The sequence below is a fragment of the Etheostoma cragini genome, chromosome 3 (genome assembly GCF_013103735.1).
Source record: "Etheostoma cragini isolate CJK2018 chromosome 3, CSU_Ecrag_1.0, whole genome shotgun sequence".
In the NCBI taxonomy this organism is placed as follows: Eukaryota; Metazoa; Chordata; class Actinopteri; order Perciformes; family Percidae; genus Etheostoma; species Etheostoma cragini.
In genome coordinates this window covers 17,993,219-18,063,264 of record NC_048409.1, presented here as the reverse complement: position 1 = coordinate 18,063,264, position 70,046 = coordinate 17,993,219, and the positions used below count along the sequence as shown (strand labels likewise).

Sequence of the window (70,046 nt, the reverse complement as noted above, 5' to 3'; positions counted from 1 at the left end):
GGAGTGTGGTCTATCTGTAAAGTGTCTTGAGATAACTCTTGTTATGAATTGATACTATAAATAAAATTGAATTGATGAAAATAAATTGATTATATATATATATATATATATGTGTGTGTATATATATATTACAAAAAAATGTATCCCTGTGAAAGCTCTTTCACTTTTTTTTAACAATAACTGATTAAAAGAACTAGGAAGAGAGAGGGAGTGCAAAGCACGTACTCTCAGAGTGACTCCTGACTGAATGAATGGGTCCAGCAGGCTCCGTCTCACACGCTTTTACTCTACCAATTGAAGTTAGTTGTCTTCAATAACTTCTGTGTTTTTTGCCGGGGCCGCCGCTATAGCAGAGTTACCTGCAAAAACACAGGAACAAATACATGTTTACCTCTCATGCTTAACAATATACAGCTGTGTTAATAACAATTAAAACTTTGGACAAATGTCAGAAGTGTGACATCGGCGCTGTCGCCACTCTGTCACTGTTGCCACTCTGTCACTGTTGCTGAGGAGCTTGTGTGAGTAAATGGGGGCGGGGTTGCGCGGAGAGTAAGAGGAGAGAGCCAAACACAAGCTTAGCTTTACAAAAGAAATGGCTCATGTAACGTAAAATGAAACCATATTAATATAAACAACATTGCTTCGTTTGTGGAGGGGCAACGGATGCGACCTAGAGGAAAAATATTACTCGCGCCCTAGAGCCCTGTGAGCTAACAGACACTAATTAGCACTGATCACTGCTGTTGTCTGAAAAGCAACACAGACGGGACAAAATGTTCCGTTTACTAGTAAACTGATGTCTTGAGACAGACAGATAACCGACTGCTATCTGTTGAATTTTCACCACGTCACTCCGTCCTCTGTGACTGTCTACGTCTAGAAACTCAGCTGCGCGTTGCAGGGAACAACTCTGACTGGCACATGATCATACAGGGGTTTACGGAGCAGTAGCTGGGCTTTGAAAAAAATCTTTCTATGAAATGATGCATTTCAACAACAAAAAATGCTTGATTAAGCTAATTTGATTGTGGGAAGCTAAAATTGTGATTGTGATTAAAATTCTATTAATTGTGCCCTTGTTTATTGCACAAAGTGTATGTGTACAAACATACATTCCACCCATTGGAACTACATGTAAAATTAACCATGAAAAGTTCATACATGCACTCTACCACAACAGACATGTACATTCACAGACACAGGTGCAGGGAGAGAGAGAGAGGAGTTGCTGTGTCTCATGATAATTAGCATTTCTCATGATCTTCAATAGAACCACATGTTTCCCTCAGGGAGCTGTGGTGCACAACAATACTTCTGAGGGATCAAGGACATACTGGCTTATTACGGAAATCCTACTGTTAGATTTCTCTGTTTGAGTAACACTTCACCGCATTAGTCTCAGTCTCTTGATGTAATAAGCAATGGGAATCCTCGGTGTGACCTCGCAAAGCAGCATTTTTATCTATACTATTGTCGGGGTGAATAGTAATTGGGTGGAGGGGAGCCATTATTTTTTGCCAACTTTAGAGGTCCAATCTTTTCATGGTTCTACTGCATCAAAAAAAGGTCTGCAGATTCAGGTAAATCCTAATCAAACTAGATTTTAAAGCTTTGATCAGTAGGTAATGTTTGTTCACAAATGTTCATGAAAAATCAGTCAACAAGGTAAGCCAATGTTAATTTCATTTAGTTTTTAATTTTATAACCTGTAGTAACGTTTGTGATCTAATTCCCTGTAAACCAAATTTTTTTTAATCAATCTTTCCTTACATTCTACATGACATGATGTCTAGAATTAGTGTGAAAATTAACTAGTATTAGTTTTATCTTCTCCCCTTAACAATATTCTGATCATTTTGAAGCTTTCATCTGCTTGACTACACAAAACAATACCCAACGTGCTGCTTTCAAAGTCCCCACTAAACACACTTGTGGAAAGTCACGAAAGTATTAGAAATAACGTGTGCTGCATAATGTATGCTGATGTCTTACATGCCTGTCTTGGCTACATAATCCAAGTTTTTATTTTGCAAATAACAATAGGACTGGAAAAGAGACAGACCAGAGGAAGATTTACTTTTACAGTGGCTTGACAGAAAGTAGTTTTATCCAGGTGCTGCTCTTGTGGAATACAATAATGATTGCGATTTACTTCACTTATTCACGTATCCACTCAATCCAAATGTCTAATTTAAAACATGAGTGGCTGCGGGTGGTATGTTTCTTTGAGCGTCATTGTCATTTTGTACCTGCCTGTGTTCTTTTGTAGAGTTACCTGAATAACCATGTTTCGGTGCTAGCAATTACTATTAAGTTGTTTCATTACACAAAAATAATGTCCTCCCCACTGACTTTGTTTAACCAGACATCCGTCTTGTATAAGCCTAAATATCTTTTTATCTGACTCATTTAAGCTTTCATTTTGACAGATAAATGAGTTGGACTTCCTGTGTCTTTCTATCAGAGTATCTGCCTATTAAAAAGAGCTAGGATAAGTTTCTCTTCCACTTTATTTGGCTCCTGTAATCGTTCCACCCATCAGCTTGCCTCCTTGTTGAGCAGGATATTGAGAATGACGGCAGATTTTCATTGTGAATTAAATCCATTTCAATCAGGGAAGTGAAAGGCACTCCTTGATCAAGCCATTATCAGGAGAGAGCAGGATGCAATCGATAATGCAACCAGTGAAGAAATTAAGATAGGCGTCTGAAAATGTGGAATGAACCAACAAGCAGCACATACCTATACGGGTGGGTATGCATATAATGCATGGTATGTGAGTATGTTTCATTATATCCTCCCCCAGAAAGTATAAAGTATAGTAACAGATATAAACAAATGGAGATTTCACAGTGAAAGTGTTCAATGGGATGCATGGAGTATTTCCCAAAGGCCCATTTCAATTATTCATTAAATAAAAGATGTTTTGTTGTTTTGGAATTTTATACATCTTCACAAATAATAACTTGAAGTCCCAAACAGTGATGCAATTTTGCAGCTTGAGAGTGAAATACTACAAAGTTATTGATTGAGTCACACTTTTATTTTCTGGTGCTTTTAACATAAACCATTACATTTCAAATATTTTAAAGAGAGGTCATCCATCCATCCATCCATCCATCCTTCCTTCCTTCCTTCCGTCCTTCCTTCCTTCCTTCCTTCCTTCCTTCCTTCCTTCCTTCTTTGTCCGTTTATCCGGTCTCGGGTCGCGGGGAAAACATCTCGAGCAGGGGACCCCAAACTTCCCTTTCACGAGCCAGATCAACCCGCTCCAACTGGGGGATTCAGAGTTGTTCCCAGGCCAGGGTTGAAGATGTAATCTCTTCACCTAGTCCTGGGACTTCCCAGAGGCCTCCTTCTAAATGGACGTGCCTGGAACACCTCCCTAGGGAGCCACCCAGGAGGTATCCTCATCAGATGCCTGTACAACCTCAACTGGCTCCTTTCAACGCAAAGGAGCAGATACTACTCTGAGCTCCTCACGGTTGACTTTTCTTCTCAACCTATCTATAAGGGAGTTGCCTGCCACCCTCCTGAGGAAACCCATTTTGGCCGCTTGTACCCTAGGGTAGAAACAAAAACTGACCGGTAGATCGAGAACTTTGCCCTTATGGCACCGCTTTCTTTTTGTTACAGTGGTGGTATTGAATGTAATACCGCATCCGCTGCGCCGATTCTCCGACCAATCTCCCGCTCCATCGTCCCCGTTATCAACCCTAACTCGTGAACAAGACCCCAAGGTATTTAAACTCCTTCACTTGGGGTAAGAACTCATTCCCTACCTGAAAAAGTCACTCCATTGATTTACTGCTGAGAACCATGGCCTCAGATTTAGAGGTACTGATCCTCATCCAGGCCGCTTCCCCCTTTCCTGCGAACCGATCCAGTGAATGATCCCAAGAAGAATCAACTTCTTCAGTCGGACGGCTTTCCTGACCACCGGTGTCCACCCGGGTGTTCGTGGGTTAGACCACAGCTCTCCACCGCAGCTTTTGCAATGGAAACTTTGAACATTGTCCACTCAGGTTCAATGCCCCCAGCCTCAGGAGTAATGCACAAAAAGCTCCGTCGGAGGTGTGAGTTTAAATCTGTCATACAGGGACCTCCTCCAAACGGTCCCAGTTTACCTGCACTACCCATTTGGGCTTAACAGGTCTTTCCAGAGTCTTCCCCCATCCCATGACCCAACTCACCATAAGATGGTGATTAGTTGACAGCTCCATCACTCTCTTTACCAGAGTGTCCAAAACATATGGCTTCAGATGAGATAGACGTTAATAAAATTGATCAATGACCTTCGGCCTAGTGTGCTCTGGTACCAGGTACACTTGTGAGCATCCTGATGCTCGAACATGGTGTTTGTTATAGACAAACCAAGACTAGCAAAAGTCTAACAACACCCACTCTGGTTTAGATCAAGGAGGCCGTTCCTCCCAATCATGCCTCTCCATGTATCTCCACCATTGCCCACGTGTGCGTTGAAATCCCCCAGCAGAACTATGGAGTCCCCCACATGACCCCCAAAAAAGACTCCATTCAAGGTCTCCAAGAAGGCTGAATACTTGGGCTTGTGATACTTGGGTTTAGCTCACGATGCATTCAAAGTAGGCTAATCTTCTGTATGCAACACTTGAAATGCAACAATGCATCTGTAACTTATTCTCTTATTGTAAATGGATGATTTTTTGTCTGGACAAAAGAATACATCGCAACTATATGACCTCCCGGTAACGCTAACTCAGTAATACAGTGGGCACCATTAGGAAAAGATCCAACAACAGCAGCTGTGTTAAAAACACTAGCGTTTTGTCCAAAGTAGATTTAGAATAGCAATTAAAAACATCACATTAAACACACACATTAAATAGTCAGAGTAAAATAACTTTATACACAGTGAAACAAGGTACGTTTGGCCACAGAACCAATGTGTTACTTAAAAAAATAAAACAAGTCCCCAGGTAAAATAGCCCATGCCAAAGCTCTTCACCACCTCAACTGCTTCTTGATCCCATCTGTTCTCTTGTTGTTCTCATCTCTTTATATCTCTCTCTCTCTCTCTCCCTCTCGCTTTTTCTATCAGCCTCTCAGAAGTGAGGCCATAGCTGAGGGAGCAGTGACCCATATTACCCTGGCAACCACTTGTGATGACTAGTTTCTGTCTGTGTGTGTTTGTGTGTGTGTCTATATCTTCATAGAGGGAATTGCTTCTGTCTGCAGTGTAACAAGGATGTGTTGGATGGAACTAACAAACTGAGATGTTCCAATCATCAAAAGGGAGCTTGCATCCCCTCCAAATTTGTGCACAATCTCTTATTGTGGCACGATGATCCTCTCATTTTTGACTGTGTGGCATTTGTGCTGAACGTAGCAGGTGCATTTAGTTAAACCGGCGATGTCTTTGTCTGAGTTGGGTCGCATAATTGAAGAATGCCCTACAAAGATCAGCCTGAATGGGGGCATGTAACCAACAGCCTTGTCTGTGTACACTTGTGTGCACTTATTCTTCTTCTTTTTGCATAGGTTGTGATGACAGTCACCTGGTGGAAGATCTTGTTTTTATAGCACATGTTGTGTCCATCAGAATGCATTACAGAAACCGTTCTTACCCTCTCACCTGCCGCCTCTCTGCATTCCATACCTCTCGTTTTTTTCTTCCCACTCGGCCTCTGTTTCTTATTCCATCTATACTGTCTAACTACCCTTTATTGTTTTTAGTTGAGTGTAAAGAGCACTGGTGTTAATTTCCCTTGTGGCTTTCAAACAGTTGGACATCCATAACTAACCGACTTGTATTTTAACACTCAAGAAGCACAGTACATAAACTATTTAAACCCTCACAACAAATGCAGATCGAGAAAGTTTTGAAGAGCGCATCCTTCAAAATGCATTATTTTTTGCATCCGTGAGTGGTAAACTCACTTAAGCACATTAAGGAAAATCCAGGATAACATTATAACATAAGTGGATCCCATTAACTGACTGTATGTCTTCAACAATCTTTTTTAATCTACCTTCAAGGGATAAAATGAATGTGTTCTTTCATACATCTCCACTGAGGTGTTGTTGTCAGACTAAGGACAAGCTGTGTCATCTCACGGACAATGGGCTTTGAGGACTGCTCGTACTAGTGCTCCAAGTCAGATTCACTAAACTCTCTCAACTGCTGAAACTTGGGTTCCACCTGTTCATGAGGAGGTGCACATTCATGAGCTGTGATCATTCCCATAATTGATGCCCCTGAATTTTTTATGTATGTCTGCCTGATCTTTATTGTGTGTGGGCTAATTTAATTAACAAAATGTTACCAAAGAATAAAACACCACCGAGCTAGTACTGCTCCAGGAAATCAGCAGACAAATAGATTACAATTTTTGAAGTGTCAGTTGTGGTGTTAGATCACATGAAACAAGTTAAAATATTAATATTACAGCTGCCAACAGAACATAAAGTAAGATGCTCAAACACTCTTTCTGAAGCAAAGCTGTCCATAAATAATATGAGAGACAGTCAAGGGGATGTAAAAGTAAGACATTTAATGAGAGAATACTTTGTAATAGCCTACAGAAGTTGATGTCACACTGTCTGGTGCAATAGATAATGATACTGAATAGTGACCTGCATTAAAACCCTAAGGTAACTAGGAGTTTGAGAAATCGAATTACGTCGGTACTACTGAGGACCAATTTACGTTAAATCAAACGTACTAAATTTTGGTACCGAAGGGCACGTAAGGGCAAGCTGCATGTTGACAAAGAGCGGGACTCAGCTCCAACGCAAACACACGCAGAGATGTGTGTTTGCGTTGCAAGTGTTCTGACACTTTTCAAAACTCCGCGCAGACAGCGTTCACTGCAATATAATATTTATGGGGAGCCGGTAGCAGTCGCTTTGCAGTTCCACCTCTGGGCCAGGCCCACCAGTGTTCTTTATGCCCTTATGACTGACCGACATGCTGGAGGTTGTAAGGCAAGTTACCTTTCTTTCTATATCACATTTCAGCAACTAGACAATTCAAAGTGCTTTACATAATTGAAGATCAGTTAAAAAGCGATACAAGAAAACAAAAAAAAGGCTAAAAAAGAATAAGATACAAATACAAGAATTAAAGTTACAGTGCAGTGTGAGAAATTAATAACTATTTGATTTAATTGGTTGTAGGGACTGGTTTGGGACAGGAGAGGGAGGTGTTTAGAATAGGTTTGGAATTATTTTTACAACTGGTTATTACTTTGTTATTGCTAGTTATGCTTACCCAGTTCATACTACACAACTTTAAAATTGGTCAGATTTTGAGGTCGGTTCACACTACACAACTCTAAACAACAACAGGTTGTCACACAATACAAGATCTTTCACCAAAAGCAATCTATGATGAGTATGTCTGGTCTCTAAACTACATTTTGTCACAAAAACACATGCAAGATCATCCAGTGCTTGGGAAAAATTCATGACACGCATCCCTCAGGTCTATCATGGCAAACCTGTATGATATAGCGCTCCGGATATAAGTGTCGGTCAGCCCACCACTCAGGTTTAGACGGTTGGGTGGATTGCCATTAAATTTGGTGCACAAATAGCTGTCTCAGTCAGGATGGATTGTAAAAACTACGTGTTTTATCATTTAACTTTTCATTTAGTGCCATTGTCAAGTTGAAACTTTCATTCTTGGTTTGTAGCCAAATACCTGGAAAACTAAATTGTTGTATTTATATAGGCATTTGTGAGAAAAAGGTGTTAATCTTCCACTAATTGCAAGAGTAAATCTGACAAATGTTTATTACCCATAAAAGTCTCATCTTCAAAATATATAAAAAGTCCTAAGAGATCCAAGAGATGGAAAGTATTGAAAAATGGGGATGCCAATTTCCCATTGTAGCCCATGTTAAGGGGAGACACTACAGGTAATTTGGGAACATATTTTAACAAACAGATATCACCATAAAACTTGTCTAGTTGACTATTTATTTTTTAAATAAAGAGAATACTTTTTGTATAGCAAGTTTTCTGGACTTTTATGTTCATGTAAATGAGGCATTAGCTTAAATAAAGTTGTTACAGTATCTTTCAACTTTTATCCTATTTCCCATGCATTGGTGCAAGTGACTGTGAACCAACAAATTTGAAATTGTTGGTCCAGTATTAAGTGAGAACGCTGTGTTGAACGGTGTGACCGTCACTGAGGCGTTAAATCACTCTCGTTTGGTTGAGGGTTAACTCCCTTTCTATCTTCCCCTTAGCAACCCCTGGTTCTACTATGCCCTAATCTGCCGTCTGGCAACACCAGTTATCATCAGCAGAGCGGATGTTTTGGTCTATTCTAAAATTAGTTACTTTGATACTTCCCTGATTGTAAAAATTAAATTCCCAATCCACACACAGTGATTTTCTAATTTAACATTTTAAAAAATAGAGTTTTTACGAGAGACACACACGCCCTTACTTTCCCTGAAAAGGGCCCCTTCCCGGATCAGGGAAACCGGAGGCAAGGCAAGATGCTTTTTTGATTTTTACCCCAGACATCCCCAACTGACGGGCTTTGTTCCTCCTTTGTATGAAAAAGACTCCCCAACCAATGATTTTTCTTAAGTACTCATGGTCACAAACATTCCTCCCAGGGTCAGCGGAGGTGCCCTTCTTCTCAAGGGCGCCCGCTAGCCTTTTCTGGTCGACGATCCGAAAGAGGTTAAGTGCTCGGTGGCTTTGACCGGCAGAGCGGATGGGGAAATGCACTCCCACTAGGAGATAACAGGAGGTCTGACTGTCAAAGTCTGTTCCTGCCGGGTAGCAACTCACACGGGTGGTTAAAGAGGAGTCTTAACTGCCCCCGCTGGGCGGGATGCCTCTCCCTTTGGACAGCAGAGGTAAGAGAGAGAGAGAGAGAGAGAGAGAGAATGAGCAAAAGCCAAGAATCAGAACCAGAAATACTTTATTGAAAATGAGTCCTTTGGTCCCCCTAGCTCACAACAAGCTCAGGTATTTTTATTCTTTAGTGAATAATAAAAAAGCAAGTACAACAAATAACAACTTATTCCCTTGTTGCCTCAAAAGTACAGGGTAGCAAAAAGCAGAGAGATGGTCGCAGCAAGAGAAGGCTGCTCTTCTGCCGCACATATTTATAAGCAAATTTAAACACTCCCTGTGACATCAGGGATTTCCATCATTGCATAACACAGAAGAGGCCACCAAACGTGGTAGTTTCTTCAGCGTACAGGATGCGAGATGATAACGTGAGGTCTGCCTCTTAGAAGACAGGATCTGTTTCTCACAAATCTAACATCCGTGCTTACCCAAACATCTTCTTCTGTCAATACTTTTCCACTATTTTTCTATACAGTCACAGTCATGTTTGACTTTTTTACATTCTGTAGCAGAGATTAATACATTTTCAAGAAGTAATATAATTTAAGTTGTTTTTGATATATAGTAGATTAATGCACATAAAGCAGTACAACTTTAGCTGTTTTGGGGTTTCATAATACTTGTCAAAAAGGAATATAACTTCAGCTGTTTTGGGGTTTTCAACTGAACTTCTGTTCAACAGCTGTAACCAGCAACAGTGAACCCGGCTGAAATTTAACCCTATAGAACAAATGTTCAGCATCGGTTTGCATGCTGCATGCTGTTTTTTTACTACTAACATGCTCAGATTATTTTAAGTAAAGTAAATTATAAGTGTCTGACAACATTATGGAAAGGATCCCTACAGAGATAAATTGTAAGATCCTTTTTGCTAAACATGAACAGCCCCAAGATCACTATCACCAAACCCACCAGACTCAATGTAAATAAACATTAAGTTAATCATCTTAAAACACACTTCATTTTAACTGTACAGAAACTAAATTAACCTATCAAAAGCTGACTTGTTTAACCCATGTTACAACAAACACCACTCTGGTTTAGTTGAAATAAACCCTATAGTTCACCCATGTATATGTGAAAATATGTTGGCTCTATACATGCTAAAAGTACTGTTCATTAGTACTATTATTATTTGTACTCTTATTTAGTATATGGGCTGAAATGGGAACTTGGCATCACCAATTTCAGTATTTTATCAATACTTTCCACCACTAGGATGTCTTACAACTTTATATATGTGATAGTATACTTTTATGATACGAAATCAGTTGAAAGAGTTTCTGATGCAATTTGTGTGAGGTCATGTTTCTCAATGTACTATTAGGGCTAATTAGTGTGTTAGCATGCTTACATGGTAAACATCAAATCCACTAAACATCAGTATATTAGCATTGTCCTTGTAAGCTTGCATCTTAAAGGTGCTCTAAGCATTGTTGAGTGACGTTACTTCTTTTCGACGTTCAATGTTTGTTCAAACCAAACAAAGCTAGTTTGCCCCTTCCTCCTCCTCATCGTGTCCCCTCCCCCTCCATTCCATACTAATTTCCCTTGTGGATACCCTAAGAAAAGACAGAAATGAGAGCCTTAAAGGTACACTTGCACTGAGAACTGAGGGGCCCAAAGTGGGTGAGTGCAGTTAGATCCTTCTTATTAAATCAGCTCAGAGGCTTCTCCAACTGCCCAAGTGGTCACTGCCGGTTCTTGCTGTGACCTGCTGCTGCTGATTGGTTGGAACCAATACATCAGTATTACACTCCTCAGATTTGTACAAGGTAATGCTATAATGGAGTGTCTTCATTTAATATTTGTTAGCCATTTTATTTATGATTTTCATGCAGATATTGTATTTTATTCGAGCATAAGCTATCTCTGACATGGAAAGCATTTTAGAAATTCTGTCAAAACTGTCTTCCTTTTTTATGTGTCACATTTCTTTTGTATTTGACAGTATTACAAGTAGCAGCAGCCTAAAGGGTAAAGGTGCTGGGTTCCATGCATCCCTTCTGCATGGCAGCAATGTCCTGCTCAAGAGCAAAGCACATAAAGCACCAGCATTAGTTGTTTTCTTCCTTTTTGCACACAGTGGGATTGAGTATGTTATCGTTTGTTGTGGTACTGTAAAGCTCTAATTTCACACCCCGTTGTTTAGAAAAATAAGTTCTGCATGCTTGTATATGTGTTTGCGTTTGTTTTTAAGTGTGTCTAACCATGTGTAAAATGGAGAAAATGTTTGTGTGTGAAGCACTTAGTATGTGTGGGCAGGCGCATGTAGAACTTGTGTGGTGGTGAGTGTCTGTGTAAGAGGTTATTTATGTGAGGTTGTGTAATGTGAGAAAGAGAGTAACCCAAGTTTGTGTGTGTGTGTGTGTGTGTGTGTGTGTGTGTTTAATTCCTGTTCAGTACGGAGAGTTAATTCCCTCAGACTTTGCTGTGATAGTCTGATTAATGACCCAGAGCCTGACTTAAAACGGCAAGCGACAGGATGAGGGCACAGGCGCATTCTCCTTCTCCCATCTTCTGTCTCTCTCTTTGTTTTCACTTTTCCCTTTCTCTTTTTTCAAAATGTAACCCTCTGTTTTCTTCCACCTATTTCACTCTCTTATCACCCCTTCCTCTAGTTCTTCTTCCTTGTGTTCTGTCCTAGGTAGTAAGTGACATCGACTTTCTCTAAACTCCTGACATCCTACCCCAGAATTGGTCACTTTTTATGATGCCTTAGGGGATCTTTTTGACTGATGGTTACTTTTTGCCAAGAGAAAATCAGGTGGGATTTTTCTGGTAGCACTGCATGACTTGCATGATGGCACCATGATATGTGGCGAAGTCTTACAACAAATTAACCGTTGCTTTTTAACCAGTCTTAGTTGTGTACTGTCTCTGGCAAACAGTAAAATAGGCCAGATGCTGGTTTTACAGCACATAAATGTTGCATGGCATCCACCGATGAATTTGATCTGGTTGGCTCTTGGTGGTTTAGCCAATAAAAGTGCACAGCTCGGTCCGTCACTTCAGTGTATAAAGCAAAATTGATTACTTTTTTCCTCAAGGTTGTGTGAAGAGAAGGGACTTGACCCTTGTCCTGTTTATTCAATTCAGTACTGTACCTTCTCCAACCTCTGTTTGATACATTTTGTATTTCATCATGAAGGTATACAGGTCATTGGATACAGGGAGAGGAAGAGAGATGATTTTGGCAAGAAGTGACAGAAGCCAACTGTTTCCCCTTTTTATCATGCAGCTTCTGGTGCTCCAGTGCAATTTCAGCCCTTTAAGAAAATGACCCTCAATCTGGTGTCTGACAGCTTTGTTGCTGGTGGTGCCTTAAGTGAAACAGGTTAATGGACTTGTGTTAGTCCACCCAAACTGCTTGATCGTCCATTAGGATCATGGTGGTGCCACATTTCAACAGACCTCATGTAAAATACTTTAGAGAAGCAGGAGTCTATTTTGGAACTTGATCTTTTTTTTCCTGTAGTCTAAGGTAGATGAAACAGCATCAATTTGTGCTATAATGTATGGTACTGTGTGGAATGCACAGATCGCATAGCTGTTTGTACTTCTGAGATTTTTCTCAGAAGATTACTGGATTATTCTCTAGGACATTGCTCAAGGGGATCCAGGCCTTTCAGCGCACTGCTTCACAGAATAACGTATGTAAGTACACACAGTTTGGATTGCTAATGTACATGCAATGTCTTCTGGTCAGACAACTAGTTTGTAGGCCTTTCAGTCTCTTTTTAGCACATAGAGTATTGAATTTTATCCAAAATACCAAGCCATCATGTTGCACCACTTAATATACATGGACCAATAACTTAATTGGGACTCTGCCATACTAAATGAACAAAGTGTGTTTTAAGAAAGTGCTGCATGCAACATAAGATATTGTCTTTCATTTGCTCACACATTCTTGTTTTTATGTCCTTTGTTTTCATTTGTCTGCCTCTTCGCTCTGTCTTTCCAATAGGTGTCTCTAAATCTTGTCTTTCTACTCTTCCTTCCTTCTATCTCTATGTTTCAACCTGTCACCCAGTGTCTTCCACTGATAATTGCAGATGGCCCCAGTTCCACTAGGGACTCATCAGTGTTGAGGGTTAAACTAGTGGTGAAGGAAAATGCCTGAGGAAGCAAGGTAAATAATTTCACCAGACAGCAGTTGACTTGTTGATGTCACAAGCAGATTGAAAATAAATGGGCCGTTTTTCTATGTTCTTCTTTTGATTAAGCCTAATATGTCCAGCTGAGGACTCAGTACCGCATTTGTGCTTATATATAACCAAGTGTGTCTGCATTTGTGTGTAGGTATGTGTATGTATATACACATGTATGTGTGTCTGAGTGTGTAATTCTGTTGAGGTGACCCAGGGATAAGTGCCTGTGGCAGTTTGTGATTACAGTTTGCTTCTTTCACTCAATCCTATTCACGTTTCTGCTCCCTCCACTTAAACCAAACGTGAATAACCACACCTACATTCACACATCCTATTTTAATAAGGTGTTCAGTGAGCTTTCCTCCTCTGTGTTTACATCTATACGTGCATACACTATGTTTTTTGATCCAAACCTTAACACAGTTAAACTGCAGGCAGGACTGAGGAGTGGATTAGGGCCACATGTGAAACATGTATTTGACTATTTGATTAAAATAATTCTGCCTTTAATCTCAGAATTCTGACATTATTCTCATAATTTTGATTTTAAAATCAGACTCCTGACTTTATTCTGACTTAAATCTTAAAATACTGACTTTGAATTCAGACTTTTTTAAAGTCAGAATTCAGTGAAAAAACGCTTGGAGCTTTCTCATAGACAATAGGGCAGAACGATATTGTGTTTTAGCATCGAAATTGCGATGTGCGCATGCGCTATAGTCACACCGCAGGACGTTGTGATGTTGACGTAATCCTTTTTTTCTGCTTGATAGAAATGTAAACTTCCACCGTTCACCTTCTACATGATTATTACCGTCCGACCCTTCCCCTAGCCATGTGGGCAATTTGTGTATGTAACGTTAGTCTGACAGGGTTTGTTATGGGAAGTGAGGCTCTCCGTGTTTAGCAAAGTACCGTAGGCAGCAGCTGCCGCTAACACAGTCATGCACATAGTTTTGATGTGTAGCTTAGTCAGTGAAGCTACAGCAATCAGTGTTTTACGTTTGCTGCAAATACAAACTAAATCCCCTAAATAATGCAACATCATCACGTCTCCCGGCCATTTCCCCCCGCAGAAAGCTTCTACAAGCCAGGCTAAAGCTAATATAGTTAGCCCAAAGAAACAAGCAGAAAGCTGCTACCAGCCAGGCTAAAGCTAATATAGTTGGCCCAAACAAACTAGGGGTCCGTTCATCCCAACTAACGTTACGGTTTGGAAACGTAACACTAATCTACTACAGCAGTCTGTCTCTGGTCTAACGTCATTTCCACTGATTGAATTGTTCTTAGATACACAGAGGCATGCAGGTTGGATCAATATCAAATCAATGTCAAAGTAACGAGCCTGCCCCGCTAGTTGACCACAATCTGAAATTTAGAGGAAGCAACATTCCGTCACTGTCATTCACGTTAGCCTGGATTGATAGTATTATATGAATACAATGGTGTCATGCTAGTCAACCAGAGTATTTCTACTCTGTTCCCTACTCCAAAACCACTTCAGAAGAGTAAAGTTAGTCACAGTGCTTACTTGCTTTGTTGTTTGTGAAGCATTAAAGTTCAACAAAGAATGGTTCCCATTAGAAAAGATCCTTTTTCATTTTTTCTTCTATGTTGATGCACTCCCCTACAAAATCACCACAGCAGTCGAGAATGATTTATTTTTTCCAAACAAAGCTATTTATGTCATCTTTTAAAAATTACTTTTTCTTTTTTCATATCGCAATATTTATCACAGGGGAAAGAAATATTGCAATGTAAGATTTTTCCAACATTTTTCCAATTTTCCATTATTTTTTTGGACCCACATAGTGTTTTTTCCTCAGTTCCGTGCTTTGTATCTGGTGACATCACACATTTGAGTTTTTGCACTCTGGTTTTGGATTTGGGAGTGATGTGGATGATTTGTTAATGTTAACTAATATATGTGGACTGTCTTAGACCATAGGAATATCATGTGACGATTTTAAAATGGGCACAGTTCCCCTTTAACCTGAAAACTCAAATACATACATGCCTGTTTGCTCCATTTCTTCAAACTAGTTTGTTAAACGGGAACACATATGTTGTCAAATGTCATATGAAAATGTTCCCATATGGGGGTTACCAAAGTCAAACACACACACGCTGGATGGCTCTCACATGAAAAAACAGATTGTTTGCTGCATGTTTATCACAGCACTTGTTGTTTTAAATACTGTATGTGTGTATGTATATATATATATATATATATATATATATATATATATATATATATATATATATATATATATATATATCTCACTGCTTCCTGCCCACAGACTCACAAACACATCCACACATGCAGCTGGTCTGATCACTCATACAGTACTCTGTGGCTCTCCTTACCTAAGCAGCTATGCCAAGTCTCACCCACATCATCTATTTATGCCCCTCAAAACTCCCTCTCAGGTTTTTGGTAAATATGTTAAGTGTCTTACACAGCAACAAAGTAAACTAATCCTATAATACCATCAGTTAATTGGAAAAAGCATAAACACAAATATCTAAAAGCAGAAAGTTCCATTGAGACAGTTGCGATGAGACAAGTGATGTATTAATATGAAGATGTTGTTGGAGGACAAACAATATTTGGTTTCCATTCATTTTCCCTCTTGTGTTAACCTCTCTTTTGAGCAGCGGACAGCTGGCAATTAAACAAAAAAAACGTTGAACCTTATACAGCATTACACCAATCAGAATGGATTCTATCTTCTGTGCAAGGAAACGTTTCAGACTCGCATGTCCTGAAATCCCAATACAAAGTTTTACTAAAAAATTCCTGTTTACTACCAGTTAACACAACTTTTGCTTGATAAAGAATGTTATTCTACCCATCCAACCTGGAAGCAAAGATCTGTGCTAAAATCGGTCAGATATTTCCAAAAATGATTTTCCATCACTGACATCTGTCCTCTGCAATGTGGAGGAGGCATCAGGGTGCACTCAGCTTTTAGGGCAAAGCTTACTGATGCTTACTGTTATAAACCTCTTTAGCCAGAGGGCCATAGGTGTGTGACAGATTGTAAACAAAGCATGAAAGTCTTTTAAGAAGAGCCACAAAGGACAGTTATTACAAAACCAGAAGAGCAGCAAGTTTATGATCTTGCCAAAGATACAGACTTGGGCTACGTGGATAAAGGATTTGTCAAGCCGGAGGACACAGCTGTACTAGAGAACGCTGGAGAGGGAGGATATTTTAAAGAAATAGACGTTATAAAAGAACAAAAACGGTCACCCATGTCAGACATATCTGTGGTCTCTACTTCCCAGAAAAGGGCAACAGCCATTGCATCATTGCATTTACAAAAACACCAATTCACACAATCTCTTTTCACCTCTTCTTTCCTGAGAGGTTTGCCTCTTACAATTAAACACTCCTTTGTCAGTCACACTCACAGCAATTTGCACAGATACCAAAGAGCATGCTCCTGCAGTTGTACACACTTTCATAAAGTAGACCCTCCATGCAATTCAGTGGCTTTACTCCATGTGTTCTATTATTCCCCACTTTTTTCCCACTTTTCCACAACCTTCTTTGGAAACCTTTGCTCATGGAAACTAAATCTGTAATCAGCTTAGTCGTGTTGATGCATCAGACATTTTTAATCAGCGGTATTGAAAAGAGAGCAGCTCAACACTAAGGCGCTTGGCAAAAGCACTGCACTGAGAAGAGAGGATGGAGGGAAGAAGAGAGGACAGCACGTTTGTTTTTTTTAATCTGTATTTCCTCCATTTATCGACAGGATCATATAAAAAATGTCTCTAAAGGGTTGGAGCGCTAAATTGCTGCTCTTTATAAAGAATTAAGTGGACTATTTCTTGGAGAGACCGATGAAAAGGCTCACACATTTCTGGACATTTCTATTGCTGGACAATAAATTGTCCCAGAAAGGATTGCGATAAACAATAATATTGTGTATATACGCGGACTCTCAATCTTTGTTAACAAAAAATGCCCTTAAATAAAAAAGAAACAAAATCAAAAACAATTAAAAAAAATGGAAATTAAAGTGGCCCTATGCAGTTTTTGCTTTAATACGCTTTTTTTTCTCACGGGCTTCTCTGTAGAGCTCCCCCTACAGCTTCAGAATAGATATTTGGCAGCTCCTATGTTTACTTGTGTCTGACTCCTCGCTCAGTCACTCTGCCGTTTCCTTTCTCTGTTCCTCCGACAATGGTTTCCTAAGTTTCTGCTTCTTTTTTTGTCAGCTCAGCCATAACTACAGTGTGAAAAACTCTGAAAACCTCCATCGTTACCTTGTTAGCCGGTTCCTGAATGGGAGTATGTGTGTATTGCCGTGAAAAACAATTAGTTAAATCGTGAGACCTGATATCACGCAATACTTTGTGACACTGAGTCCGGTAACTCGCCTGCCGAAAGTTGCAAGCCTGGTTTGTCTGCTCACAGGCGCTAGACAAAAAAAGTTATAAAACCATTCCAATGACTCCAAAGCTGTTCCCTTTTCAAACCACACACAACCAAAACAATACATAATATGGATGTAAACAAAATTGCACTTAAAAAATAATAAACACTAGGCCGAGAGATGAAGCAGAAGCCTCCACAGACCAAATGCAAAAAGCTTAAAAAAAATAATTTCTTTAGCATAAAGCTTCGTTCAAATAAAGCAAAAGTGAATTGCAGTCTATGTCCAGAGCAGGGTGTGCACCAAGGACGAAAGAGAGAGAGCATGTATTCGTCGAAATGCCAGCTTCTCGACAAAACTAAAGGGCAGCATCTCTTTAGCAATGAAGCAATCTACACTGTCTGTGAGTGCACACCATTTTGCATTATCCTGTTTGTACTTTGTTTGTCGACTACATGCCCCAGTGATTGTGTACTGTCGGGAAGACGGAGGCGGCCCATCTGTTGTAGCTTTTTTTCCAGCAAGGAAAACTGCACCGGATGATTGATTTTTAGGTGCATATGCATGTTTGTTTTGTTGCCATGTTTAGTTGTTACTGTTCTACAACAAATGCAACATACCGGCTCACACAGGTTAAGTGGTTCACCACGGACATTCAGTATGAATCCGAAGTGCTCCCACACTCCAGCTGTCGCGTTTGGCTTTGAAACCAATTCCACTTTTTTTTTTTTTTTTTTTTATTCCCACAACTCTCAGCTAGTGTTTTCTCCTTATGCGGCTCTTTTGATGCACTCTGTGGTAGGCTACGCCAGGAGTCCTGCCTCCCCACACAGAGATCATGCGGCTGACAAGTGACTAGAGGGCTCACTCCTCGTTACGCTAAGGAACCGAGAGGGGTCATCCAGTCTCTTTGGTAGAGAGAGAGAGAGAGAGAGAGAGAGAGAGAGAGAGACAAGGAAAACAAAGAAGCATGCAAATGGAAATTATCGCGGCGGAAAAAATTATCAACCTCATTTTTATTTATCATGCAATTAAATGATTTATTGACTATTCCAACAGGTCTACACATTTGTTTTCAAATAGGGAGAGTGATTGTACAATGATACGTTAATCAGCCAAGTTTACCTTGAAATTAACCTGTTAATGGGTGAATCAGGTGCGTGGAGATATAGCTTTTCTGTATTGATGCTTAAACAAAAAAGAATTGAGAATTGGTTATAAGCTAATTGTCACTAGTTTTTCACTTAATTGCCTGATTCCTTTCTCATTCTCCAAGTGAGATGAATGAAAGTTCCTATATTTTTAAGGTGGCATTAAGCATGTTTTAGGGTCTAAATATGTTGTGCTTGCATTTTTAGATGCACTCCCATGCAGAGTGAAAAGAAAACATTTAAAATCATCCCCTAATCCTTAGCACCAATTTCAAATTTCATCGCATATACAAAAACATACTCCTTTGAAGCAAGGAAAGCGAGACAAGCAAATGCCTCGTTGCATTGTAAATGCAGAAGGAGGTTAGGATCACCACAGCTAAACCGCTTCTCTCCAGCTTCAAACATCTCTGGGATCCAATTTTTCTCTTAGAGCAAATTATTCAGCACTGAAGCTATTTTTTGACATTTCACACAGCATCATATATTTCTTCCAGACACAAACTGTTTATAAGTTGGCTCAATTTTACTTGGAGAAGTTGAACTTATAATTAAGAGGGAAGCAAAAGAGGAAGTCCGGTGACGTGGTGTAAAGAGGGTGTTGGATAGATCAAACACACAGCACTTGTACGTTGACTTACTATAACTTACAAACCTGTAAGTTAATAGAACAGAACAAACTTTAGTGTCCAGCTGATGCAGGACAATTGTCCCATGTCTCACCCAGAAAAATATGAAAAGACAAAACATGCCAGACAAACACAAAACATGCCACAAGATAAAAACAGCACATTTAACCGAACAAAGTTCTCTCAATCTTACAAGGGGACGTTGATTTAGAAAACTCTCCTGTGGGTCATTTTAAAGGGCAGGAACAAACGACCCATGTAGTGGTACAGGTTGGAAGACTTGTTGCACAGCAAGATGGCATGGGTTCAAACCTAGCAAGATAAGGCCTTTCTATGTGAAATATGCAAAGAGAAAAGGAATTCATTAAGTAACCAGAATTAATTTGAGAGCAAACCTAGAGTAATGCTATTTGCATACTGAATCATTACAGTAAAGCATTAGAAAAACACAGGTGCTTTACACAACCCACTAAAGGTTGATCCTAAAGCATTATCCTAACCTGTATAGTATACAGTAGAAGGTAAGGGATGGATGAAGGGGCGGAACAATATCCCTGTTAATGTATTTTATGCTGTGATTTGGGGATCAATGGATTAAATATGACAGCATACCACCAACAGAAATCAAACTCCAATCCATCTTTTACTGAAAGGGTGGTTTTATTAATCAGCTCATGCATTAACTTAAAAACTAAGCGCAGCTTTCTGGACAACCATATTGATACTGTGCTTGTAGATAGAACAAGGCCCAGTGCTCACTTTATTGTCTCTACCTAGATGTTCAAAGCCATGGAAAAGAAGTCAAGCTGGCTTTAGCCAAAGCATCTACAATGGAGCGGCATAAAGCTGCAAAGAGGAAAATTTACGGAGGTGGCTATTAAATAGAAATGAGACAAAGAAAATCAATTTCAGATGTATGACGCATGACTATTATTAAAAATCTGATTCATCTCCTCATAACATCTTGCAGCCTTCTCCTATTCTCCTCAAGCCAGCAGTTTGTAGTTTTTTGTGGGCACTCCTGGTCTCTCAATATACTTGGAGACAAATATTTGTTACACCAATGGTTCTCCTTCATTAAAATCCTTTAGTAGTCATTAAAACTATCTATTTCTGTCCTACACATCAGAACACAGTTTACATGGGATGAACTTGGACTTGCACAGCAGACTACTGGGAACCAACATGGTGGAGTCTCTAATCATGCCATTATCACATGATTTGACGTCATCTGGTTTGTCCTGAGGTGCATTGCACCCACAGTAAATCCAAACAGGCAACAATTGTTTGTGAAAGTCTTCCTGTCTGTAAACTCGGGGTTCTGTAACCAAGCCAGTTACTGGACAGAAGGAGTGTAGACAAATATGATTATCTGGAAATGCACTGATAATTTTTGCATTAATATTTGCCTCCACTCTCCCGATCTGTCACCCGTTTGACACAATGTACCACAAATGTCACAGCACAACTACCCAGAGTCCAGTCTTAATGCACATACATCATGTACAACTTGCTACAATCAGCTGAACTCTTTTTATTGGTGTCCGACTCACCAATGTCCACGACCTTTTTTTCTGAATTCATATAAAAATGGAAGTCCATATAAGTTCTGATCTTGGCTCATTATCATCAGACAATCAACAATTTATTCTCTCCAATCCGAGGTTTTAGTTCGTGATGTGTGTGACTGGATTTTTGTATTGGAACTAAACTTCCCTGAAAAGCAGTTTTATTGTTCTACAAACCAACCCCTCATGTCTTACTTATTAACTATCTCTGTGGCATGGAAACTAACTCACTGACCCACACACACACAAACACTTTCAAGGGAAAAAGGTTATACCAATTCAGCATTAAATCAGTTTTAAGTACGTATTTATCGTTATTAAGTCAGGTGTCAGTTCAGCACAATCCAGTTTTTGTTCTGTCATTTTAAACGTGAACTTCTAGTCAAATTCCTTCCATATTTCACAAGCCGCTTAAAATTTCTTCCAAAACTCATACACAGTCCTGGAAATCCCCAAACCAGAACAGAGTAAATAAGCTGGAGATGCATTATTTAAATTCCCCTAAAGAGAGGAAGGAAATAAACACTTATATGGTCAGTTGTTAGATGTAAACTGTAGAAATGGCATATCCACTTTGGATTAGATGCTCCATCCTATAGCCTGCATATGTATACTTTACAAAACAAGCTTGATAGCACTATTATCATGTGTGAGATTGCAACCCAGCACAGCGCTACAATATTGTTTTATATTATATGGTTTGTGACTCTCGGTCATTGAGGGTGAATGAGTGTGCGAAGACTGCACATAATTGTTGTTATAGAAGGAAGTAAGGTAAAGGAAATCAGGCAATTAAGATGCTTGACGTTGCTTTCTGACAAGGTTATGTTTATATTTTTCCTCTCCACGCCTAAAAATGATCCCCATGCCCCATGATGAACCATACAGTGAGCATAAAATGATTTAAAGAAAAGCATTTCCGAGACCTTTTTCAATTTTCATGGAATGATGCTATTATATTTCTTCGCTTCCAGTCATCAGTGGCCTGATGAAAGCCGGCTGCCTTTCCTTGTATCGTTCAGTGTCACCAAATCCCTTCTCATTTAGAAAGCCCCTCTCTGTGTGTTCGTTTACCATATATTTCCCCTCTGTCTTTCTCTCTCCAGACTTTTGTTTATTTTTTCCGCTCTGCTGTTGTAGTCCAAATATCTCTTCCACCTCCCGCTGTCATTTTTCTGCCCTTCCACATCACCGCAGCCTATGCCAATCTCTGCCAGTACCTCATGTTTCTTTCTCTTTTTTTCTTTAGCTGTCTGGATTTGTCCTTCCCTTAATCGCTTGTCTTATTTGAATGATGGGTGTCTCTGTCTCAACTGACAGCCGAGGTCAGACTCATTCTTGTTTTGCCATGGTGTCAAATTGTGTTTTCTGGTTAACTCCGGAGGATGTCTGAAATGCTTCTTCTTATGGGATTAACCTGTAGAGCAATGCTTTTTCATGGCCTTGGCTACACGTCCTGACAAAACCCTTAAGGTGATTTAAGTATTTTGCCCAAATAAACAGGTGATAGGATTAGAGATAGGGTGAGATGCACAGTTATCCTTGAGAAGCTCGGAGTAGAGCCCCTGCTCCTCTGCGTTGAAAGGAGCCAGTCAAGGTTGTTTATTGTTACACACATCATAACATTTTATGTATGTTAATTATACTTTGATTACCAAATGACTTGTAAACCTTTAAGACCTTGTTTGTAAACTGTAAATGAACATGATTTGGATGGCTATTATGAAGTTGCAACTGATGATTAAAATACCTTGTTAATAGTAAATAAATACTTTCTAAATCATCTACAAACATTATTTAGATAGATTATCAGTGCACATTTATTATCTCTTTAGATCCCCTAAAAAGATTAAATGGGGCTAAATCAATGTTACTTGATGCTTTATCAACAACTTATCATTATTTAACTAATTAAGCATTAGTTGCCACTTAATAATAGCCATGCAAATAATGTTCTTAGATGCTTTACGAAACATTGACAAAGTATTACCAATCTATTTAAATGTGTACATTATACTGTATATTTAATATTACACTAAACTAATGCAATAACATGAATTAGATAATAATAACATTGCTAATAGTTAACATTATAAATCACTATTTCATTGTGAAATGGTACTATTAACAAAAGTTTAATTAACTTTCCATTTACAATTTTTTTTGTGGACTGTTATTGTCTTGAAAACTCCCTAAACATTTATGCTACATTTGAAACAAACATCCTTCTTTTGACAATGTCTGCTCTGTCTTGACTATGCCTTGGGGTTGGTAATAGTAATAGTAATAAGAATTTCACACGGCACATAGTGGGAGGTGGTGCCCTCCTAATTCATGAAGCTGTCACTGTCATGTACATTAGTCACAACTCCCCCATATTATCTGTCAAAGTGTCATGTCTAAGAACTAAACTGCGGCATGGACATGAATCAAAACATCTAACCTCCAGTAAAGCATATGTTCGAAAAATTATTTGTGTATAATTTGTTGATATAGTTTTCTCAAAGGCAATGACACAGGGGCTTTAGAGCTGAACAGAGTGAATACAGTTGAGAGTTCTTCCTATATTACTGTTATTGTTTCCCAATGTGTACATAATCACATACTGCTAGTATAACCTGCCAAGATGTCCAGCACTTCTATATGTGTCTACTTGTCAAGAATATAATAAAATGAATTCAATGATTTTATTTCTTTGTGATTTTAGATGGGTTTCTGAGAATAGAACTGCTGTGGCCACGTGACTGTCACTCCACCCCCTATTGCACCTGTCCGCCTTCTGCGGCACATGGCAAGCCACCAAAATACAGAACAGATACAGCCAAGGACAAAAACCCTGCTGTCCCACAGCATCATTCCCAGTTGAGGAGCAAGGAAAAAAGAGTTGTCCCTTTTTTGATCTTGTGTTTCTTTTAGCGTTTCCTGATCCCTGTGGTCATGACAAGGGAAGATCATCACCTTGACTTAACATAGTAAAGATGCTCAGCAGGGACTGAAAGATCTCCTGTAATGTACCTTCAAAGAATTCCTTATAGTTTATTACAAATATCCCCTCTGTCTTCTTTTTTCTTTGTAGATCTTCTCCCTGTGTCTTTCTTACCCTCCCTCTTGCTCCACCTCACTCTCTTTATCTTCATCCATTATGGATGAGGCGCATGGAAGATGTGATTCTCTTTGGAAAATACAAAACGTTTTCGGAAACAAGGGTGCTGTGATGTCACTGCTAATGCTAACTGTCATGTCAACAGACCACATTTGCCAGGTATACACCATACACAACTTTCCTGCTCTCAGTGTGTATCTTACTTTCCATCCTTCCCCTAAACACAGGCACATACACCACATCCCGTAAGCAGTGGTCAGGAGTCATCCTAAATTAGTCACTTTAAAAGGTCAAATAGAAATGAGCATTCTTAACTCATGTGTATGTTTGTTGGTATGAGTTTTTGTGGTAGATTGCTTTGGTGGGGAAAAGCGTGTAAAGATCCAAACACATTGAGACAAAAATAAATTACTTGGCATGTAACCACTACAGGTTGATTTTAGCAGAGAAAACACATTGTTATTTGTAACAACTGATAGATAACATATCAATATATGAGTCATATAAAAGGTCTTTGCACTCTTCCCCACTCACACCCACTGCATACCAGATGCTTATACAATGTAATTACCTTTTCACCAGAGGATTTCAAATAGCATTCAAGGTCATTAATCCAGAGCGGTTCATTTCTTTACAACATCTCATTAGCTTTTTGTATCAACATGCTGACCTTTGCTTAGCGACACTGTTTATTATCCCATAACTGTCTTCTATGACAGAATGAGGAATAATAACTGAGCATGCTAAACTTTGAAACACTTCCGACAACATAAATGAACATTGTTCTAGGGCTGCACGATTATGGCCAAAACCTGATCAATATTGAGATCACCATTAGTTATCACAATCATTTGTTGATTCTAACCAAAACAAGTTTTATTGTCACATAGGCTATTTAGAACTGCTTTCACATCCATATTGTGCTACATTCCTCTAATGTTGAAGTTGTATGTTGTACATGCATACAGCTGAAACGAATGTAAATGAAAATTATCTAAAAAAAATAGCCAAAGATATATTTAAAAACAAAATGTATCTCTGACAAAGCTGCTTCACTTGTTTTCAACAATAACTGATTACAAGAGCTAGGGAGAGAGGGGGACGTATGCTAGGCCTACTCACAAAGTGACGGTTACACACGTTGTGTCAATGAAATGTCTGTATTGTCACTGCGCTGCATTTTTATGAACTATGATATTCTCGCCATGGGTCACATCTCTCGCCCAAGTCCAGCAGCTCTGTCTCACATGCTATTATACTACCAACTGAAGTTATTTGCATTCAATAACTTCTTCTATATTTTTCGCCGTGGCGGCCGCGATAGCAGTGTTGCCAGCGGAAACACTGGTACAAATACAGGTTTGCCTCTCATGCTTAACGATATACAGCTGTGTTAATAACAATTAAAACTGTGGACAAATGTCAGCCGGCGCTGTGTCTCTTTGTGTTGCTGGGAGCCGTATCTGAGTGAATGGGGGCGGGGCTGCCCGGAGAGTAAGAGGAGAGAGAGTAGAGGAGAGATCCAAACACAGGCACGGCTTTACAGAAGAAATGGGTCATGTATTCCAACGATAGATGTATCGATAGAAACAACATTGCTTTGTTTGTGGAAAAGCAGCGGATGCGAGGACATTAGGTGCACCGGTGCAACCAAGGAAAAATTTTATTCGCACTCTAGAGCCCTGTGAGCTAACAGACACTAACTAGCACTGGTCACTGCTGTTGTCTGAAAAAAAACAGACGGGACAAAATTTTGCGTTTACTGGTAAACTGGTAAACCTTGTGACCGAGATATGAACGACTGCTGTCTGTTGTGGAATTTTCCTCACGTTACTTTCTCCTCCGTGACTGAAACTAAACTGCGTGGTGCAGGGAACAATTGTGATTGGTTCATGATCAGACAGTGGTTTACGGGGCAGTAGATTGGCCTCGCAAAAAAAACCAATCTATGAAATGACGCATTTAAAATAACGCTCGATCACGCAAATTTGATCGTGGGAAGTCAAATTGATCGTGATTAAAATTTGATTAATTGTGTAGCCCTATATTGTTCCTCTAGTACTAATGGCAGCTTTGACATTTTTTGACATTGACACAACAAAACACTTGTGTTTACATACGGCTTTCAGTTGCTTAAATCATGTGTGAATGATAAATATGACCGTTGACAGTGCACTTATAGGGTTTCACCCCTCAAAAGGCACAAACAAAATTATATTTTATAGGTACAACTGTGTTCAAAAGAGTTTACTTCTGCAAGAAGACACTGACATGATAGTAGAATGTAAATAAGAAAACAAGCTATTGATTGAAATAAGCTTTGATTGTGCATCATCAGTTAAACTACAGTATTTCAGCTGTAATAAAAACTGATTCCAGTTTTTTTTATTTGCCTGTTTTTAATACTTAAACAGAAATTCAAATCTGTCCCGTCCATCTTTCACAAAAACTATATATGATAAGCATGTGTACAACTCAGAGGAAGATTTGTGAGCGGCGGGAGCAGTGTGAAGGGGACTCAGGTGTGGGTGCTCAGCTGGCTTCAGCAGGAGGGAGAGTGAGGAAAAAGAAAACAACAGGGACAAACAGGGCAAGCCAACACAAAACTCAGATAGAAAAATAGTAAACGTAACAAATACGGCCTGCCAAACCCCAACCATAACAGTACCCCTTCCTCAACGTACGCCCCTAGGCGGACCGCCAGGCTTGTCTGGGTGGGCCCTGTAAAGATCATCCAGGAGTGTCTTGTCAGTGATCTGGCTGACGGGAATCCACGACCTTTCCTCCGGTCCGTAGCCGGCCCAGTCCACTAGGTACTGGTAAGCAACGACCTCTACGTCGCACTTCCAGGAGGCGGCGTATCATATAGGCTGGGTGGCCGTTGATGATTAGTGGGGTGGAAGTCCTGCCACTGGGACGGAGAGAGGGCTGGTGGAGACCGGCTTGAGCCGAGAAACGTGGAAGACTGGGTGGATCTTGAGATGAAGCGGGAGCCTAAGTCTGACAGGGTATGGACCCACTAACCGGGGAGAAAGATTCTTGAAGGAGGTCTGCAGCAGGAGATCCTGGGAAGAAAACAACACCCTATGGCCTGTCTGGTAGACAAGTGCCTGTCTCTGGTGGCGATCAACCAGGAGTTTATTATTTATTATTGGGAAGCTGTGCGTTGAAGTGCTGCCCTGGCCTCCCTCCAAACACTTTGACATCGCCGAAGGTGAGCCTAGACCGGTGGGTTTGACCCCAGGGCAGGGAAAAGCGGCGGCTTGAACCCCATAGCACACATAAACGGGGACATCCCATTGGCTGTGCTGGGGTATCCCGTGGAGGCGGAAGCTGTGGTCAACCAGTAAGCGGCCGGTTTCCATGGACATGGGCAGCTTAAGCAGAGGGATGAAGTGGACGGATTTGGAGAACCTGTAAACCATGGTGACTATGACGGTTTTGCCTTGGGAGTTGGGCGACCGGCGACATAACACACACTGGTCTTGTCATAGTGGCAGGTTACTGGCTACCTACTAAACACCAGGGCAAATTGCATGAGAAAGCCCTCGCACGTCCCAGCAAACCAGAGAATTTGTTAGACGGGGAGACAGGTGATTCAAAGACAGTGGGTGGAGCCAAATTAGCAGAGGAGAGGTGAACAGCAGAAGCGGACGGAGCAGGGTTATCATGGGAATCAGAAAAGCGGGGAGGGGGGGGGGGTGACAGCATGGCCCAGCCGCCAGACCTCCTCAGACAGGGAGCAAAGCACCTCAGTCATAGTGGGTATAGCCGAGGCATACTGGACAAGCAAGGCTCCCTTGGAGGCCATGGCAAAAGATAAGTCTGGAAGCGGGGAAGCCGAGGGGGCGGGGGGCAGGGGTGAGCCGGCTGAGTCCATGGTGGCTTGATTGTTCTGTTACGAGAAGAACAGAAGGACTCAAACGCACGGCTCACCAAAAATAAAAGAACACATTTTTAAAGAAGGAGAAGGGAAGTGGGGAAGCAGACGGCAGGGACCGAGATGCAGAGAATGGGAAGCTGGAGAAGTCTTGTGGAGTGAGGAGACATGGGAACTGGGAGCGGAGACGGAGACAGGTGGAAGCAGGGTGACGTGGGAGGAGGACCGAGAAGGGAAGCTAGCTGACCGGAGGCAGAAACATGAGTGGACAAAACAAGAGGAGGTAAGTACATGAAAACACAGAGAAACTAAATGCTTGAGGAAGGTAGCTTGTAGCGAGTTTCACCAACGTGACTGGAGCTACGATCTAGCAAAGATGGGTTGAAGAGCCAGGGTGGATATACTGTTGATTGCAGATGGAAGGCAGGTGTGCGTGGTCAGCTGGCTTCATCAGGAGGGAGAGTGAGGAAAAGAGAAAACAGCCGAGACAAACCGGGCAAGCTAACACAAAACTCAGATAGAAAAATAGTAAACAAAACAAATACTCATGGCCAGCCGGACCCCAACCATAACAAGAAGTAAGAACAATGTTTGTTTTTTTGTGTATTTAACGAAGAAGTGAATGCTTATCAGACAAATATTAATCAGTCAACATAATACATAAAACCTTATTAAGTCAAAGAATACCCCATGTGGTGATTAACGTTGTATCCAAACCTTTAATGATTGTTCCCTGGTCTTTGCAGAGCAATACAATAGACAACAAAGCCAGACCATCCTTGATTGTCTGTGTAATGACGTAGTCTATTAGACATGAAAGTGGTAATAGATTTTACTTGACAACAAGGAAATAATGTGTTTTCTGCAGCTTGAAATTGAGTTTGTGTAATTCAACCTTCAAAATCTGACTGTTTGGAGTCACCCGTGCTGATCTCAGATTTGTCCAATACTAGTGCACTCAAACTTTTCAGTCAGTCTGCATTTTATTGTTAGCACCACCACCAAAAAGACAAGGACCGTTATCATACAATAATAATTCACATCATAACATAAGCCACTATTTGGTTTACGTGCATGGTACAATACCAGTAACTGCAAGAGAAAAAGTACTGCTTCCCTCATTAGGACCATTCACATTTTTACAATTCAGTAGGCCAATCTCAACATGTTTTAAATAACAGTAAAGACCAAACCATTATATTTTATGTAAACTTTTGTAAATGGCTGTTTAGAACATAGGTTTCATCACTCTATCAATAGATTAAAGTTATAACTAATAGAAAGATGAGGAAGGTGTAATTACAGTGGAGAATGAGCCCATTTGCTTTAACACAAGACAGAAGATCTTCTGTGGAGAAAGAGGTAGACAGAAATACTTTTATGTTGTTATATTTCACATTAGTGTTGAATTTAGTTAATATTTTTTCCATGTTATGTTCCTGTCACTTCAATAAAATTGATCTAAAATACGGTATGGTATTGTGTGTGTGTGTGCGCGTGCATGCGTGCGATCGTCCGTGTGTGAAGAATGAGAAGAATAATGACCTCAGTGGAGAGGTGTATGAGTATTATTCACCCTGTGTGTGATCAGTGTTCAGTGAAGTGATGACTGACCCTCCTCTACTCCCACTCAGACCTTCAGAACTGTGCTGAATTGGAAAGGTGCAAGTCAGGATACAAATCTCCTCCACACGCTAAACCAGGCAAAACGCCTTCCTGGCAGAGACTGACGCAACACCTCCTACTCTAATAACTATATAGAGTTCTGTGTGTATGTGTGCGATAGATGGATAGATGCATGAATAGGTGGATTGATGGACATCTTACCTGATACTTTTTGTACTTTTGGCATTAATTTGTTCCAGAGGTGACACTTGTTAGCTCTCATCATCCTCTTTTGTTCTGGATGGTTATAGTTCAGAGTGACATACACTTGCTGTTCAGGGGTGAACACTGGCCAGTTAGCCCCATCAATGCCTGGATTACTGACAAAAACAAAAGCCAATTTAAGACAATTCCACAGTGCTATGAGGGTCCCTAAAAAATGTGGGTGACTGATTATGCATACCCTGTCCGGGCAAAGTTGGCCCAGTGTTTCATAAACTTCTTGGTCATGTTCACCTCATTCTTCGTGTATCCCAGGGATACATTCAGAGGCATTCCAAAGACAAATTCTATCTCGTAGCCGTGCATAACGCCCATCCATTCTGGCCAAGGATTGACGGAAGACCGGTGATCAAATAAATAAAGGAAAGCCTTACCACCACGTTGTGAGTACCTGGGGAGTAATGACAATATTTAACTATTTTTGCACTGCTAAGTCAGGTTAAGTAAAGAAAATAAAACACAAACCTATATAACAACCACAAGAAATTAGAACTTCACCTCCTGGGCACTGCCAGGTGCTCTTTAGCAAGGCACCGTACTCCCCCAAACCGCTCAGGGCGCTGGTTCGGCTGGCAGCCCACTCACTCTGACATCTCTTCATTAGTGCATGTACAGATCCTGAGCATGTGTGTGTGTGTGTAGTTCAGGACTGTGTGGTATAACTAACAAAAGTGTGGACATAGAGTGTAAATTGTAATTTCCCCAGTGGGAATCAATAAACAGATTAAAAATTAAAAAAATTAAATTAAACAAGGGTGAGGATATACCATTGCAACTCAGATCTGCTCTTTACCTTTTAGCGAACTCTAGCACAGGACAAACAAACAGTTGGTCTCCCATCAGACTTCCCAGCGAGTCACGATTCTTCATTCTGTTATTCTCATCTGTCCAGTCAGTGTACTCGAAAATGGCCGCATCTCTTGTGACATCACTTGCACGTGCCATTGAAATCGACACTCCTTTCAGGAACTCATTCCTGGTGATAAGGCTCTGACCAGCGATGTTAAATCCAGGCATTCCATAAACTAAGAAGTAGGTCCCTTCATCCTTGTTTAGGCCAAACAGGACCTCTGTCTTTGGAAGGATACCGGTATTAAGCAACACCTGCAGGGAAAAATAAACATGTAGCTGGTGTCTCTGATGCAACAGGTTTTTCAATTTGTGTCAAATAATACTGTGATAATTGCCCAGTGAGCTTAGTTTGGATGACAGCTGAAATCAGGATGCAGCTAGTCAATGTTTCTCCTAACCTTGCTACTTGTAGCCAGGTTACATAATAGAAAGATTATCAACTAAATATAAGTATGCATTACCATGTGCAGCAACCTGGAAAAATAGTAATTTAACTGAATATAGTATTTCAAATGCACAAGGCACATTCATACATTGGTGTCTACACACGTACCCACACACATGCTTACACCTACTTCAACTTTATCTGGTATGAAGTCCCCGTCAACATGAGGGACAAAGGGTGTCGCTAAGATTGTAGGATGTATTAAAACGTCGAATTGCTTCGTTGAGATTTTTAGTGGATCAGCCAGCTGCAGACAAGCTTCCGTATCAGCTGGAGGAGACGCGGGACACCCCAGTAACGTCACCAGCTTCATGGACCTGGATGTTAGCGTTGAAAGGTAGCAAGTCAATTGGTGAAAGGACAAATGATGACAAATGTGAGGGAGAAAGAGACACATTTTAAACACATATTTTGAAAAAGGGAAAAGATTTAAGCAGTTGACTGAATTGATACACCCTACCTGCGCCATGTCTCAGTCTGGCTGATTATGGCCCAGGGTGCATTAGGGGAGCCACTCTGCATCACAGCCCTTTGAAAAAGACCGTGGCTGCCTGGGGAGAGCAGGTGGAAGCCCACAGATGCTGAACCAGCGCTCTCCCCAAACAGAGTCACCTGGAAACAAAATCCAACAGCTTGTTTTTATTGCTCACACTACAATTTAAACTAATGTTATCTGATTTTAGATTCAAACATTTTACCTTTGCAGAATCACCTCCAAATGCAGCAATATTGTTGACTACCCACTGGAGGGCCAAGCGCTGGTCCAGCAGGCCTACATTGTTCTGAATGTTCTTGCTGTTAGGAATAGATAGGAAACCAAAAGCTCCAAGCCTGTAACAGATGAGCACAAGAATGAGGAAAGATGTTAACAGCATTAAACTGAAGATAATTCCACCTACTCTTGAAGATTTCACATCCCTTCTAAATGAGTAAAGAGAAGAGTATCACACATAGTGGTAGGGACTTTCCTGTTTTTTTCCTGACACCTTTGCTCGCTTTTTGCACCCAAACCACCTACCATTTTTTAATGACCTTCTACAACTTCCAATGTGGGAAGGAATCCAGAACAGAACCTAATCCAAGATGTTCCCCTTGTCGCTAACTACCAATTAGTTAGTTACATACAGTAAATATATCCACTATTTTTAGTTAAATTTACTTCAGTTCTTACCTGTAATTCATTGATACTACAACAACACTTTCAGATTTACTCAAGAATCGACCATCATAAATGTCCAGAGAGGACGTTCCTTGAGTGAACCCGCCTCCGTAGATCCAGACAAGGACAGGAGCAAGTGGTGGGGGCGTAGGCTGGGTTTTGTTAAAACGTGGGGACCAAACGTTTAGGTACAGACAGTCCTCACTCACAGGAGTGTTTGGGTTCCACATTTCTGCTCCTTTGAACCCTGGAAAGAAAATTACAATATTGTATCAATGTCTGGAAGGACTGATTGCGACTGTAGTCTAGCAATGGCTACATGCTCTTATCTCTGCTCCCTCATAAAGGTAAACATGCTTAAGTTAATGTTCAACTTCATTATGACACTTGTGAGCAGTATTTTGAAAGTGGAAATCAACTCACATAGCTTATATAGCTCTCAAACCACCAAAGCAGTACACATGAATCCCATTTGTCCCAAGCAGAAACTGAAGTCAAACATCAATGCCTCCTGTCCATGTCTATCTGTGTTGTCATATCTATATTTGGAGCATTTTTTCTGTACATATGCCTAGCACTGGATCTAGCTGGCTAAGAAACAACCCTGACAGGTGGCGGTCTATAAATAGCTTTGGATCCATGACCCAGCTAAATATCCATGACCCAGCCCAGAGAGAGAGAGAGAGTCATAGTGATGTCATTTGATATGTAATTTGCTTTATTTAGGGTTCAGGCTTAGAAATTTAAATTGTATAACAAAAAGCATGCATTACAAAACATGGGAGGAGCAGTTTAAGACGAGTGAGCATTTACCAGGCAGGGACAGCGGGGAAAAGAGACACTATCAAGTTGCATCTTGGGAAGTGTAGGATCCAAGGTTTTCCGAGGTTAGAATATTCTGAAAGGGACTAGAAGCCAGGATATCTTGGCCTCCGCTCCATATATTCTATCATTCTTTTCTTGAGAATCCCTCAATTATATGGAAGCTCAACTGCTTGAGGGACACATTTTTGTAGATAAACCAAGAAAGTTTGTAATGATTGTGCTTACCTTGGACCCTATTCCTCTTAACACATTTCATTAGCCCATGCTAAGAGTTTAACACGTTATCAATGGGTGCTGTTTATGTCCATGCACACTATGCTACTTATTTTGTTTTGCATGAAAAAAACAAGATTCTAGAAAATAAACATTTAACCACAATACAATAACTTGTGTGCATAATATATGGTTGTTGTTTGCGAAAGGAATCCATGTTCTTGCACAAATTGGTTTTTGCATACAAATAAAAATGTTTTTGGACTTTATGGGCTCTGTCTAGTCCGAGTGAGACATCAAGTACTGGCTGACATTTCAGACAGGTGTTTTCAATCTCTGGACACATTGAATAATTCTCAGTACATGTTTACAGCACCGTATACAGTAGATGTGTGCATGTTGGCTACCTGGAAAGGCTGTATCCGGCAACTGGTAGCAGGCATTTGGGAATTTGGTGGCATCCCTCACCCCTTCCCATCTCTCTACTGGCTCTGGTGCTCTGAATCTCAGTTTCCCCAGAGGTGGTTTACCATAAGGAATTCCCAGAAATGCTCTAACATCACCACCCTGCCCTGGAAGCAACTTCCCTTGAACTTGTCCATGCCTGGTGTTGATTACAAGGTCATCTTGGGTGGTGGATAGTACAGTCAGGAAATTAGGTAACAGAAGAAGAAGGGCAAAGCCATTGCATAGAGATACTGTTGCCATGGACAATCCTAGGGAGTGGAAAAAATTTCAAAAAATACAAAAAAACGCAACAAAAAGACCAACACTTTATTATTCCTCTTTTTATAAGAAAATGTATCTTATTAGATTATAATATGACATTAAATAACAAATAGGCCTTTAACAATTGATTCAGGCAGCACACCACAGATAGTCTTAACTCTTTCACTAAGAAGTTATACTGTTACACAGGTTTCTCATTTTCAAGTTGTTTTGATAAAGTACTTGAATGAGTGAATTTGAGTGTTTTCATAACTGCTGAAATGAACACATTCATTTTTAACCCATGTCAGTGTAGTTTGGGGTGATGTTAAAAACTAATCCCGTTTATAAGCCTACATATTTAACAGTAGCCTATAGTATAGAATACTGTAGCATTGCCTAAACCAGCTGGCAGGTTGGTTAACTACATTCAACCTACACATTTGGTAAAGCAAACTGTGGATCAAAGTTCTTCAAATAAATAATGATACAGTAATTGTGTTGAATATCACAGAATAGCGGGTGTATTTGAGAGAGAGAGAGAGAGAGAGAGAGAGAGAGAGAGAGAGAGAGAGAGAGAGAGAGAGAGAGAAGGCTGCTCATTCCCGCAGCAAATGTGTCACTTTTGTAGCGTCTTAATATAGTCCGCAAACATGTGGAAACAATAACACCGTTAGTGAATATAAAGTTGTAAGTGACTGCACGCGCGCAGCTGGCTCGTTGAGGCGCTTTTACTTTCAAAAGGCACATGCTGAACAAATAACGACCTTCCAGAAAAAAGCCACGCTCAGATTTAATAGGGAGACGCACGCATTGAGAGACGCGCTGACTCAAAGATCCTTCAAACTCCTTGAAAAAAACAAAAACCATTTCTTGATAGTGAATGTACGAATACCAAATTATAAATAACATTAGTGACGTACCTTGTCAGTTAGCAGTTGGTGTATCGCTGAAGTGAATGAGGACAAAGCATTGATGGGATGAAGATGGCGTGGACACACATGCAACCCCTCAGTCCAGTCTCTGTTGGGCTGGTCTTGTGCGTCACCCCCAACTACAACTGCTACAACAGCAGCAACTAGTACGGGCAACGCTGTAAAATCACTCTAAATAACTAAATGGCACTAGTAATGAAACAAAATCAAAATGAATAATTATGTCTTCAGGCATGCAATATCTGAACTCTAACCTATATATTCAACACTAAAGGTCACCTGTCAGACGCATTGTCTGTTGATTGGTGCAGGACACGTAACCTTTAGTACCAGTGCAACAATTAAATACAAGTCAATTTATTGGATTTAAATAAATATGTTAGCATTATAAGCAAAAATGGAAACTTTAAAAACTTAAATTTCTGAAAAAAATGGCCCGTGTAACAGTAATACAATTATACTGTAAATTATTTTATTATATTGGTAATACTAATGCATCATATATAAGCTGCATTTTACTGTGGCATTGTACTGTTGGTTGAGGTGTAACTCAACTATATTAATGTATGTATTCTTATCAATAGTTTATTTGAGTTGTTCCCAACAACAATGGGAAAGGAAAGTTCTGCAAAACACACATGTAATTATGTTATGGACCTTTCTCTAATATTTGTGTTGTGTTGTGATATATTGGATATTTTTACAATTTTAGGCCTCACAGTAACTCATGTAACTGTGACCATGCCTCTGAAATATGAGAAAAGGACTCAGCTAGACACTGCTTTTTTGACAGGATTCACAATTCAAACATTTGGTTGAATCTTTGAATAAACTATTTCTGTTTGTTATTGTTTAAGGTTTTTAATGTGAAATCTGACTCTGAAATGTAGTAGCTATATGTGTGAGATTAGTGGAAAAACAGCTTTTTCGGAAAATGTATTAAGAACGTGTATAAAGTAGCATGAATAGAAAGACTCAAGTAACATACAAATACCTTAAAAAAACATATATATAGTTACTTTCCACCAGTGCTAGCCATGATTCACTGAGGGTTCACTGCCTCTCATCAGAACACACAGAGGACCAGAGACAAAAATTCAGTTTATATAGTAAAAGAAAAATAACGCCAACTTATTTTGTGGTTATAATAACATGAGAACAACATTTTTATTTAACCAGCTTAGTTCCAGAATGTTCATACAGAACATACTTGCAAACGCATTCCTTGACATATTTCTCCATGTTCTTTCTCTTATTCTTATGCTTGTTGTGCACTTGATGAAAAACTACTTCTGGCTCATTTTTGGCAATACTTACTGCAAATGGGGTCCAGGTTGCTGTGGATCATTCTGGTTTAACCTAGTAAAAACTACTAATAATAAATTAAAATGATGTTTTATTTTTTGCAGTTCTATTGCAAATATATCAATCATAGTTAGCCTGAAATATGCTTGATAACAAGCCTAACTGTGAGCGAAATCCAGCTTTAGTAATTGTCATATTAGACACTTATTCTCTTTCACGACCTCCATGGAAATAGAAGCTCATTTGGCATGATGACATGGCATGTTCCTCCTCAGCCCGCCAGTCATTATACCGCTTCCTCATTCCATCCTTAGTTTTTTTGTCACACTATGGTCTGCTTAGCCTGTTTCTGGCTTTACTGTCATCTTTGCTTTCCTTTTCCACTTATCCAGAGGGCAAAGCTAGAGAGCAAAGTAAACGTTTCTTCGGGATTTGTTATAATGTGTGTGCGTGCGTGCCTGCATGCATGCGTGCGTGCGTGGGTGCGTGCGTGTGTGCGTGCGTGGGACTTTACATGTAGCCTATGTGTGTTTGTTTATTTATGCATAGATAGGTAAGACTGCCCATTATACTATGTGTGTGTGTGTGTGTTTGTCTCTGTGTGTGTTTGCATACTTGTATTGTGCAACATGTATTCATGTTATTTATAGTATGTTAATGTGCAGTTGGATTAACTTTGCACAAGGCCTTACTGGGACTGTGATGCAGTGTGTTGGCACAACATAGAGACTGAGGGCAACCTTACTATCATGGTGCAGACTGTATATAGACAATACATTATTGCCTACTGTATGTGATAAAGTCCAGCAATTCCAATAATATCCAGAGTAATCTGTATTTCTCACTAAATCCAACACCTGTTTACCAAAAGAAAATAACATCCCTATTGCAAGATATTTAGCAATGTTGTGTGTGTGATTGTGTCTTTGTTAAATGTGTACGCAGGCTGATTACTGTCATATGTAAAGCCACCTATAACTTATAATAATAAGAACAAACCTTATTTCTATAGCACTTTTCATTCAAACAATGGGACTTAAAGTGCTTTAAAATAAGGCAAGTGCATGGGTCTATTGCTTAACATAAAAATAGACACTGAAAGTACATACATTGTACAGTAATAGATTGCCATAATTGCTGCAAAGTAAAATGTAAACTAAAATCATTTAACAATAATAGTAACATCACATGCACTTTGAGTGATTTGCATGAAATTAGACATAGGATGAACAGAAAAACAACAGGGATAGAATGATTTGATAATAGAAAATAAGATGGAAACCAAAACCCAGTTTATAATAGTAATGAATGTGAAATGAAAAATAAATAAATAGAAAATAGATAACATGGAATGCATAACATAGGGTGAAAAAAATAAAACCCACTGAATGAAAATTGAGATTAAAGTAAAAATTAATTGACATGTAAAAATGCATGTATAATGCATGAAATCAATTAAAATACATTTTAAAGAAGTGTAGCAGTGCATAAGTGCAAAGCAAAATGCAAAAAATAGTTTAATGCCTGTTTCAGAAGTTAAAGCTAGTTAAAGGTTAAAGAGATACGTTTTAAGATTTTTTTTTTAAAAGGTTCCACAACTGTCATAACTGTGCAACATTTAAATGTGGTAAATGTAGTAATTCAACCTGACTGACTGAATTGCTTTCCATGCAACAATGTCAATGGCAGTTTACAGGTCATCTATGTTGCAAAATATTGTTAGAATTTATGTCAATGAAGTACAGTATGCAAAAGCTATAGCACTGGAATTTAACAGCTAAAGGACCAAAGGATCAAGATTGCTCTATTGTCACCACCAATCATTCGAACAACTAGAAAATAAAGTGTCAACATTTTCCCATGCAGCCTGTTGTCATGAACCACTTCTAAAAAAATGAAGCACTCCAATTCATAAGCATTCCACATTTTTGTTTTGCTGTAATGACTACATTGACGGCTTCTGTATAAGTTTGTGGCTGGTCGCGTAGGAAGGAGGTCGGGGTGGATGTGTGGGCGTTAACATACAGGACAATCAAGCCAGAGAGCGGAGTTCACTTCCCAGGGAAAACTAACTTGTATGTTACTTGAGTGTTTCTATTCAAGCCTTTCACCCAGAAAATGCGTATTAGAAGAGTGTTTTAATCCAAATCCAATCACATGTTGTGTACTAAATTTAAACATAATGTCCGCTCTGCTCTATGAAATGATTTGTTTTATTTTTTTGTCTCTCTGTCTTTATCTCTCTGACTGTCTCTTTATCTTTCACCCTACCAGGAAGCTGCAACAGTGGACATCAATGCAAGAGAAAAGGATCCATGGGGGGTCTGACTCTTTAGAGACATATACAGCTCAGCGGGAGGCTTAGATATATGCACAGAAAGAGGAAGGGAGAGAGACAGATAGATAGGGAGAGGCAGCAAACAGTTTGAGTGAGAAGCGAGACGGCACCATAACCACACACCATCCGGGATTAGTTGGTTAAAGGGGGAAATGACAGGCATTTGATAGGAGCCTTTGAGAGACTGTTTTCTCCCTCTCTCATTCCAACATCATCAAAATAGGCTTGGGACTGGAATGCAACCCCCCAAACCCACCCATAGAGAGAAACTCAGAGAAGTTAATTTCACCCATGCCCTTTTAATGTCAATCTGCTGTTATGAAGGCAGGGATAAGCAGTGAAAAAAGAAAGAAAGGAAAAAAAAAACATTTAATTCATTTCTTAAGCTTAAAGCAATGAGATAGTAAATATCCAATCATGGTGTCACAGAGAGGGATATTGGTTTATGTCATGGTCTTTCTGTCTGTCTCTATTTTATTTGGATGTGCGTTTGTGTGTGTATGCAGCTATTTGAAGCTGAAGCATTTTAAGGTACTTAAATGTATTATTATAAATTATAACAAAAATTAATCTTAAAATAAAAATGAATTACAGATATTTCCATACACAAAATATATACCATTCATTACAAAAATGTTGCTGGACAATATGCAATCATTGTTTAAATTGTGGGACTGGAATTCCTTGACTTCCTTAATCATCACAACCACATCCTCCCTCTGATTCTAGAGTTACAATGTGGTGAATATGAGCCATTACTCACTTGCAGGTATAAATGGATGCTCACTTACGTAGGCCAGATCTATCTACATCACTGCAAATGCAATGTGGCTACTGCTGCAAGCTTGACGTGCTGAAGTTTACAGTAAGCGTGTTTTCTCATTTCTGGTGCTCCAACCCAGGGCTGCACAATTATGGCCAAACGTAATAATCACGATTTTAATCAATATTGAGATTATATTTTAACCAAAACAAACTTTACTGTAACATAGGCTGTTATCACATCCATTTTGTGCTACATTCCTCCTTATGTTGAAGTTGTATGTTGTGCATGCATACCTGTTATCTACCAGACAAAATATCAACAGGGATTTGGGCACTTCTGTTAAATGTCTGCGCTGCTCTCTGATGCTCCAAAAAAAATGTTAGAGGCAACAGAAACACTGCTGCATGTCACGCTGTTCAACACGAACAACACGTTAAACATTAGGTAACGTTGACCGTTGAAGTGCGACTGTATTTAACTGTTACACATGTCGTCACTGCGCTGCATTTTTGTGAACTATGATATTCTGGCCATGGGTCACATCTCTTGCCCAGGTCCAGCAGGCTCTGTCTCACACATTACTCAACGGACTGAAGTTAGTTGGATTCAATAACTTCTTCTGTTGGTTTTGCCGTGGCGGCCGCGATAGCAGAGTTTCCAGTGGAAACAGTGGTACATTTACAGGTTTGCCTCTCATGCTTAACAATATACATCTGTGTTCATAGCAATTAAAACTCTGGACAAATGTCACACTAGTTACACTGAAGCACTTATAGTTTCATTGTCCTACAGTGACTCCCTCGCTTTTCTCAATTGTTAGAATGGTGTTAGCCACTCAAGCTTAGCAATGGCTTATTTCTGTTCCTCTCCTGCTGTTTCTTGCTTTGTGTGTCAGATGTTTAGCTATTCCTCTGCCTCCTTTAGTGATGACGGTACATGTAATTAATGTAGTATATTCGCTGCCCTGGAGGCGAGGCTTAGTAAGTTAGAGGCACGGCTCCGCACCATGGAATCAAAATCATATGCTCCCGTAGCTAGCCAGCGCCCCGTAACTGGTGCTGGCCAATATACATTAGCTTCCGTTAGCAGTCCCCTGGCGCACCCCAAACAGCCGGGCGAGTGGGTAACTGTCCGAAACAAGCGTAGCACTTACTTCAAACCGTGGAGCACACACGGTTGCAGCCGCTCTAAATCAGAGCCTATGGCTGGACAGAAAAAGGCAGAGCAATGGACATTCAAGTGGAATAGACAGTTTTATACCGATGTGTTTTGAGTTGTTATTTGAAATGGCGGAATGAGATAGCTGGAAGCTGGTTGCTGCTAGCTCCTAGCTGTGAGCTCCTAGTTGCCGCAAGTGAGTGTGTTCAGCAAAGGAGCAGCGGTGGTGGGACTATGTCCTCCAGAGGACAGAACGAAAACTTGAAGTTTACTTCCCTCAAAAATAGGTAATTGAGCACTGTAGTGGTTCTGACCTTATCAGTGGCTATGTACCTATATGGAAAAAGGGCAAATTATGTATGTGGCTTGCACAGTGATGGCTTTAGACAAGATAGCTATAGTCCTGTTGTAGCAGGAAAAAGGAAACAGTGTGCAGATTGCACTGCACTACCGTTTTTTCTGGGGGGAATAAACTTCAAGACATGACATTACTTGTCCTCTGGAGGACACACCACCACCACTCCATGGATTTTTGTCGGGAGGATTATCACAGAAGCCTGGCTTAGCACACTTACTGGAAGGCAGCTACCAACTGCAAGCTACTAGCAGGATCTAGACCGGGACCAGTATAGGTCAATGTAAACAATGTCTGAGTTCAAAACGCTTCTTGTTGTCACGTAAGGGCCCTGTTTATGTTGCAAGGACATTTTAATTGCATTTTATATCTGTTAAGAGGCACAAAGGCCCTCTAAATCGTGCCCTGGCAACTTCCGTTTATGCTCAGTGGAAGCTCGTACACATTGCTGCAGCTCTGTGTTGCCTGCACTGATTTGGATCGGGTTTTTTCTAAAGTACATGCATATTTATGACGATCAAGATTAATGTAAAACATGGCCAGGATTTTCCTTTAACCAGTAAAGGGTCTGGCTTCATTTGACCTCTAGAGGTAATGGAGCACTTGTCCTTTACTGACACACACTTCGCTAATTGGTAGAACAGAGATAGATAGAGAACATAGACAGAGTTGGTTGGGTTGAGGGCGCGGAAGCTGCTGAACTGAGAAGCAGAGGGAAAGGGGTAATGGATGTGTGGCAGCTGGTTAACATGTTTCAGAACACACCACTCTAACTAGATAACTCAGTACATAGCGTGCAAAATGGAGACTGACAAGGTCAAGTGGGACAGTGTGAACAATCTATTGTATAGGTTTTTTCCTTTTCTTTTGGTGACCTACAAGTAGTGTTGGATGGAACATTAGATCATAGTCCAGTTGCTGGGCCCAGGTTACTGAACATTCAAATGCATGCAGATATTTGCAAACACCTTGTTTTTTACACCGGCCAGTCAGAGAAAACCACATGTCAGCAGCACCCGTCTTCTGTCAGTGTCAAAACTGGATTTATTTAGCTGCAGTACTGCTGTCGGAGCGGACATGAGGACTTGACATGAGGGAATTGAGGGACGAGTGAAAGACGGCAGGGAGGTAACTCAGTCTCCAAAGCTCAACGCCATTCTGTGTTGGGCAGGGCAGTTGATGTTTGTCACATAAGGCCGATTTACTGTTGCTTGTAAGTGGCACTAAACCTCAATGTTGGCATCCAGATGTCCTCAAGCCTGGACTGTTATCATACATGGGAAACTTGGAGCACATTGGACAATGTACATTCAAGTTACAAAACAACTTCCCTTTTCATGGCATAACATGGAAATTTAGCGCCTTGTAACGCCCACGCTGTTAGATGACAACTCAAGAACTTAGATTGTGCTGACTAATTTTGAAGTCAATTGGGTTAAAACACCTGCAACTGGTATAATCCTATCAATTTCAATAGGGCCTTGGCCAAGTGACGTTGCTGGTGTTCAGGCACTAAACTTGATAGGACCCCCTGGTCCTATCAAGTGGGCTAACCAGGCGTAAGATTTTCAGAATTCTAAAAGAAAAATTAGGGTATTTGTCTTTTAGTCACAAAAAAGAAATGCAAGGAGAAAAAAGAAAGGAAATACAGTAACAAAAATGCAAAATTGCCACTTTCATAATTATTTTTGGCTTTATCTTTATCTTTACTTTTGTGGCATTTTCCTGCAACCAATGCAATATTGTTTCAGCCATCAGAGAATGTAAATAGAACAACTTGGGATAAGTTACAAAAGGTTTAGACTTTTGATTATGATTTACTATTGCATAGCCTACTGTATTTCTAAAATGTAATTACCATTTGCATTACATATTGCTGCTGTACAAAGTGAGCAAGAGTTCCTAAGAAGCCTTCCCCATGTGTACCTTACCTAAACCTAAGTATGCTCTAAGCTGGATTTGTCAACGATGGGTGAACCTGCTGTATTTAAAAAACAACAACCTCCAACCACTTAAAATGGGATATTTAGGTCAGATGAGCATAATTCTGTAATTAAGTCTTTAAGACCAAAAATAGGAAACACAATCTCCCACTGTCACTTGAAGCTTCCATGTCAATTTTCCAAACAAAATTCTGTTTTGTGTCCGTGCAATCATGCATGACATCATATAGCTAAATATTAGGTCACATTCCTGGCTAATGCCCACATCCATATTTGGGTCAGGCTTCACTCTTCAGAGTAAGTCAACATGGTCCTCATGCATGTCACAGACAGATTACTCAGGATTTAGCGTGTTTATGCTACAGTATTCTGGTGGCTAAAAGGTTACAGAAGTGTTAGTGCAGCGTGACTGCAGGATAGCAAGTGGACAAGTTTCTGTGTGTGTGTGTGTGTGTGCGTGAGTCAGAGAGGCAGGATGAGAAAAAGATGAAGAAGCAGTATGATAGATTATAGAAACATTTCAGTGGTGTACAATTTAATTTGAAGTCCTAGTTTTGATTCAATCTTAATGAAACAATCAACTGTCTTGCGACCCATTTAGTGTCCCATCGCTCACATACCTACCCCTCAACTCATTCTATCGTTCTCACTTGCTCATGCTCTTAGAAACAAACACACACAACGACTCAAATACTCAATCATGTGCTCACATACACACAAAAGGGTCTTATCAGGTTGCTGTGTGTCTGAAGTGTTGTTTTTATATTGCAGCCATATTTCATTTTGGCCTACTTTCTTTAAATTGCCTATGGGGTTTTGTATGGGGAGAGGAACCATCACATTTATATATGAGATTGAAGGAAAAGAGAGAGAGGTGGGATACTTGTTTATGGTCTTATTCATTGTCCTTGCCTCCTCTTTAGTGTGTATGCTGCCCTTTTTCCTATTGTATTTCATTTCCTCTTTCATTTCTCTGCCTATACATGTGCCACAATGCAAGGTGGCCTTAATTGCTGTTAGGACTCACGGGTGAACTGAGGACTGATGCTTGGAAACAGAGGCGCAAAGGAATGGGAACAGGAAGATGAGGTACACTCCCTGGACATTAGACTGTTGGGAAGAAATGGTCTTTTAAACTGGAGGACCCAACACAATTTGAAACAAAACTTTGAGTTGTAATTGAAGTTTGTCTTTAAAAAAAAGACAGGATAGGGTAGATGAAGAATTAAGTGGTGGACAGTATCCCCCAGTCTATTTCAACATGTGCAGTATATTTCATACAATTACATTTTTTTCCAATGCTGTTCTTGAGATGAGTTGTGCCGAGAGTAAAAACTTGCTCTCCCCTCAACAGTTTATTTGCTTTCTTCCTGTTGCATCACAAATCTTAAAATGTTTAACGTGACTTTTGTGCTGTAACAAATGGTAACTCACTGGAAACCTAGATCATTTCCACTGGAGTGTGCATATGTGAGAGACAGAAAGACATTTATTTTAAGTAATTTTGAATCTGACACATTTACTTTTGATTGATTTTATTCTGAGAAAAAAGGTACACAGGCACAATCTGTCCCTAACACCCACACATGCGCAAACATGCATAAAGTTAGTGCCTCTTGCTGATGACTTTCAATTTCACTTGCAAAACAAATCTCATTTTAAAATCACTTTGGCTATCAACACAATAGATACTAATTGCATACATGCTATATGTTTCTGCATGGTGTGTGTATGTTTGTGTGTGTGTGTGTTTGTTTGTTTGTAATGCAGTTTTTTTCCATGCATGTTTTTTTCAAATCATGAACCCAGCATACATCCCCAGTTCAACCTAGGCATCAGCGAGAACCGACAACGGATGAATTCAAAGTACAGTGGTTGTGAAATCAAAATGAAGCTGTATTAATTTTCAATCTTATCAACTTCTAATGGAAACCACCCAAGCCACAAATTGTTACATGCTCCTGACATGCCAAACATTGTTAGTTATGTGTGTGTGTGGGTGTGTGTGTGGGTGTGTGGGTGTGTTTTATCCAAGCTAGGCATTGCTTTGCTCTTATTCGATATTAATACAATTTGTGTTTAGCTGCTCAGCAACCCACTAGTAAAAAGAAGTGTGACTAAAGCGGCACTAATGACTATGATTAAAAAGACATTATTTTGCATCATTATTGCAGATGTTTAACAATCCATGATGACAATGTATAAATGTTTTAGTTATCTTCCCTTTACTCTCACTTTGATAGAGTAAGTCCAAAGACCCTCAAGAGCTAAAAACAAAATATATTTGTAAAAAATATAAATAAATATGACAACTGCTTATGAAGACATTTTATAATTGTTAACATTTATCAGAAGTCTGCTATTAAAGTTCTACATAATACACCCAATATTTGGCTCCCAATATGACTGTTGACCTGGTCATAGGCTGTCATTAGTCTCACTGATTGGTTTCCAAACGTCAAGGTGGGTCTTATCTGGTGTGAGCCTGTCAAAAGGCAAGGAGGAAAAAGAAGAGAGGAAAGTGTCATTCTGCTGATAGTGGACTTTTTGAGGGGGCCTTGGTGGAGTATGGGTGATGACCCTTATCTCTCGCAACACATTAGGTGAGCCAGGCCTGCGCGGAATCGATCATCGTCTCCAATGCATGCTGGTTAGAATTGTGTCCGACTTGATCCCGACTTGCTCTGATGTCATGCACACATGGGCAACAACAACCACAAAAGAAGCAGGCGGTCGCAGTTTTTAGAGCCAGATTGTGGACTGCAAGACCCAGGGCATGATTGGAAACACCTGGCTTTCAGCTGATCTAACAGGTGACATTATATAAAATATTTATTGTTTTTGAATTGGAGAGATTTTAATTGATATTTGTCTGATTTAAAGACTCCTTCTGTTAACAGACTAAAAATGTTTCTGTTTCTGACATTTAGTCAAAGAGTCTAAATACGTTTGGATCATCTAAAGTCTGTTGAACAATGAAATTAGACGCGTAACTATTGGGGAGCAGGGTACGAGGTTGCTTGAGAGCCTGGACCAATCCGGGGCCCGCGTGACTGGAAGATATTGATGGACAGCCGGTGCCCCCTATCTCATTTTCATTACTTGCAACAATCCCAGCAGACCCACGTACACTCTGAGAGCCACTGGCCAAGCAGGAGTGAGAAGAACTTAATTAATTTCCTTGTTTCTGCTGTGAAGAAGAGACGCGTGTGACTCAAACATTTTGCATTTTCATATTTTATCAACATTTTTAGCATCCTGAGCCTTTTTGGTAAGGTTCCTTCAGCCCAGAATAATTAATTAACATTAATAATTATAACTCTCCCTAACACAAGTTTCCTTTAAATTTTTATAGAAGTACACAAAAAAGATTTGCAACTTTCACTTTCTTCAGAAACTTCATTGCAACAAACGTACAAAAGATTCACAACACTTAATGGAATTTTTTACAAAAGCTCCTTTAAAATCAAGCATTTTGGGTCGCAACAATCTCCCAAAAAGCTGTGAAATCCGGAAGGTACTGCCCTTGTGGGTTTTTTCATGTGTTATGGTGCACATTCCCCAGTGTTTTTTGTTGTTGTGGTGCCTGTTCTATTCATGGTAGCCTACACGTGGACATTGCGCCGTCATCACGTGTTGTAGTAGGGGGCCCGCCTTAATAACCCTGCTTAACAGCCCGGTGTTGGCTCGTTACGCCACTGATTGAAATCAGCAACAGATTGCCTGTAGTGCTTTTTAAAAGCTACTCTTACATAATAAAAACAACTGAAGACTGCATACAAGTTGATATATGGGTATGTTAACATTTCAATCAAACAGCTTTCAAACTGAAGGCTGATAGAAACTGTCTGACTTGACCCTTGCTTTTTGTCACTGCCCCCGGCTGCTGCCTCCTGCTATCGTCCACTTTACAGTAAAGCAGCAACCCATCTTGAACGTGCCTATTCTCACTCGTCAAAAACGACACTTTGTCCGGTGCCTTTGGCATTAGTTACTAACGCAACAAGTTTTCTTTAGCATCTAGCCTTTGGCCTTATATTTATGCCCTTAGTCACTTCATGTAAATCACGGGGATCACGGCCCCTTTAAATGTTTGGAAAGTGTGATGACATTGTCCCCAATATTTTTTTTGTGCTATTTTCTGTCTGTGTGTTTTTTTCCTCTAAGAAATGACACACGCATTTGTGTGCTCAACATGAGAAATTGTCTCTTGCATTTTCTTGCAATTACCACACCATCGTGGAATTACAGTGCCTTTGCAAAATATAAAAAACTGATGAATGAAAAAATCTACTCAAGTAATCTATTATTTGCTCTGCAACCTTCGAATTCTGTCTCTTTACAACAAGCCCTACGGTGTTGTTTTACCCCTTCCAGAAGCTTATTTATCCGGCCTGGAACATCAGTGACTTTCCGGAGACTTTGTACGAGTAATTACAGAGCGATAAATCGACAATCAAACGGTTATTTGCTGTATTTAGTCATTTTTTTGTACCAAACACCAATGTTTTTGCGTTAGCCGGGTGCCATCTTGGATTGTTATGCCTTTGCTGACAGATGCGTCGGCCAGTCACACAAAGTAGGTTCACAGTGTGGAGAAGACGCAGACAACGCTATGCTGATTGCTGCACCAATAATAGAAACATCTTTTGGAGGAGGCAATGTGATTGTGTAGGGCAACATGTCCCTCACTGGAAATACAAGGCTTGTCATCATTGGAGGCAATCTCAATACAGAGAGCTATAGAGATGATAATCTGCAATTAGATGCAGTCCCATAGCTCCACAATCTGGGACCGAACTCTATCCTCCAAGATGTCAACGCTCTCCCCCACAGGATGGGGTTTATCAGAGTCTACCTCCAGAATGTGGGAGTGGAGAGGATGGAATGGCTTGCCAGCAGTCCAGACCTCAAGACTTGTGGGATCAGCTTGGACGTGCTGTTTCTGCCAGTGTGACCAACACAACCACGTGGGCTGACTCGCGACAAATGCTGATTGAAGAATGGGATGCCATCCCACAGCAGTGTGTGACCAGGCTGGTAACCAGCATGAGGAGGAGGTGCCAGGCTGTTGTGGCTGTTCATTGTTCTTCCTCACGCTACTGAGGCTCCTGTTGTGAAATTAATAAATTATTAAATTGCCAATATGTCTTGTTTCTTCAAATTTCAATCATCCAATCCACCAAACACCAAACGAGTAAATGGCAGATTAAGCTGTTTGGCATGGCAGAGAAGATTTGGCTTCCTAGATTTTTAGAATGAGTCCAAAACGTCCTAGTATTGTAAGTCAAAAAGTCGTGGTATAGTATTTTGAAAAAGTACAAAAAAAAAATCATAGTATAGTACTGTATGTCAACAGTTAGTCATTAAAAGTCGCAGTATAGTACGTCAAAAAAGTCACAAATGTCATAGTATAGTACATCAAAAAAAGTCATGGTACAATATGTTGAAAGTTGTCATAAATGTTGAAAAATGTTGAAAGAAGTCATTAAAACTCGTAGTATAGTATGTCGAAAAATGTCAAAAAATGTCATAGAAGAGTTAGTTGGAAAATGTCATTAAAAAAGTAGTTTAGTATGTCCAAAAAGGTTATGGTATAATATGCCAAAAGTTGTCATAATACGTTATGTCAAAAAAAGTCATAAAATGTCATAGTATAGTACTATATGTCAACAGTTGTCACAGTCTAGTATGTTGAAAAAAAGTTATTATATAGTATGTTGAAAAAAGTCCAAAACGTCATAGTATTGTTTGTCAAAAAGTCAAAAAGTCGTGGTATAGTGTGTCGATAAAAGTAAACAAAAAAACCCTGAAAAACCCATGACCAAAAATATTCATTATGTTAGTTATGGATGGAATTATAGTGAAAAAATGGTCTTCACCAAAAGCCTCCTTTTTGGGAACCACTGTACTAGACGGTAGATGATAATATTTAAATTGAATGTGTTGTGTGGGTCTGTCTATATATTCACGTATAAGTACATATTTGTGTACCATTATGATTGTGCATCTGTGAGTTTGTTGTATGTGTTTTTCTTTTCCTTAAAAGGGACTGCACTGCTGGCATAGTAGTGGGCATGGTTGAAATTGGTCACTCAGCAGGACTCTATTATAAGCAGCAGAGAAGACTCTGGGCTCACTAGTAGATAAAGGGTGAAACATATATAGATAAGCAAAAACAATAAGAGGGAAGGAAGACAGGGAGAGAAGAAAATAAATAAAAGGTTAAGAAAGGGGATGAAAAGTGAAGGGAAAGAAGAGGCAAGGGGATATGGAGAGGTTGTGGTCAAGCATGTGATGATGGGAGAAACAGAAATGGAAAAAAGACTTATGATGGGAGTGACAGAAATATGGAGGAAAATGGAGGCAGTGACTGAAAGACAAATAATGTGACAGAGAAAGCTGTAAGTTTAGAAAAAAGGGAAAATAGAAGTGATTCAAAGGCTGGAAAGATAAACTACAGAAATGTTTAGATGCTAATAGAGGGCATTAAGAGATGGTGCAGAAGAGGGGGTTAAACAGAAGTATTGTATTGTACAATGCATGCTTCAGTATTAAATGATGTTGACTGAGGTAAAAGGATTTAAAAACAAATATCCAGGACCTAAAGTGATTGGTGTAAGATGTCAGGCGTCAATAGTTTAATAAGAGATATTGTTTTAATACACATATCTTTTTCTTTTACTGTATGAGATTCCGCTTGTGAAGCAGCATTCTGCACAGTGGAGAAACAAATTTGGTAAAATATCAACTATAATTCTGAATCATATTAAAATAGAAAAATAGTAAACAGAGCAGACATGCATTATGAAGCTGAGACAATCAATACAAGTCAAATATTAGATCTATCTTTGAATAGCTTCTCACTAGATATAGTTCTGTCTTTTTTGGTGGATTTTATAGAAGAACTCATTAGAGCGAGGTATTATACAATCCAGAAAAGACTGACATCAATATTTGACAACAATATGTTATGGTCTGGTTGTTTCAAATCAATTTTAGTGGGATTAAAAGTAAAAGTTATCTGCTATGTTTAGAAAAGAGTGTGGTGATAAATGAATTTACGGGAAGATCACCCTCTGGGGGATTAAAGACTTCAATGTTGACCATTGCTAGGAGACAAGATGCAGTGCACAATGGTCCATCCCAGCCTCTCCCCTGAAAGGTTCTGCCAACCTGGTCTCTAGATGAGAGCAGTATAATCAACAATTCTGTGAAACCCTAGATCATGGTCAATGACATTAGGTCAAACTGGCCATCAGTTTAGTCCAGAGTGAAATATTCCACCAACCATTTGATGGATTTTTGTAGGTTTCTGTTTTACAGGAACTCATGTTCCCTAGAGGATGGAAGCTTCTGACCAGGGTGATCTCCTGACTTTTGGTACAGACACACACACAGACACACACACACACACGTGTGGCAGCGGGCAACCATGCGAGGCACTTGCGTGATCATCCCGCGGAATATTGGGTACGGTATCTTTGGGATCGAACCACCTACTCTATGACTAGTGAATTATTTATTTCTATGGTATTTGCACAGGGCAACTACAGCACGGTTATGATAAGGTTATATGATAAGTCCAATATGACTGTTTTACTAGGCTAGGTGGTTGGTATAACAACAAAACTACTTATGATTTTACTGCTTACTCATCATTTGCATGACCACAAAATGTGTTCAAAAGCACATTCAATCAAATTGAATAGTGGGGACAGTCTGTGAAAGGAATGGCTGGAGGGGGAAGGTGGAATTAAGGGGCTTGTTGTGCCACAGGCAGAATAAATGCATTGTTAACTCAAGATAAGATATTTAGAAAGATTATTATTACAAGTATTTTATGTGACTGCATATTGCCACATGTTGAATATATACAGACATACACACACACACACACACACACACACACACACACACACACACACACACACACATACATTCTAAACATTATCTTTGAGTGTGGATTCGTAAAGTCATTTGTAACTCCCCAAGTATTAGCGAGGACAAGTGGAGTGAGAATCACAAGGGGAAAGCCTGTCTTGCAGTGACAGCACTTTTCAACACAATAAAAGCTCTGTGAAAGATGCCAAAATGCATGGCTGCATAATGTTTCTTCATTTTTAACTTGAGAGAAATGTATATGAAGAATGGAAATATGGGAGGAGAATGTCTTTCTGGTGCAAATGAGGATTTCATTATTTCTCCTTTGGAAGAGGGACTGCTTCGTGCAATTATGCAGAAACTGGCGCTAATTAAATTCACTGGCTGGCTCCTTCCTCCTATTACATCTCTTATTTTCTAACCTTGAAATTATTTCTCTTCATCACCTTCCTGTGACACAAATTGAAGAAAAATTAGTTACCAAACTAACACATACACATACAAAAAGGTTGTGCAAGATAACCCAAAAACTGAATATACCTTTCACTATTGAATGCAAGTTCCCTTTCTAATGTGAACATTACTAGCGTTAAAGCATTAAACTATACATATTTTTGAATTCATAAGTGATTGACTTTATTTTCTAATTGACTGAGTAAACTCTGAAAGTCACTTTATTTTTAGACCAATATTAAATTCACTCCATAATTATGTTGGATTTTTTTTTAAACGTGCTTGAATTTTGGTGGTCCCTCTACAGTTGCACATTTTATAATGTAAGTAAATACTCTTGTGTGCACTGTTTTCTATGTCAGCTACATCTATAGCCACCCACCATGTGTCAAAGTAGCTCCAGACTAATGAATGATGTGCCATGCTTATCATGCAAGATAAGTTACCATGCACAAGTTTTACTTGTTCTAAAATACAAAGGAACTTGGCCAATTCAACATATATGCTCTATGCATAACACATAATTTAAAAAATACATATTCAACTCAGACATTTCTATAATTTGAATTGGGTGGCTGCTGCTGTGCATATCTGTGCACTTTTGCAAGCAGGTGTGTGCTTGTAAGTGTGATTGTGGGTCCAATCTGTGTATGGTATAGAGGTCCCATTGGCCACATTGGTACCCTGACAATGAACTAATAGACCCATCCAGCAGTCCCCCCAGGTCATACAAGGCTGTGTAATTGAACCATTGAGGGTTTTCCACTAACCTGTAACTACTATTTCTCTTACACTCAGCCCTGTGGCCCCTAACACACAGCCACTTGAGCTGCTTTGTGGGTACAAGACTTTCTTCACACATCCTATCATCCCAATTGCCCATTTTCTATCCATCCACAAGCCCCTTTACCGTTTTCCTTTAAATTCTTACCATCTTTTATCCCCTGGATTCCATTTTTGCTGACATCACTTTGAGCTCTGTTCCTCCAGTGTCTTAATATACATCTTCTCTCATTGTTCCATAGCCATTATTTGTAACTACAATCATTCCTTGTTATCCTTACAGTTAAACCCTCCCTCAGGAGGTGCTCTTATCATCATTTTTCCTACCAAAACTGGTAAGCAAGTCTCTGTAAAAGTATATATTTTAAACCATCTTAAGACATTGTCCCCATTAGTGAAGGAACTTCTAGGGTAGCACAGGCTGTCAGGTCATTTCTGCAAACCCTCTTTATGAGTTAAGATAACTAAATGAGTTAGGAAAACCTCAGAAACCATTTAACCATCGGAACTGCTATTTCCTCCCTCATTTAACCATGGTCTGACTGTGGATAATGCTGTAAAAAGACCATGTGACATAATTGCAGAATAGGCAGGCAGGAGTGTTTTGAGCAGGCTCCGTATATGATCAGTCTGTAGGCCTACATATAAATAAAATATGATCTTAGACCGGCTCTACATGATGTGATCATTGTCATAACATATACAGAATGTAAACAGAAACTAATACGCTTCCAAATATTTATCTAAATGTTCAATTATCTGCCTCCATTCAAAATATTTGTGTGTTTGTGACACACCATGACCAAACCAGAGATCCAGAGGTACTACATGGATTAAAACCTCTCTTGCACACCCATTGCGTTTTCTATTTACAAGTACAATGTGTCATTTTGGTCTCTCAATCAAAACAATGGATGTATACATACAGTTTTGATGACTATAGGGTTTGTAAACAAGTTATCATGCAAATGACTGAGCGTGACTCTTGCAAGTTAAATGCAGAAGCAAAGGAGTGAACTTATAACCGAAAAAGGGTTATGTGCTTAGCAACAGTATTAACCAATCATTGCAAGAGAACCTTGTGTGCCTTACTGGAATTTATGTAACACGTCATTGTGTCAACGCCCATGTATACAGCTTCAATAAAAAGACTGAGCAAGGGAAGAGCAAGAGCTGATTTCAGCTGCACATCCCCTTTGCAAAACTCAAAAGACAAAGTCTGTGTCCGTGTGTACTTTTGACTTGAGGTTTTGAACCTAACAGTGACATCTTGAAGTTCACGGACCAGTTTATTAAGTTGTGTTCATGTCACATTTATTAATCCCTATTTATGTTATTCTAATGAAATAGTTGCAGTTTCCCACATAATTATGTATTTCTTGATACAATTTACATTGGTAGCCGACCAGTTAGAAAGCAAGCATGCTAACATTAGCCAGCAGCTAACACCACTATATCACAATATATTTCACATGTCAGTGTCACCTTTTGGAGTTTTTCAGCACCTGGGGAATGGGATTTGTTGTAAAGTTACTCAACAACGCTGATAAACAACTTTGCATGTGGGGTGGCTGGCGGAATCTCCGGGGCGGCGGACATGTCTGAAGGTCGTTGTTGTGCAGAAGATCTTCCAGCTGCCACAGAATTATCTCCCTCTTGACTTTCTTGCAATCTTAACTACCCATACTCGTTTTAGTGCCTTAAGTTAGTTTTTTTGTCTAAATTTAACTGTAAAAACAGCTAAACACAAGGAGATTTTTGGCAGGAAGGACATTTTTGGAACGAACACCGGTAACGTTAGGAGACATATGGATGGGGTGCCTGGGTATGTTTCCCGATGTATCATTCAACTGCCGTTAGCTTTGTTAGCATGGGATTTTGTGCTGGCCGGGTTCGGATTGCTGTAACTTTCTCTTGATAATAGTTAATGGCTGCTAGCTGGCTGGGGGCTAACATTAACTAAATGTCCCAGGGCTGTTGTTAGATCTCATACCGACTGAACTCTCATAGCGCCGGGGGAGTGAGTAGGACAGACTGTGGTGTGCTAGCTAGCCAAATCATGATTATAGTAGTCTTCTCTCTATACAGCTAACATTACTTAGCAAACTCAATCATGGGTTAACCCATTGCTGTTAACCGTGGTCAGAACAATCATACTAAAAAAGACTTTGTGAGCATGTTGAACATGTTGTTGCCTGTTCATGTTACCCATCAAGCATTAGCATTGGCTAACGTTACTTGTCAATGTACCACATTGTACTAACGTTATCCTGGATCAATCAATATTGAAACATATCAATAATTTAGGTTTCTGCTGAATTTCTGTGTTGCAAAGTGGCATGTATAGTGTAATTATTTCTGTGACATTGTATGATTAACAATTACTCTTGTACATATCATCACGGTTCCTGTGTTTTGATGGAAGTTAGAGCTACTAAACGGGTCAAAGATTATAGGACCCCACTGACCAAGCAAAATGTCCTGTGCCCTTGAAATAAAGTTACAGATTTCTCTGGGTTGGAATGTTGTTGTAAATATTTGGGATAGTGTAAGTACACAACTCAACAAAATATATTACAGTTAAAGTGTTTTTTAGACATTTTAATGCAGAAATATCATATATTGTGCCGTAATAATTATCACCAGCTAGAAGCAAGATTAAATGTGAAAGGTCAATGCGTGTATGTTTTAAATAGGCCCCCCAACATACACACACACACACACACACAGACACTTTAATCATATTTAAAAACACAATCATAAAATCATAAAGATATAATTTTTTTGTTCAGCTAATCAGTGACCACTTAAAAAGAGCTCATAACCATTAATTAACTAAGCATACATCTCCTGTTGTGCATTTGTGTGTGTGTGTGTATGTGTGTGTGTGTTTGCTTGTGTGTGTTTGTGCTTATGTGTCAAGACACAATTTGTGGCCAGACAACAAATACACAGACAGGAACACAGCCACAGGAGTATTTTGTCATTGTTGATCCACTTAGCTGCATAGACAACGGCATTCATTGCCCACTATGAATACACAACAAGTAATTAGCAATTATTAGACATTATAAACATTACTTTAAATAATATAATGTAATCTTTATAAGACAGAAGGCCAACTAAGTAAGTACCATACACATCACACACTTAAATTATGCTGTAATTAAAAACTGTATGTCATGCCATATTAAACCCCAAGTATTCTATAGTTAGACACCAACATACCAAATTACACTCTATGTCATCTGTTGCTTATTAGAAGAAAACTACCGTAAAGTAATGTCAAACCATGTCGAGTCATCTCTGGTCGCTACTTCTGTCACTCACAACCTGGAAGCTCTCAGGAGTCCCTTGGTGTCTATGTGGTTGGTAATATTGCCTTATTAATAGGATAATATATATACTAAATACATGCTTCATCAATGCTTTACTCCCATACCAGTTAAGACATCAATTTAATGCATGGTCACTATCCTTCCACAGTAACATGGCTAAGAAAGCTGCCAGTACGTTGCAACTTTGTATTTCTATATATCTGAAGCAAACACAACATGGTTTTTTTACCAAGTGTCCAACAAAATTATCAAAAACAGTAAGCCATTTGCTGTAGGGGAGTTTATTAAAGAGTGTTTTGGTAGACTGTGCTGCGCAAATATGCCCAGAGAAAAGGGGGGGTTTGAGAATGTGCCACCTGACATGAAATAAATATTGAGCAGATTTGAGTTGGTATTGGTCCGGCCCTCCACAACAATCCCTTTTTCATATGTGGCCCCTTAGGTAAATTAATTGCCCACCCCTTCCGTAGTAACAACAACAACGTCATTGAGAAGACTGGATAAATTAATTCACAAACATCTAATATTTCATCAAAGTTTTGGCACTTTTACTTAAGTACAATATTTTAGTAGTTTTTCCACCTCTGGGGTTGAGCTTATACATTCTGGCTCTCACCACCAGAATTATCTGATAGAAGGTGTCCACAAGATTCAAACCAGTGTTCTCTCTCTGGGAGTGAGTGGAGGCAGCGAGGAAAGATATTCCCTGTGTCACAGCCCATACCTGGGGTTAGCTTGACTAGAGTGGAAGGGACATCTGTTTTCCAGCGGCAGGGCACTGTTCAAGTTGATGATGTGCTGACTGCCTGGTACTTGGTTTTAAGTGGGTTAGGTAACGAGGAATTTACAAACAACAAAACATTGCTGTAATGTTACATACTGCACTGTAAAACACATCTCTGTGGATTGTGGTGGCCAACAGTCTAGTGCTACCGGGTTTTTCTACATCAACAGCCATAATATATGAGACCTCTTTGTCAGCTTCATATGTTCTCTGAGTCTCCCACCTATTTGGACAATTGACAACATTAACAGGCACCTGAAATATCTGGCTATTCATTACAACCATCTAGAAAAATTACCAGAACCACCTTATGGTTTTGCCACTGATGCGGAAACCAGACTTCTACTGCGCTAGTTTAAAACCTTTAAACCTAAAGTTGTCGGTTTAACCTTCTCAACCCTTACAACTTGGGTTGAACATGAGATAGATGTTACTTTAATGGAGTTTAATTTAAACACGTAACATTTTTGTAAGAAAGAGGTACATCTATAACTCTAACAGTTGAGAACTCACAGTCATACAGTCATGGCATCACAATTTAGTGGTGAATGACTAAAGCCTATTAGAGAGCTCTCTTACTATGTGTAACTATGACCTGATATGGTCATGAAATGGTGCAATTGTATAGTGGACAATACATAGCTTATAAAAAAGTCTCTATAAAACCGTTTTTCAAACTGGAGTTTAGTTTGAGTTTTTGTCTAGTTGTGATTTAACATTTCGACAGAAACAAAGTCCCTAAGATGTAAACTCACTGAAACCAAAATTAGTCAAAATATTTTTCTCTGTTTCAATTACTGTCTCTTTATGTCACTTTCTCTGCCAGTGCATTAGTGTTGACTGAATAGTCCTCAGACTATCCTGTGACATGAATATTCCTCCTGTGTCTTCATCTTTCTCTGAACTTTGACATCCAGTAGGGCCTGACCTCTTCATGACCCCATGACATGGCCCAGGCACAGCCGCTAACAGGCATACAACTCATTTCATTACTAATAGATGTAACCCAAAATAAAAAAACTCATTTGGAGAGTCTATTTTTTTCCTGAGTGCTCTGTGGCGCTATTGTTTTATGGGGTCAGCTAATCTGGCACATTTAGAGATGAGCAATTATCCCATGCTCAGTCTGTGTCAAACTTGGAGAAGAGAGAGAAAGAGAGGGTCAGAAAAGGCCAAGTTATTTCTCATGAGTTCACTGGGTCATTTGTTGACATTAAATGTCGATCAGAGAATATCTGATGTTTAAGGTGTGTTCCACTTGCAGTTAATGCCCCAGACCACTTATATTCTTTCAATATGGCACAGATTATGTTTGTGCATGTTGTTCTTTGACTCTCTGATTTCTTTGTTGTCTCTATCTTTCTTACATTGTTCAAGACATCAATTAAATCAAACATACCGTAAATGTTCCCTTCCTCACACATACTCCAATGAAGGGGAAGAGGAGACCTGTGTCTGTTTTGTCAGGCTTTGTGTGTGTGGCAAACAAGAGACAGACAGGCCAATTACCCAGCAGTGACACTTTAAGCCTGATCTCCCAGCAGATGGGTCACAGGGTGGTGGGTTAACCCAGGCTTGGCACACACCAAGGGAGACATAGAGGTGCTCTTTGCACACTTGTTCTGTCACTGAAGCCCAGTCTGGAACAACAAGGTCAGACACCATGTCCTCTTAATCTGCTTTATAGTAACACATCACTTACCTACATATATAAGAATTATATTCAAAAAAGAAATAAAGGTAAAGATTCCCAAACATATAGTTCTATTTCATATAGGCTTCGCGCTACGCTATTGGGTTTATCCCTTCACGCGTGCGCAGTCATGAAGATTTTCTTTCCCGCCCTTGCGTCCAGCAGGGGCCCCAACTACGTCCGCATTTACTGTGTATGTAAACAGCGGACCCGTTGTTCGTCTCCCACTTTTTTATATTACATACATTTTACGCACGGCAAATATCCGAAAAAACACAGCAGCTGGTCGTGCATTATAGAGAACGCTCCCGAGGCTCAGCCTTCTCAAAACAGCGTCTGTCTCACTTGCTGTGCGAGGCGATTACGCAACATCCAAGGGCGTGTTATGAGAGCTGTTGGCGCCTGTGGCTCTATTTAAAGGCATGGCAGCCGACATCTGCGCGTCAGCCTCCTGGGCTTCCCCGTAGCCTTTCATCAGCTTCTATGTGCGAGCTACTGTATGTCTGAACATGTGTATATGTTCTGTCCACAATCAACAACGTGTAATGCTGCGTTGGATGTGCCCGCATACTGTCCTCTCTCGGGCGTCCCTTGCAGGGTCAATCACGCACAATTCCCATTTCGCATTGAACTACTGCCATCATATTGCGGGCCTTATGAACTTTTCAGGCCGAGACATTAGCATGGCAGGCTTTATCAGAAGAATGACTCTGATTAAGCCGCTGTACATTGTTGTTGGGAAAATGTTGTCTATGTTCGGCTTGTGGGCCCTGTGCCGCAGGTGGCATTGACTAGAATCTGGAGTTACCTACGTAACTATCGCTATGTCAAGACACACAGCTTGCATAAGGAACCACACATAATGTGGATGGATGTGAACCAGTGTATTTACATGCACATGTGTACACAAAGACAATGAAGAAACAAACAAACCAATGGTATGTATTAAAAGCCCCACACACACACTCTCACAAAATTCTTTGTGAGCATCATAATAAATCAGTCTTATAACCTTACACATTAGCTAATGTCCTCCAGCCATTTCCTCACCAATGCCCTCTCCTTCACTTGTTGCCTCACCTCATTTACGTTAGAATATTACAGAAGACCGAAGAGAGGGAGAAGAGGGAGTGGCAAAGGAAATTAATGTGAGGGAGGCATCACATTCATTTCCTTTGCCACTCCCTCTTCTCCCTCTCTTCGGTCTTCTGTAATATTCTCTTCCTCTTTCTGTATTTCTAAATTTCATAACTCATCCGTATTTCCTCTGGAAACACAAAAAAGAAAGAAGAGTAATATAGTACATGGGAAAAATAATAGAGGGAGGGGAGGAAACAGTCTTTTAATTTGTGCATATGCCAGCCTGCTTATGTTTTGGTCTGCCTTTGTTTTTTCTGTCTGCCTTTACTGTTTGGTGTCACTTTGGGCAGACCAGCAGGCCTAAAGCAGCAGCCTGCTGAGGCCTAGAGGCACTTGGAGCCAAACATAGAAACATGCAGAGCAACGAGGCAATCACACATCGTTTGTCCGTCCCTTTACAACAAGGGTAGAGCTGTTATAAAAAGAAATAAAGTCAAAGATTGCTTGCGGCTCTGTGCCCACACAAAAGAGAATAGTTTTACATTATGTCCTTTTTTATTGAAAACAAGTGTGTTTTCTTGCAAAGCATTTTCTTCCAGCCACAGCCAGTGTACCAGATTGTAATTGACTATGTGGCCTTCCACTCACTCCTGACATAGGGGCAGTACTGACCTTTCCCCTTAAATGCTCCTTTACTTTATTTCTCCTCTTCATTCAGTTAACAATGGATTCAAAAATTGTGACTGTGGCACACTTTTAATGCAATGTGGATGTCCCCCTTTTTCTTGTAATACCAACAAATTCCCATTCCCGTCGCATAAAAATACGGACACTTGGTCAGGTTTTGCAATTGTTATTGATGCTAAAAGTGTCCATTAGCCTCATATCTACACACACTTTATCTAAACGCGCTGGGTGGGGACTATTGTCCTCACTTTTGATGCAGTTAGGTTTAGGGAAATATCGTGGGTGAGCTCACAAGCAACAAGAATGGGATAGTTGGGTTTAGGAAAAAAATGAACATTTCAGTGACACATGGGGCATGAACCCTGATCTCTGAGGTGAAAGTCTGGTGTTGTTTGACCTATCCACCACCCCACATGGAATTTCAGGCATCCATACTATTTGCTACTGTTGTCGGTTTTATTACTACTTCATATTTTTGCGCCACAAAGCTGCTCCTCTGCCCGTGTGTTCCATACACACGCTGAGGGGTGCTTATTGCATTGTCCAAGCGTCCGTATTTTACAAGTTGGGAGTAACAACATGTTATTAATACAGCGATGGCAAGCTTTGACAGGACTAGTGTGGTTGCCTTCTCATCACCTGTTTCAGCCTCCATTCAGTCATTAGTTCACTGTACATCAAATAGCTTACACTGCATACACTGGTTATCCCTTAAAAATGTTTTTTAATTTAAATTAGCATATTTTTATAGAAATATGCAAATTTGATAAACGCATACATTTGTACAGTCTATCTACATTCCTCAGGTTAAAATTAGTATTCAATCATCCATCCATCCTTTTGTTTCCATGGCTGAGCTGCCATGTACAAGCTGGACAGGTAATCATGCCGTCATCACATGAATAACACATAATGTCTAACTGCTGCCACATTAATATTCAGATCCCATGTATAAAAACCTAGAGTCTCATATATATTTATATATATATATATATATATATATATATATATATATATATATATATATATATATATATATATATATATATATATATATATATATATATCCTCATCTAAAATTAGAAGACATACAGTACAGTACACATTTGGAAGACATACTGTACGCTTAATAGGCATTACTCATATATAACTCCTGATGGCAGGATGTGCTGGATCAAAAAGCGTCATAGAAAGTCACTCCATCTCTAAATGAGCACATCAATCATAGCTGTCAGAATTATACCACTACATACATGCACACAAACACACACACATACATACACACATACACATACACACACACAAACACACACACACACACGTACACACACATACACACACATGCACACACACCGAAACATTGCAATCAGCAAACACACCAAGCATCCCTGCCTGTCTTCTAAATAAACAGTCTTTTGCGTATGTATCACATTGAGCTGATACTATAATTAGCTGTCTAATCATAATCATTGTTACATTTTACTCGTTCACTTCCTGTGCAGGGGGAAATCTCGGTCCAATTTACATCATTAAAGTAATTGCCCAACACTTGCTAATGCACCAGCTAATGCCAACTTATGCCAATCTATCCTCCCTGCTAGCTCTCATTTGCCATGATTGGCCACTGATGCTAACTGAGCAAAACAGTAGGAGATTTTCATGCTGGCTCATCGACAAAAATATGCGGTAATACACAAGCACATATGAAACCGAGGTGTTTTGTTGTAACAGCCATGTTGAAGCTTATTTGCACAAAAAAGAAAACATTTTAGGTTTTCTTGAATGGATATTGTTTGATATTATGTATGTCTTAACTAGAAGTACTTAGTTACATTGCATGGTGTGGTACTGCACAAGTATGAATAATGTGGAAGAAGTAATTAATTTATGCACATCAAACCAATCCTGATTTTCAAAAGATCCTGGACAAGCCCTGGAAGTTTTTATGTCCCTTTTAAGTCTAGGAGCAGATGACAGAACAATTAAATAAATCACTGGAAAGCCAAGGGAAAGGTGGAAACAATTCATCAGTAAAATAAAAAAAAATTTGTTAGACAAGCTACACATCTTTAAGCAATTTACTTAAATAAGATGGACATCAGCACAAAATAAAAGAGGATGAATGATTAATAAACAAAACACAACTGTTGTGTAAACAGCCGCAGACACTGTGATGTTCACAATGCATGCAAGCAACACGTGGCTTCGGCACAGCCGTTTGGAACACACTGAAACGGCGTGGCTCAGCACACTGGCTCATTTCTGTATATAGTGCAACATTCATAAACACTATACAGGAATGAAATTTATGAAATTGTAGTGAATCTGCCGATAGTCTGGATTGCGAGATACTTCTGGAATGTTAGACCATACATCATGGCAATCAAGATCGATACCTAGTTCTGGGCAATTACGTGCCCAGATACTCTCAATATTAAGAGCAGAGCAACCAGATACCACCAAGAACTGATGAAGCATAGACACCATACCACAATTTTTAGACTGCACAGTAAGAAAAAGGATGAACGTGGTAGATTGAATGTGTTCTGCAAGTCAGAGAATGGTAATAAGCCATAATCGCTAAAAATGTCTTTTAGACAAAAACTCCCCTTTGTTCCCATTGTGGGGCTGTTATCGGCCTCCGACCATTCAGGAGTGCTGTATTATTGAATATAGATGGAAAAAGTGTGCCACAAGCTACATGGCAGCATGTTTCAGCTAATCTCCAAGGCTTGATAAGATGTGAGATAATGGGGCCAAAGCATAGTTGGCACTGTTTGTTAGAAACATTGGCAAAAAGAATGTCATGGAGTGACTAAGGCTCTTTCATGGCACCTTCTATGGTGTATCTAGATTAAACCAGGTGAGGAGGGGCGTCAAACTGAGGAACTGAGAGGCCACCATCCTCTTTTTGTCTCTGTAGAGTAGATATCTTGAGTTGCGGCCGCTTGCCTTTCCAGATAAATGTATATACTGATGAGTGTAATTTACGCCAATAGGCAGCAGGATGGAAGAGAAGCAGCATAGAGCTCACAAAATGAATCCTGGGTAAAACATTTTAACCACTGAGATGCAGGCTTGAATCAGCATGAGGACCCCATCCATTTTTTCATGTCTTTTAAAATGTTGTTCAGTGCAAACAGAATAGTTATGTTTAATAATCTGGTTTAAGCAGGGGAAGACCTCAATGTCTAAATATTTAAACTGCTCAACAATGGGGATGTTTTCAGAGATGGTTAAATTGTGGGCAGAATCATTTAAATAAGGTGGTGCAGATTTTGACCAGTTAATTTTAAAGCCTGATAAGCTTCCGTATTCCTCTTAAAATGATAGAAGGTGAGGAAGAGACTGATATGGGTTTTCTAAAAAGACCAAAACATTGTCCACAAATAATGAGACTATTGTAAATGTGTATGGGTGACACCATAAATGATTGGAGAATGGCTTGAGCCAGCGGCTATAGAGATAGGACAAATGAAGCAGGACTTAAGGGGAAGCCTTGGCATGAGGATCTAGAAACTTTAAATAAAGAGGAGGAGGTGCGCCCAGATAAGACCTAAAGCTTTAATCTTACCAATGGAAGTTTTACCAAAGCCCATCACCTCATAGACTGAACATAAAAATGGCCATTCAAGTCCCTCAAAGGCTTTTATTGCATCAAGAGAGAGAAGTTACATCTGTGTCTTCCTGTCCTCTTCTGCATCAACAATGTCCAGCCGATCACGTGACTCTCACCGTGACTCAACAGTCATAAACATTCATAAAGAATGTTAAAAAAAGACCTAAGACATAAAGAACTCCTTCATGTTTGTGGTGTTATGTCATGGTCAGTCTAATGCACAACATGAACTTTTTTCACTCATACATTAGCACTACCCAAGACCCTTGACAAGATGATAGATTTTGATGGGTAAAAGGAAAGTTTGAAATTGTTTTTCATCAAGTGTTGAAGTGAAATGCTATACCTCATATGGTAAACTCAGGAATCTCTCACAAGTTCACTACTGCTGTTTACACGTACATAGATAGAACATATATTGTCATTATACAATTGTATAAAGTTACAAATGTAACTTTGTCTGGCTTTCTTCTTGGAGGTGAACTAAAAAATATATATATTTATATATAAAAGAATCTGTGATGATAAAGGACAGGACAAGAGCAGCAGCATCAGTAAAAAATGGTATTGCATACAGTGCTTACCACTTCTATAATGTCACAGAACTGTGGAATGTGATAGAGGCCACATCTCTGGGATAAAAATGATGGCAGTTTGAAGGCAAGTTATATATTCAGCCTGTTCACATGATTAGTTCTGATTTCTCTGGTAAGTCTAGACAGTCTCATTTGGAGAGGAGGCACAGGCTCAGTCTGGCCTTCAGGCCCTCTGATGGACCCACATGGACAGCCTGTTTTGGAGGACACAGCTCCTAAACTTGGAACAACATTCAACTGCAGACATATGAAATTAAAACAAACCAAGGACACCAGGCAAAGAGGGACATGTGTAACAACAGCTATAGCCAAACAACATTGGGCTCTTACAAATTCTGAAAAACAGCAACTGCATAGTGATACAATTTCCAGGGAAAATTACTTAATTTCATTAACACTCTTTTCATATGTGCCTTAATACTCTTGTTACTGCCTCTAATTTCTGAGTCATGCACTCTTTAAAGGGCTGTATAGCGCGGAGGTAGAAATATACAGTATATGACACTTTTATTTATTTACAGTAGAGTTAATTACATATCTTTATTTTCATTTAAAAAACAATGTGTATCAAACAGTGACTGTACACCTAGCTGCACACAGCCACATGCACACAATTCTACTGTGGCTGACAAAGTATTTGCAGAGGATGTGACAGTCAACGTTGTTAAAACATTCATTATTTTGAAGATAAATACCGATTGAATATCTTTAGATTTCTCTCGCAGCCTTGCTCTGTAGCATCTGCATCATTACCGCACCTAATTGAAATGTAAGGTTTTTCTCACAATAAATCAACTCATAATAAATATGAAATACATATCCGTGATATTTTTTTTCATCATATATCTTTTTATATTCACGGATATGGCATCTCCCACTGTTCATTGTTGTTTCCATTCTGATTGTTCCTTGAAGTGTTGGTGCGTTTTCAAGCAAGATGTATTTATTCAACTCTCTCTGTATTTCTCAGTATGGCTGTGTTTAGAAGATTGTGGCGTCTGGTGACTTTCCCACGCAGAAACTCAAGTGCAGATAATTACCTTTTCTGAAAAGTCCATCGTGTTTTTTCAATCCTCCGAGTCCTTCTTGGCTACTAGCAACTGCGTGAAGGAGGGGTGCGGTGCATGGTCATAGAAGGCTTGTATCAACAGTGTTGTTAAAGCTTTAAACTGTCCCACACTACCTTCCAAAACACCACTCTGTTATGCTGCTTTGGGTGTAAGTCTCTTTTCAGATAGACACTGTGTAGTAGAACATGGGCATTCTCTGGGGTGGTGTCTTTCTCCTTGGGTCTTGAAGATGGGATAGAGATAGATTGACAAAGAGAGCTGGTAATGATATCTTGCGTAGGTCAAGGGAGAGGTAGGGAGGAGACCCTAACCCTGAATGTCTATTTGGAGGAACAAATGCTCTGCTTATGGTCAATTAACCTTGAGGGCTATTACTGCGTGTGGTCAGTTCAGCCACACACACAGGGATAGATAGAGGAGAAAGAGAAGGAGAGAGAGAGAGGACTGTGGAACTAGGAAAGAAGTAATTTACTGAAGCCAAGCCTGACCCTTTTGCCCTCATGCTGTCGTTCTGTTTAACAGCAGCTGACAGCGAAACATAAATGTACACACACCCAACCATTTTGTCTCTCTTGTCTCTTGTGTTGTTTTTCTCTGGGTACCTAGAACACACATGCAAACAAATCATTGCTTTCACTTTCATGAAGTCAATTTGACCTTAACTCTCCTTTGCTAAACTATTACAATACCACATAAACAGCACCATCATCTATAGTAACACTAGAGGATGTAATGTTTGCAAAAACAAATACAAACCTAAAATATATCACTATAATATATATATATATATATATATATATATATATATATATATATATATATATATATATATATATATATATATATATATATATATATATATATATATAAATATACTTTTTTTAATCTTTTTGACACATTCACTGCAATATTTCACAAGGTTGGACAGGCCAAAACATTAAATGAGCCTTATTCTCAAACAGTGTGCATAAATCTGTGCTTGAACTGTGCATGCGAATGTTTTAGGCACAACTCCGGGATTCCTGCAATCAATATTTCAGTATTTTCTTACCCGAATTTGCACAGACATATTAATTTAGAACTGCCTCAATTTAGACCCACGGAGAAAGACACCACCCCAGTGAATGCCCACGCTTTCCAACACAGTGTCTATCTGAAAAGAGACTCAAACACAATGAAATAGCTCAACAGAGTGGTGTCTTGTAAGAAATGTGCAAGAATTTTGTTATTTTAAAGCTTTAGTGCATAGTTTCTGCCACCCCCACGAGGAATTCTAAGTAATGACAAGAAACTGTTGGCGCGTCCACATTATACAAGTCTTCCATTACCCCACATCCCTCCGCCCATCCCCCATTTGTGCGAACTGCGTATGCAGAAATGACAAAGGCCTGTCTGTCGTAGATAATGTAAACACACTTTTTACTAAATACATACAATATTAAAAACACAGTAATCAAAAAGGTTTCAATATTAACAATCACTAATTTACATGTGCATTGGCCAAATATATTAAATAGCTTTAAATGTGATGGCCTTTTATTCTCATTTCTTGGAAATATACCTTTTTTTCCATCTGTGCATCAGCTGTTAAGCCCTCTTTATTTTGCGGGAATCAGGATGAATGTTCTGACTGTAATTCAATTCAGTTTTATTCATAGTGTCAAAAAAACAAGAGTAATCTCAGGACACTTTACAGATAGATCTAGACCACACTTTAATTTTCAAAGACCCAACAATGCTCCCAAAGAGACTATACAGAAGTGATACAGGAAGAGAGAGCAGGAGACAGTGGCAGAGGCATACACGTTAAGAGAGCTCCAGAGAAAGATGTGCAGTAGCGATTTACCTGGCATAACCCAGTGTCTACCCTCACTGACCTCTGGAACAGTAGCTCTCATAAAGGCTGCATATATTTACAGGATGTGGGCAGGTAACTTTTAATGCTGGCATTCCAGTCTTGCTGATTTATGAGTTGATGTTTTAACCCTCACTTGCGTGTGTATTTGCAGGTGTGTGTCTGTGTGTGTATATTGTAAATTTGTGTTTGCATTCATACCTATAAGTCTGTGACTACTGCGTGTGTGTGTGTGTGGGTGTGTGTGTGCACAAGTGCGTGCGTGTGTGCGTGTATGTACTTGGCTCAATGTATAAGTCAGTCTGTTTGTCTGGCCCAATAACAATGTTCACTTGACCCAGTCTTACTACAAAAATCCTGCATAAAGGTTGTCAAGCTTCAGTAGCGACTGTGTGTGTGTAAGAGATGATATGAAGACACATTACTGACAGCTCAGACAGTACGAAAGAAGCATTGTGGTCAATTCTGAGAGGAACCACAAGAGGTAGTGGTTAGTTTGTGCGTGCGTGTGTGTGTGTGTATATGTGTGTGTGTGCTGTATGGTGGAAGGATGAGGGAATAAAAAGTGTATTTAACAGATTTACTGTGTGGTACTCACTGTGTAGAGCCAAGTACACATACAGGCTACTTCCACCATAATAAAATTGTCAACATCATAAACTAGAATTTTTTATAAGATCTATAAATTCAATACCTAGTTCTTGTAGTCAAAATGTAAACACATATTCCCAAGTGATGTTACTTTATCTGATGCCAAGGTAGTGCAAGACATTTTTTTAGTTTAAAGCTTTAGTGAATAGTTTCTGTCACACCTGTGAGGAATTCTAAGTAATGACAAGAAAACTGTTGGCACGTCCACATGATACAAGTCTTCCATAACACCACATCCCTTGTGAGGTATTACGACAAACATAAGTGTCTGGCATTGCTTTGGTCTAGTGTTGTTATAGTTTGTCAACATGTGTACAGGCAGCAGATGCTGCCTCCATAAAGATCCAAGGATAGCTCTAATGAGCAGCACACCCTAAATGATTACAATCAGCACCAGTGAGACAAATCAATCCACCACACCCTCAACTCCAGCCCCCATTTCTTCCCTCTGGCTGCCTTGAATCTCCTCCAAAAAAACACAAGTAGAAAAGAGAGGTAGGAGCAGTGAGCAGGTGGAGACAAAGGGGAGAGGAACTTTTGCAGATGGAAAGAGAATGAGGGGGGGAAGCTAATGAGAAAAGGATCACCACTGGGGAAACACAGGAGGTAGGATAAAGAGCAACGGGAACAACATTTCAAGCTTGGAATGCGTTGGTTTTACTTCGGCAACCTCGTCCATAACGTGTACACAAACTGAAAGAGAAATAACGGATTAAGACAATTGAGGGGTTCAAAACAGGCATGGAGACCGATGAAGTGATCCAGTGACTGACAAAGGTGCATATAAACTCCAAATCTGCTTCAGAAATTAAGAGAAAAACGAGATATTGCCGATATGGCTTAAGTGAAAATGAAGAAACACTGAAGCTAACTTCTTCAACCTCCTCCACCATCCTTTAATTCATTCTATTTTTGTAATTTTCCTTGTCAGTGCACTGCATGTGCTGACACATGGTTCTTTGAAAGACACTCTTGCCAGAGTAAATAGCGGATCTTTGTTTGTTATCATTTTTTTTTCTCATGCATGGCTGCAGTTGATTTAAGTAAATAATGACAATGCCACCAGACACTTGCAAGCCCACATTCATCCACACACACATTTGATGTGTGACATTCCTTGTGACGTCCATTAAATCAAGCATTGCTGGCCCAGAATTTATATCATGTTCATGTCAATCTCAGTCTGTTTTTTTTCTCTTTAAAACTTTTCTCTGGTATGCTGAGAGAGACATGGTAGCTTTGTTGCAAATTCTCACTTCCCCAAGGCAAAGCAAGTTCCGCTATTTGATTGAGTTGGCTTTTATTTTGATAAATCAGACAAGGTATTTCATTAATGGATTTAAATTGGTTTGACATGTGTAACCAGGCCCGATAGAGGGCTTAGCCAAACTTTAGCAATTTAACAGTCAACAACGCCACCCTGGGACTTTCACCCAAAGAGTTTTAAATTTAATTTCAGTAGGTACCAATCCTGGGGACTCCCACTACACAGGCAAGCCTACATAAAAGATCAGAAACGAGGTTGGTTTGAACTACTAAAAATAATTTATTACATACCAAAAAAAACAATATTCATTTCAAAATAACTGTAAAACAAGTTGGAACAGAACCAATGCAACAAGAAAACAAAACAACCAAAAATCAGTAGGAGGGTTGGATTTGGTTATAGTGAAAACTATTTAAGAAGAAACTATTTAAAAGAAAGAATTTAAGTGGTTGGAGTGGTCATCATGGGTGGATCATTTAACAAGACAGGGACTGCAAACAAACACCACATGCAAATATCAAAATACACACTAAAACCCTGCAATGTCACTAATAAAATGGGCCAGTTATACGTCACCACTTCTAAACCAATAATTTAAGCAACCGCTCTTTCTAAAAACTCGGGTCTGATTAAGACTCACTAAAAAAAATGCACACTATCCAAAGGACAAACTTTCCTCCATACTAAACACAAAGTAAATAAGAGTAAATAAAAAAGTAAACTAGGCAAAACAGCAGCGGCACTAGGCACTTGGCTTGGCTGTACGGAGAGAAAGAAACAAGAGTCAATGTATGTCAAAAACATTCAGCACATAATGTCAAAAAACAAAAGTACTTTGGCTGTACCCTCCAGCGAACCCGCACACCACACCGAACGCTGATCTCAAACACACAGCACTCCAGGCATCGACAACAGCAGCAGAAAGGGAAAGTCGGAGCTTACCGGACAAGCATTTATTTCCGTGTGTCTCACGTGACGTCTCACGTGACTGTATTTACAGTGGTGTGAAAAAGTGTTTGCCCCCTTCCTCATTTCCTGTTCCTTTGCATGTTTGTCACACTTAAGTGTTTCGGAACATCAAACCAATTTAAACAATAGTCAAGGACAACACAAGTAAACACAAAATGCGATTTGTAAATGAAGGTGTTTATTATTAAAAGGTGAAAAAAAATCCAAACCATCATGGCCCTGTGTGAAAAAGTGATTGCCCCCCTTGTTAAAACATACTATAACTGTGGTTGTCCACACCTGAGTTCAATTTCTCTAGCCACACCCAGGCCTGATTATTGCCACACCTGTTCACAATCAAGGCATCACTTAAATAGGAGCTGCTTGACACAGTAAGGTCCACCAGAAGATCCTTAAAAGCTACACATCATGCCGAGACCCAAAGAAAGTCAGGACTAATTGAGAAAGAAAGTAATTGAGATCTATCAGTCTGGAAAGGGTTATAAAGCCATTTCCAAAGCTTTGTGAATCCAGCAAACCACAGTGAGAGCCATTATCCACAAATGGCAAAGACATGGAACAGTGGTGAACCTTCCCAGGAGTGTCCTGCCGCCCAAAATTACCCCAAGAGCGCAGCGACGACTCATCCAAGTGGTCACAAAAGACCCCACAACAACGTCCAAAGAACTGCAGGCCTCACTTGCCTCAGTTAAG

General features: G+C 39.7%; 1 protein-coding gene and 1 long non-coding RNA gene across 2 annotated transcripts; one reads left to right on the top strand and one right to left on the bottom strand.

Annotated features, from left to right (window-relative positions):
• Positions 1–14,450: 14,450 nt before the first annotated feature.
• On the top strand, positions 14,451–30,506 carry LOC117942378. Its single transcript, XR_004656114.1, has 3 exons — positions 14,451–14,463; positions 22,341–22,349; positions 30,377–30,506. It is a non-coding gene; the product is annotated as an uncharacterized LOC117942378 (long non-coding RNA).
• Positions 28,746–34,908, bottom strand: LOC117942376 (acetylcholinesterase-like). Its single transcript, XM_034867805.1, has 10 exons — positions 34,748–34,908; positions 33,524–33,832; positions 32,091–32,325; positions 31,618–31,750; positions 31,380–31,531; positions 31,050–31,236; positions 30,416–30,726; positions 29,804–30,013; positions 29,563–29,720; positions 28,746–29,083 (listed from the first exon to the last, which is right to left on the bottom strand). The coding sequence occupies exons 2-10, from the start codon at positions 33,822–33,824 to the stop codon at positions 28,989–28,991; spliced, it is 1,782 nt and encodes a 593-aa protein (XP_034723696.1). The 5' UTR covers positions 33,825–33,832; positions 34,748–34,908; the 3' UTR covers positions 28,746–28,988.
• Between the last annotated feature and the right edge of the window lie 35,138 nt (positions 34,909–70,046).

What these genes read in the sequence shown, in the direction of transcription:
- LOC117942376 (XM_034867805.1), bottom strand. Translation starts at nt 33,824, where the DNA reads ATGGCAACAGTATCTCTATGCAATGGCTTTGCCCTTCTTCTTCTGTTA. An exon ending in CAGACTGAGACATGGCGCAG is followed by an intron (nt 31,237 to 31,379) that starts GTAGGGTGTATC and finishes GCTAACATCCAG; the next exon opens with GTCCATGAAGCTGGTGACGT. An exon ending in AAAAGTACAAAAAGTATCAG is followed by an intron (nt 29,084 to 29,562) that starts GTAAGATGTCCA and finishes CTTTCTCCACAG; the next exon opens with AAGATCTTCTGTCTTGTGTT.